The sequence below is a fragment of the Mobula hypostoma genome, chromosome 16, assembly GCF_963921235.1.
Source record: "Mobula hypostoma chromosome 16, sMobHyp1.1, whole genome shotgun sequence".
NCBI lineage: Eukaryota > Metazoa > Chordata > Chondrichthyes > Myliobatiformes > Myliobatidae > Mobula > Mobula hypostoma.
The window spans coordinates 48930754-49002842 of NC_086112.1; positions in this window are offsets into that span (position 1 = coordinate 48930754).

The window sequence follows — 72089 nt, forward strand, 5'->3', positions numbered from 1 at the left end:
CTCTGTCCAACCCTTTCAACATTTGAAACGTTTCTATGAGATCCCCTCTCATTCATGATTTCATGATTCTTATGATTTCACTCATGCCATGTGTTGAACTTGTGCCAGATATGCAAAAGCAACTGACACCGGAAAACGTCCAGTCAAAATGGCCTGACTGAAAAATGAGCTAGAAATGGCAATTTTCAAATCACCCTTTCCAAAACAATATCATTGTGTAGAGCTGAACCGAATAATCACAATTCTAGATAGGAAAGTGCATTTTGTTTTTCAAAGAGGTGAGTATCTTTCATTCCACAATCACAGAGGCAGCCCTGAATCATTTTCGGTTTAAAAAGCTGTACTCTGAGGTGAGATAGAAAAAAATAAATCTTTTGTAAATAACTAGAGTTATCCACAGTAGCTCACTTGGATTTATCAGCACACAACAGGTTTGTGGCTTGAGTCTCTTATTTTGAAGGAGTAATGATTGATGATTAACCTGCTTAAACCCGGAAGCAGCAGAGATTTGCTTACAAATGCAACCCACACAGATAAGGACTCTGCACTATCTACTGGCCAATGAAGTTGTTACATTTTGTTTTTTCACAATGCAAATAAATTATAATGGCCTGAATAAATTATAATTATCTTATTAATGTAAGATTTCAACTCCTAACTGCAACAGACTAGAAAGCTCTTTAGTCTTGAATTGTAGAAGCCAGAACATTTTATTGTGATGTTTTTTATCTGTGGTAATTTATATTGCTGCTGGTTAAAAGAGATTGCCTTCTTGGAAACAAAACACATGTAGCCTGGTTAGGCTAGCAATTCGCCAAAGAAGCACAATGCTGTCAGATATGTTAAACAGACCTGCTATCCGCCTGCTTAGATAAACATAAAAGGTCCCAGCTCAGAAATACAATCACGTTGTGCAATGTTAACGTGTGCAGTACGATAGAATTTCTCTGGAAAACCAGTTGTTGAAAATAATTGAGCACTTATTGCATGGTTCAAAGGTTAGCAAGCTGCTCTGTGTGTGTAGTGTGGAGGTGCCCCTGATATATGTGGTGCTGTCTAATAAAAAGCAGTGTGCGTTTGTTTGCACGTCCACCAAATTCTGTGATGTGTGTGTGTGTGTGTGTGGACTGAGAAATCCTTGAAAATACTTGTGAGAAGTGCAAACATCCCACCCTGCAAAAACTCATTTCAGGGAGGTAGCAGCCCCGCCCGCCGCAACCCCATATTCCACCCCCCACCCCGGTCGACCTCCAAGAGTGTATGTAATACCTGCTTAGTGATTTTGTCTAATCTGTAATCCAAGTTGAGTATATGCAGAAAGTGTGATATTAAAATATGTGCATATATTATATTCTATTATCATTTTTATTCTATTACAACTTTAAGCAAGTCTACAGGGAATTTGGCCTCATCACGTAGGACATCAATAGAGTAGCTCCTTAGCAGCTGGCCAGCTAGTTTAAATAACGTTAGCTACGCTAATGAACGAATGACACATGTTAAACTCACCTCAACATGTCTTTTACATTTTAACCTACCATGGGCAATAGTAAAGTCACTGTTGCAAACAGAGCAGCGAGCAACACTGTCATTATTTTTGAGGTCGACTGTAAAGCCCGCCCACAAAGAAAACTGATAGGTCTACTTAGCACGAAGAGAGACCAATCAGGATGCTCGCTCTCCTTCTCCCTCTCAAAAAAATCGATTTGTGGGATATTGTATATAATTTCCGGGCATCAGGGAGCCAATATCAACATGCAGGAGACTCCCGGAACTTCCGGAAGAGGTGGGATGTTTGGAAGTGCTTCAGGAAGGCTTAAAGGTGACCTGCCTGGCTATTTCCAAGGCTATGGATTTTAATGCATGGAACTGCATAAAGATAGGTTACCTTTAAATTATATACTTTCCCTCACTACTACTCTTTCACAACCTGAATCTGGCGGTGTGAGGGAAAAGGGTTTTGCCCAGTTTTTCCTCTCTCCATTTTGATAAAGCTTGATGATGGTCACCTCTAACAAAATTGAATTTTATGTTGACAGGCGTACTTATAAAAGAGTGAAATGATAATTTTAACTTGCCTTAATGCAGAAGACTATCTGGGATCTCATCCCAATGTCACAGAATTAAAGAATGATTAAAGCCCTGAAGCTGGACACTCAGCTTATTGACTCTACAGAATTAATTGTAAGGCAATCCGGCTGATCCATTTTCCTGCCTCTTTCTAAATTCTTGTAAACTCTTTATTTTCAGATACTTATCCAGTTTCCCTTTGAACTCACTATTATACGTTATTGTCGCCAAACAATTGATATTAGAACATGCAATCATCACAGCGGTATTTGACTCTGCGCTTCCCGCTCCCTGGATTACAAATATTAAATATTAAAAATAGTAAAAATTAGTAAATATTAAAAATATAAATCATAAATCATAAATAGAAAATAGAAAAATGGGAAGTAAGGTAGTGCAAAAAAAACAAGATGCAGGTCCGGATATTTGGAGGGTACAGCCCAGATCCGGGTCAGGATCTGTTCAGCAGTCTTATCGCAGTTGGAAAGAAGCTGTTCCCAAATCTGGCCACACGAGTCTTCAAGTTCCTGAGCCTTCTCCCGGAGGGAAGAGGGACAAAAAGTGTGTTGGCTAGGTGGGTCGTGCCCTTGATTATCCTGGCAGCACTGCTCCGACAGCGTGCGGTGTAAAGTGAGTCCAAGGATGGAAGATTAAGTCTGTCTCCACCATTATCCCTGCCATTGAATCCTATATTCTAATCATTTTCTCCGTATTAAATCTATTGCTCCAAATCTTTGGTTCTTTTACAATAACCTTCACTCATGCCCCCTAGTTCTTGCTCCTTTGAACTCTGTTTATACACCTCATGATTTTAAATACCTCTATCAGATATCCTCACAACCTTCTCTGTTGCTCTGAGTAAAGGAGAAAGAACATCCAGCTGGGCAATTACAAAACACTTGGTCCAGTCTTGGATGCTACAGTTTTAGAAAGATGAAGGCTTTGAAGAGTGTGCAGAAGAGCTTCACTAGAATGATTCAAGGGATGAGGGACTTTAATTATGTGAATAATTTAAGAAGGATTAGAGGGAAGAGCAGGTTAGTATTTGTGTAATATTTTAAGTACAATAAACTATTAAAAGAATTTTGAGTTATACTGCTCTATAGATAGATATACTTTATTAATCACGAGGGAAATTTGGTTTCGTTACAGCCGCACCAACCAAGAATAGAGTGTAAATATAGCAATACAAAAAACCCCCAACAATCAAACAACAAAATGCAAACTATGCCAGGTGGAAAATAAGTCCAGGACCAGTCTATTTGGCCTTGATCAGTTTTATCCACTCAGATGTGTTGGGTTGAAATCAGAAACTGAGAGGCAGTTGATTACATGCAACCTCCGCCATCATCCAGTGTATCATGGTCTTCAACTTTGCCATCTTCAGCAGGTCCCTACTACCAAATGCAACTTTACCTCCTCCCACTCTCTGCTTTCCACAGGGATCGCTCCTTCCGTGATTCCCTTGCCCACTCGTCCCTCCCCACTGATCCCCGAACTGGCACTTATACCTGCAAGTGGATAAAGAATTACACCTGCCTATTCATCTTCTTCCTCCTGCCTACAAATTCAAGGACGCAAGGAGTTGTTCCAGGTGAAGTAACACTTCACCTGCAAATCTGTTGGGGTCATTGACTGTATCTGGTGCTCCTCCATGTAGGAGAGACCTGATATAGATTGGGGTACCGCTTTATTGATCACCTTCACTATATCTGCAAAAGGCAGGATTTCCTGTTGGCCAACTATTTTAATTCTAAAGCTCATTCCCATGCCAACATTTTGGTCCATGGCCTCCTTTACCGTCATGATGAGGACATTCTCAGCAACATCTAGGCATGAACATTGGTTTCTCCAACTTTTGGTAATTTTCCCCCTCCTTCAATTCCTCACTCTGGCCCCCTCCTTATCGCTTCTCTTCTCCTCAACTGCCTATCACCTCCCCATGGTAGCCCTCCTCCTTCTCTTTCTCCTATGGTCCACTCTCTTATTCCTTCTTCTCCAGCCCTTTACCTTCTTTACCTATCACCTCCCAATTTCTTACTTCATCCCCACTTCCACCATCCACCTGGCTTCACCCATCACCTTCTAGCGTATCCTCCTTCCCCTCCCCCACCTTCTTATTCTGGCTTCTTCCTCCTTCATTTCCAGTCCTGAAGAAGGGTCTTGGTCCAAAATGTCAACTGCTTTTTTTTCATTTACATAGATGATGCCTAACCTGCTGAGTTTCCCCAGCATTTTGAGTGTGTTGCCCTGAACTTTCAGCATCTGCAGAATCCCTTGTGTTTAAGAAGAGGGGAATTAGGTAATGAAGGAAATTTCAATTTGGTGCCTTTGAAGGCACACGTGTGACCGCTAATGGAGGGAGTGCAGGGAATCAGGAATGTGCAATGATTTAAAGGTCTTGGTGGAGGTGGGAGGTGTGGGCCTGATGAGGTAACAAAGATAGGGAAAGACAAGCACCTTAACTCTAAGGAATTACTGTACTGGAAAGTTTATCCTTTTTTTTCCCTTGACATCTTGTATGTAAATTTGCTACAACATTTTTGTGTGAGTTATCCTATTTCATGAGCTGTAAAGTACTTTGAAGCAATACAATGTGAGCTCTTTGTACTTCACTATGTACATCCTGCTTCAAAGAGAATTATTTGTCATATATTTTAAGAATGACTTAGACAACGCAGATGACAAACACTCTGTACTTTGTCGATCTGCCATGCACTGTAGGCAAGTATTAAAAATTTAAACAAGAAGCCTCAGAGGCAAACTTTGTTTCTTTGAACTCTGTTTTGACAGTCATTTTGTCTAATTGTAAAGTTCTCTTTTGATCTTCTGTTAATTTAGCTTGGACTTCAAAGTGAAGAACATCAAAATTTATTCATGTATTTCCTCTTCACCCCACAATGCAAGGTCCTGGGCAAGGTGATTTTTTTTGTGAACCATCAATTTTATATAAAATGCCTCAGTTGCAGGTGGCTAGATTCAAGCTGAGAGTATTTCTTGAGATCAGACACAGTTTCAATATTTATACATTTGAAATATGGGCTCTCAGTTAGGTTAAACATTGTAATTGGCTGAAAATTTCTGTTTTAGTTGTTTTTCATTAATTCTATTAAGTAAATTATTAAGTACTTCCTGAAACATATTTCTGGATGGCAGCCTATTTGTTCGTTCATAGTCAGGAACTCAGAAAGATCAAGTATTCTTGAGTTAAAAGGTTCTTTTTTCACTGATTAACTTTCTTATGTAACAATGTAGCTGTTATCCATGTCCAGTATCTCTTTCATTGATATAACAGAGAACAAAGACAGTGAATAGTGCTTGAAATGGTATCTCACTGAGGTTCAGGAGTTCACAGCTTAATTTCTGGCTGTAACTAGTGTACATCACAAAACTCTGCATGTGAGAAATATTTACCTGCATCCTCTTCCTGATGTCAACAAACCAGTTTCTCATTTATTGGAATTGGAATTGGTTTATTATTGTCATATGTACCAATGAAAAACTTGTCTTGATACTGTGCATACAGACCAGTTCATTACATAGTGCATTGAGGCAGAACAATGTAAAGCAATAACAGTGCATAAAAAGTTTAATAGTTACAGAAAAAATGCAGAGCAATAAACAATAAGGTGCAAGGTAGATTTTAGGTTAAGAGTCTATTTTATCATACAAGGCTTATAACAGCAGTGTAGAAGCTACCTCTGAATCTGAAGGCACATGTTTTCTGACGTTTGTGTCTTATGCCAGATGGAAGAAGGGGGAAGTAGGGTGGGTGGGATCTTTGATTATGTTGGCTGCTTTACTGAGGGGATGAGAAGTATAGACAGAATCTATGGAGGGGAGGCTTGATTCAGTGATATGCTGTGCTGTGTCCACAACTCTCTGAGTTTCTTGTGGTTACACTTAGAGGCGTTGCCGTACCATGCCTTATGCATCCAGATTGGACACTTTTTATGTTGCATAAATAAAAATTGTTAAGGGTCGTCAGAAACATGTCCATTTTTTTAGCCTCTTTAGGAAGTGGAGGCATCGGTGAGCTCGCTTGGCCGTGGTGTCTACATGGCTAGAGTAATTGAAAAGTACAGCACAGAACAGGCCCTTTGGCCTATCTAGTCTATGCTGAACCATTTAACCTGCCTACTCCATTGAACCTGCACTAGGACCGTTGCCCTCCATACCCCTACCATCCATGTACTTATCCAAACTTTAATTTGTCGAAGTTTTTCTATTTCAGTGAAACTGGTTGGTCCATGATAGGCTGTTTGTGATGTCTACTCTGAGGAACTTCAAGTTCTCAACGCTTTGACGTAAACAGGAGCATGTTCACTGCCCCCTCTCCTCTCCAGAAGTTATTCACCAGCACTTTTGTTTTGCTGACGCAGAGAGAAAGGTTGTTGTCACGACAGCATGTTATTAAGCTCTCTATCATCTTCCTGTACTCTGACTCAACAATATTAGAGATATGGCCCACTACGGTGGTGCCATCTGCAAACTTATAGATACAGTTAGAGCAGAATCTGGCCACACAGTCATGAGTGTACCACAGCTAGAGTGTGGGGAGGGGGGAGGCAGAGGGACTATCTTGTTGAGCATCAGTGTTTAAAATAATCGTGGTGTAGGTGCTGCTGCCAGTCCTTACTGATTGCAGTCTGTTCATCAGGAAGTCAAGGATCCAGATGCAGAGGATAGTGCTAACTCCCAGGATCCAGGGTTTGGTGATGGGCTTGCTTGGAATTAGTAGGACCCTACTGTTGAGGGTGAAGGACCCTATTGTTGTGTGTAGGACCCTATTGTTGAGCGTGTAGGACCCTACTGTTGTGTGTAGGACCCTATTGTTGAGCATGTAGGACCCTATCATTGAGGGTGCAGGACCCTACTGTTGAGGGTGTAGAACCCTATTGTTGAGGGTGTAGGACCCTATTGTTGTGTGTAGGACCCTATTGTTGAGGGTGTAGGACCCTATTGTTGAGGGTGTAGGACGCTATAATTGAGGGTGTAGGACCCTATCATTGAGTGTGCAGGACCATATCTTTGTGGGTGTAGGACCCTATTGTTGAGGGTGTAAGACCCTATTGTTGTGTATGAGCCTACTGTTGAGGGTGAAGGACCCTACTGTTGAGTGTGTAGGACCCTATTGTTGAGCATGTAGGACCCTATTATTGAGCGTGTAGGACCCTATTTTTGAGGGTGTAGGACCCTATTGTTGAGGGTGTAGGACCCGATTGTTGAGAGTATAGGACCAGATTTTTGAGAGTGTCGGATCCTATTATTGAGGGTGTAAGATCCTATTATTGAGGGTGTAGGATCCTATTGTCGAGAGTGTAGGACCCTATTGTTGAGTGTGTAAGATCCTATTGTTCAGGGTGTAGGACCCTATTATTGAGCGTGTAGGACTGTATTGGTTGAAGTGCATATATTCAGTTAGCATTTTTCCTCCATGAATTTTGTACCTGTGTTCTCATGCGAAACAATGCTTTATGTTTTGAAGCAAGCCTAAAGTATGACCTCTCTTTTGTGGTAGAACTACTAACTCTTCAGGGAGAAAGGAAGCAGTTTGATCCATATGGTTCCACTGTGTCACTGTAACCAACTTGTCCAATTTTTGGCATTACCAGATTTTCCGCTTTACTGCCAAGCTGCAGTCCTTTAGGAGCTTCTATCTTGACTAATTGTTTTATTTTTTCTATTTAGAGATACAGTACGCTGACAGGTCCTTCCGACCCATTAAGCCTGCACAGCCCAATTGCAGTCGTGTGACTAATTAGCCTACTATCCCATACACCTTCGGAATGTGGGAGGAAACCGGAGTACCCGGAGGAAACCTATGTGGTCACAGGGAGAAGTGTATCCGGGATTTGGCACTATAATAATGTTATGCTAATCACTGTGCTAGGATGGTGCCCAATTCAAAGTTTGTTCTAAACAAAAATAGTTAGCATGTGCTCTGCTCCTTTTGAATCTTCTTATGTGCTGATAATCTATGCAAATCAGGAGATCAGACTCTTTTGATCAAATACGTTGGCTCCGTTCCTTAACCTGGCCAATCTGGGGGCTGGCTTGATGAATTTCTGCCTTCTTTCTTCTTCAAAATGAATTTAGAAATATGTATATATATGATGAGCTCAACAAATTTTTTCTGTTGAATGGGATTAGATTAGCTGAATCTCCAGATCGAAACCTGTGCAATGATATTACTTGATTTTATCGTCTGCACAAATGTCACATCAGTGTGCAAGGGAGAGGTCACATTTTATCAATTTCAATGAGAAGCTGGCCTGAGTAATTTCCACTTAATCCTTCCTTGACTGCTGTCAGTTTTGAACTGTGAGTAAAATGCAACTGCCGTTATGGTAATTTTTTAAAATATTTGATCTAAGTATCTGACGATCCATTTTACTAGCTATTATTAGCTTGCAATTTATGCTTATAATTAAGAAACATGCTTAACATCTCAAATGTATGTTTAACCTATTCAATACCAATTTCCTGAGTGTGGCAAGCTAATCGTACTATCCACAGCTCCTGCTCGTTAAATCCAATCTTACCTTGAGTGGATTTCCTGACAAAAATACCCTTGCCAAAGCCATCCAAGGAAACAATGTGAATGCCTTGTAACAAGCTGGGCATTCTGAAAATAAATAAACAAACCTTATTATGTGTAGGGTCAGACAAGATCTGCCATCAGAATTGCTAGAAATCTCAGACAGCTGGCTAGTCATGGCTTACACAGTCGTCAGCCACTGATCAGTTTCTCTAAATCAAACTTAAGAAAGTAATTATTAATGATGTAATAGAATAAATAAATATTTAAAATAAGATGAATGCCTTGAATATGTAATACAATTTATTGAAAAACTGTAAATAATTTAATTACCCTACAGTTGGTCTTCTAAAGCTATTCTTCTAGCATGGCACAGTAGTGTAGTGGTTAGCACAGAGCTTTGCAGCACCAGTGATCATCAACTGGGGCTCAGTTCCCTACACTCTCTGTAAGGAGTTTGTACGTTCTCCCAGTGCCTCCCACATTCCATGAACGGATAGGTTAGGGTTAGGGTTAGTAAGTTGTGGGCATGTTATGTGGTGACACTTGCTGGTTGTCTCAAGCACAACCTTGCACTGTGTTGATGGTTATTTATTTATTTGTTTGTTTGTTTGTTTGTTTATTTATTTGTTTATTGAGATACAGTGTGGAACCGGCCCTTCTGGCCCTTCGCCACACCACCCAGCAACCCCCTGACTTAATCCTGGCCTAATCATGGGACAATTTACAATGACCAATTAAACTACCAAATTTAATTTAAATTTAATTCAATAGGTGCTCTGGAGCACCTGGAGGAAACCCAGACGTACAAACTCCTTACAGGCAGCGGCGGGAATTGAACCCAGGTTGCTTGTACTGAAAAACGTTGCGCTAACCGCTACGTCACCATGCTGCCCAGCAAATGTGACATTTCACTGCATGTTTCATGTTTTCAGGTACATGTGACAAATAAAGCTAACCTAGTCCAGTGTAGAAAGCAAAGTTGCTGTACCTGGTCTAACCAAGGTCAAACAGAGTGGACAGATTTCACAGTAGAAATACTGAGAATCTCTGCTGGACTCAGATAAACCTTCAGGAGCTTTCACATATACATATATGTATGGATTGTGCACTTCAAAAGTAGCAAGATGTTAAGAAAAACAGATTAAGGAAATAAACAATTCATCTCAACAGGATTTGAATTGTCTTATTTTCAAGGAAATTCTCACCATCTATTGGGGAAAAAGAGTAACTTTCCAATTTAATGCATTGCATTCAATAAGGTAAAGTTGATATGGAAGATGATATATTGTTGCTTGCAGCAAAATTTTATTTTCCAATTTAAAAGACAATGTCTATGCGTAAGCGTGTCTGCTTCCAAAGCTTTATTTGGCTAACGGATAGTTTATAACTTGTTAAGAATTACTTTTTGAGCATCTCTGATGACCTCTGGTAAGCACAGGTAAAGTTTCAATGACATTGTTGGAATTTCATGCAATGAGAAGCATTTATCTGGAAGATTTTGACAAAACAAAAACACTTTGCCGATTGTAGTTATCCCAGTTTTACTAAACCTATTTTATTTGCCTGAAAGTTGGTTTCATTTGCATGAAGTGTAAATAGAAACTATTTTACACAATCTACAAGTAAATTGGGATGGGATAGTGGCATAGAGGTTTGCATAATGCTGTTACACTGCCAGATGTCTATAAGAAGTTTATATGTTCGCACTGTGATTGCTGGGTCAGAAGTGCCAGTTTCCATGCTGTATCTCTAAATAAATAAATAATAAAATAGCAATAACATTCTAAAATTTGGATGCTACTTTTGGGAGGTGACCAAAAGGATTAACAATGTCAAGGCAGTGGATGTTGTCTACATGGACTTTAGTGAGGCCTTTGACAAGGTCCCACATAGCTGGCCAGAATACATGGGACATGTATCACAGAAGGCAGAATGCATGGGACCCGGGGTTAGATCAGTTCAGTTCAGTTTCCATTTATTGTCATTTAGAAATGCATGCATTAAAAAATGATATAACATTCCTCCAGAGTGATATCACAAGAAAACACAGGACAAACCAAGACTAAAACTGACAAAACTACATAATTATAACATACAGTTACAACAGTGCAAAGCAATACCATGATTTGATAAAGAGCAGATCATGGGCACGGTAAAAAACAAGTCTCAAAGTCCCGATAGACTCATCATCCCATGCAGGCGGCAGAAGGGAGGAACTCTCCCCGCCATGAACCTCTAAGCGCCACCAACTCGCCGATGCAGCACCATTGGAAGCAGCCGACCGCAGCGGACTCTGAGTCCGTCCGAAAACTTCGAGCCTCCAACCAGCCCCTCCGACACAGTCTCACCGAGTACCATCCTCTGCCGAGTGCTTCAACCCCGCCCCAGCCGCCGAGCAACAAGCAAAGCCGAGGACTCGGGGCCTTCTCCTCCGGAGATTCTGGACCGCACAGTAGCAGCAGCAGTGAAGCAAGCATTTCAGAAGTTTCACCAGATGTTCCTCCGTACTCTCACATCCATCTCCATCAAATCAGGATTGTCCACCGGCACCCTACTTGACAAATAACAGACATCACCACCGGAGTGGCTGCTGCGAGCTGTGTCGTGCCACCATCTTCCCATCAGTCTTCCAAGATAGCATTTTGGATAGAAATCCAGCATGGCGGCAGTTAGTAGAGGATGATAGCAGAGATATCCTTTTCAGACTGGAGACCTGTAATCTGTGGAGTGCCACTGGATCTGCACAGGATGTTTTAATGCTTGTTGTATATATTAATGAGTTAGAACAGAATGTAAGTGAACATGATTAGAAAGTTTGTAGATGACACCAACAATGGTCATATCATTGACAGTGAAGCAGGTTGCCTAAGGTTACAAGAGGATTGATGGAATTCTGTGTAGACATGTGTAATGTGATGAATTTAGGGAAGTTAAGCCAAGGCAAAAGAAACACGGTGAATAGCCAGCGCCTGGGGAGAGAGTGAGAGAGAACAAAGACCTAAGGATGCGAGTATATATGGTGCCAGGAAAATGTATTCAGCTCTCACAACTATTTTCACATTTTACTGTTTCATATTTCCTAAGTTTAAAATATATTGAAGTAGGATTTTTGGGCTAATCTATAAAACGTTGTGCATCATGTCAAATCAAAAGAAAAATTCCAAAACCTGTTTTCAATTAACTAAAAATAATACCCCAAAACTGTGAGGCTGAAAAAGTATTCATTCCCATTGTAATTACTATGCTAACTTTTGTCAGGAGAAATATACTTATATTACATTACCAACTCACCCAATTTCTCGATGTAGAAAACTGGAGGATTGCCTGCTTTCAATGAATTCATAAGAATAAATACCCCTCTCTCTAAGGTCCAGATGTATAGTAGATTTTCAAGAGACCAGACCAAAATGAAGACAAAAGAGCAGTCATGACAATTCAGGGAAATGATAACAGAGAAGCACAAATCTGGAGAACGGTACAAGACCATCTCAAAGGCACTGAACATAACTCAGAGCTCAGCACAGAGTGACTGCTGGTGTCACAGCAGCCTCTCTTCCAGTTGCCATTCTTCTCTGGTGACTAGGTGTAGTAGGGCGGCCTGACATAGGCAGTGCGGTTGTGGTTTCATATTTTTTTCCACTTCTTCACAATGGACTGCACTAAGCACACCCATCTATGCCCTTCATGATGTATACACTTCTTTGAAGTCACCCCTCATTCGTTTACACTCCAAGTACAGAATTTGCATGTACCTGTTAGAATAAAAGGCAGGGCTAATAGATTTAGGGAACCTTTGGATATTGGGGCCCTGGTTAAGAAGAAGGAGATGCATACCAAGTATAGGCAGCAAAGAACAAATGAGGCATTTGAAAAGTATAAGAAATGAAAGAAAACACCTAAGAGAGACATCAGGAAAGCAAAAACAAGGCATGAAGGTTGCTCTGGCAGACAAGGTAAAGGAGAATCCCAAGGGCTTCTACAGACATATGAAGAGCAAAAGGTTAGCAAGGGACAAAAACTGTTCTTTAGAATATCAGAGTGGTCATCTATTCATGGAGTCAAAAGAGATGAGGGAGAACTTAACTGGAATTTTAGCATCTGTATTTACTCAGGAGATGGTCACAGAGTCTATAGAACTGAGGCAAAACAGAAGTGAGGTCATGGATAGTATCTGGATAAAGAAGAAGAGGTGCTTGCTATCGAGAGGCAAATTAGGATAAATCTGTAGGGTCTGACATGGTGTTGCTTTGCACTTTGTGGGAGGTTGGTTTAGAAATTGTAGGGTCCCTGGCAGAGGTATTTTAACCGTCCTTAGCCACGGTGAGGGCTGGAGGACTGGGGGATAGCGAATTTTGTTCCATTGTTCATGAAAGCCTCTTGGAATAAGCTGTGAAATTATAGGCCAGTGAGCCTGACATCTGTAGTGGGTAAATTATTGGAAGGTATTCTAAGGGACAGGATAAAAGGTTTTTGGATAGACAGGGCCTGATTATGGATAGTCAGCATAGCTTGTGTACAGTAGGTCATACTTATCAATCTTATGGAATTTTTTGAGGAGTTTACAAGAAAAGTTAATGAGGGAAAGTCAGTGGATGCTGTCTAGATGGACATTAGCAAGGTCTTTGACAAAATTCCGCATGGGAGGCTGGTCCAGAATGTTCAGTTGCTAGCATTCAGGATGAAGTAGTCAATTCGATTCAACATTGAGTTGGCGGGAGAAACCAGAAAGTGGTAGTAGATGATGGCTTCTGTAAGTGGAGGCCTGCGACTAGAGGTGTGCTGCAGGGATCGGTATGGATTTATTTGTCACATATATGTATGCTTTGGGTGACAGTGTGATAAACTGTATTAGCAAATATGTGGATGAGACCAAGATTGGGGGCATAGAGGACAGCAAGAAAGGCTATCGAAGTTTGCAGCAGGATCTGGAATAGCTGGGAAAATGGGCTGAGAAATTGGCAAATGGAATTTCATGTAAACAAGAGTGAGATTTTGTACTTTGGGAGGACAAACCAAGACTTATGCAGTGAATGGCAGGGCACTGAGGAATGCTGAAGAACAAATGGATCTGGGAATAGAGATCCCTAATTCCTTAAAAGGTGGGCAGATGGGGTCATTAAAAAAGCATTTGGCACATTGACCTTCATAAATCAGAGTGCTGGAGTACAGAAGTTGGGAGGATATGTTGAAGTTGTATAAGATGCTGGTGAGGCCAAATTTGGAATATTGTGTGCAGTCTGGTCACGTACCACCAGGAATGATATCCCGGAATCCTCTTAGAGACAGCAGAATGCTGGATAACACAAAAAATCTCCAAACTGCAAATCACAGGCTCCAACAGTTCCAGAAACACATTCAGGATAAAAAACCAGAAGTAAAGGACATAGAAGAAGTGAAATAAATAGTTTTGTGGTCTATCCAGAAGACGTCGACTGTGGGAGTGTCGTACGCAGCCACCATCTTGACCAGAATGGGTTAGAACTTTATTCCCTGGAGCATGAGGGGAGATTTGATAAGGACATGCAAAATTATGAGAAGATAGAGTAATTGCAAACAGGCTTTTTCCACTAAGGTTGTGTGGAACTAGCACTAGAGGCCATGTGTTAAGCATGAAAGGTGAAATATTTAAGGGGAACTTGTAGAGGAATGTCTTCATTCAGATATTGGTACAAGTGTGGATTGAGTTGCCAGTGGAGGTGGTGAGTTCAGGTTTGATTGCAACATAAAGTGAAGCTCAGATAGGTACTTAGATGAGATGGGTAGGGAGGGCTATGGTCCAGGTGCAGGTTGATGAAACTAGGCAGAATAACATGTTGGCACAGACTGGATAAGCCAAAGGGCCTTATTTTCTGTTTGTAGTGCTTTATGACTCAAGGAAGACTGCCCCTAGCTGCTCAGCTTCTCTCCATTCCTCTGTCCCTGAAGCCCTGTCAACATCCTCATAACTCTTCTCTGCACTCTTTCTCACTAAAGGATATCTTTTCTATTGCCGAGTGACCAAAATTGAATATAATATTCCAAATGCGATCTCGCTAACATCTTGTACACCTGCAACATTACATTCCAACTTCTGAGCTCAGTCCCTTCTCTGATGAATGGCAGTATGCCAAAAACTTTTGTCGCTGTAGGGTGATGTGATGGGTGGAAACGTATCTGTAATTCATGACCACTGTTATTGAGTTCAGGAGGGGTTCACTTTAAGAGGCTGGTCTGACGTGATGATACAATGATGTGAAGTTTCTTTTACCACACTTCATGTTCTGAATTTGGTTGAAAATAAAGGAGATGTCCCTTAAACTTGAAACACTTCTGCTGCTTTATTTACAAAAACCTACATTGGTGACCCCGATGCTCTGAGATGATTCTGGAGTTATTGGATACATTGGACAATGTAGTCGCATTGAAGCGGCTGGGGTTTTGGGAACAAAATGCCATTGCTTGGTTTGTACAAGCCGAGGCCAATTCATGCTACAGGAAATGTCCACAGGTGTCACCAGATATTACTACATAGTAGCATCGCTCAGTAGTTCCATGGCAAAGAGTGGTGAGTCTGCTTGAACACCACTAACCTTCTAAAAACTAACCTGTAAGAGACTTTTGAACTATTGGAATCTGAGCGTGCCGAACAATTACTCTCCTTGTCTGGCCTGGGGATGCTTCAGAGCTAATGGACCACATTCTCTCTCTCCTGGGAAATCACCATCCTTGTTTTATTTTTAAAGAACTCTCTAATGTTTCAGATGCCTAATCAAGTTTGCATAGCCCTCACTAATACACTCATGAAGGACTATAGGGAGCTTGCTAAAATTACTCAGCCGGCCAGAGGTGCATAATTCCTCCTCCCTTCCCTGTCTCAGTAAGCCCAATCAGTAGGGCCACCAACACGCGCGCACCAACGAAAACAGACAATGCAGGGTCTGAGTTTTTACCACGCTTGCTTTGGTACGAATGGGAGGAAGTGCTGACTGTCCTTGCAGCTTGGACAGGGCCAGTGCTTCAGGTGTCACGGTGGCGGCATTGGGAGCAAGGGTGGACCCAAATGCAAGACACATCTTGAGAGGTTTCTTAGGTTTAGTTTATTGTACGATACCAGGAGAGCAAGACGGAAGCAGGAATAGTGAACAGGATAAGGACTCAGGACTACGACTAGGCTGGGACCAAGGGTCTGGGCTTGGACTCGGAATCGGCTCCCAGAACTAGAGGAGACATGAAGAGGCTAGGGTATGGACTCTGAGCCCGAGACTGGGCAAGGACCCAGTACCTGGGTCTTGCCTTGGGCTCGGACCCCAGAACCAGGCATGGACATGACATAGGCTAGGGAGAGGAGGAACATGGGAACACAGAGCCTCGGTCTCGGGAGAGCAGGTACATGAACCATGGACACATACACAGAACACAGAGTCGGGCCCCCTCCTGTGGTACAGGACATAGGGCTGGAACTCGCACACAGAACAGAGAGCCGGGACCCCTCCTTGGGTACAGGACATAGAGCCGGGACTCATGACCCTCCGCGGGGCAATGGCAAGACGGCCTGACTTACCCCACGGAGGCGAGGACAGGACAAGACAAGACATGACTCCCCGCAGGGCAATGGCAAGACGTCCAGACTTACCCCATGGAGGCGAGGACAAGACAAGACAAGACCAACACGAATGAACACCAGACAGTATCTATCTAGCTCCGGCGATGGAACTAGACCGAAGTGCAGGAGGGGGCTGCAGACGAGGGCTAGAGGCGAGAGGGACAGAGAAGGGATTCAGACAAGGGGGTAGGACAGGAATCACAGACCGCCAGGGCCAGGACTAGACTCAGAATTGGGAAGCCGCCAGGGCCAGGACTTGACGTGGTACTTGGACGCCGCCGGAGCCAGGACATGGACGTGGTACTTGGACGCCGCTGGGGCCAGGACGTGGATGTGGTACTTGGACGCCGTCGGGGCCAGGACATGGATGTGGTACTTGGATGCCGCTGGAGCCAGGACGTGGTGCTTGGAACCTCCGGGTAGTGACGAGCTCTCGACTCGGCCCGGGAACAGTAGACAGCGGCTCGTGATTCTCTCCGGCGGGTTAACTGACGGACCCACCTTGATGAGGAAACTTTGCAGGCTCGCTTCAGCGAGGTAGCTGGACAGGGTTGCTCCGGTAAGGAAAGGCGAATTACCGACACTCGCTTCGGGCGGAGACTAGGCTTGCTCTGGCCAGATGACATTGGCACGCCGTGACTTTGCAAACGCTCCCGCACCGAACAGCTGAAAGCCGGAGACTATAAACTACCAGTTCAGCCGAGTGTTAATTGCCTCTAATCACCAAAGTCGAGGGACACGGGAAAACAGGGAATCAACGGTCCGGATTGTAACATAAACAAGCTAAATTTAAAGGGACCCCGATCCGGGCCATGACATCAGGACATCAAAGGTCTATGAACAACACGGGTTCCAGCTGCCAGGGTTGTCTGCTGTTCACTATGGACACCGTTTCAGGGTGTTGCTTTTCGTGTAACACGGGTGCTGCTAGCATTGCCTGTTGATCAGAAGGCAAAGAGTCCCAAAACCTGTTGCAGTTTCCCTGAAACTTGAAATGACTCTACCGTTTTATTTATGAAAACCTACTTTGCAATTACCATGTACTTGTACTCCAAGGTCCCTCTCTTCTACAACATCTTTCAGTGCCGGACCATTGACTGTGAATGTCTTACTCTAATTTGACTTCCCAAAGTGCAACACCCCACACTTATTGAAATTCAGCCCTATTCACTATTCCTTGATCCACTTATTCAGCTGATCAAGATCCCTTTGTTAATCCTGACAACCACCTTCACTATCGATGACACCACCGATTTTAGTGTCATCTGTAAACTTACTAGCCATGCGATACATTCTCATTCAAATTATTGATATAGTTGGCATGTAGTAATGGCCCAAGCACCAAGCTCTGGGTATCACCATTAGTCACAGGCCTTCAGTCCGAGAAACAATCTTGCACCATCAATCCTCACTTGCTTCCAACCATCAAACTAATTGGACATCCAATTGGTTAGCTGTCCCTAGATTTCAAATCTCCACAAGTAGAGATGTTTCTCATTTTAATTGCGTTTATAGTTGATCTCCTGATGATACACGTTTTCCTTTCATGTTCTGTCAGGAAGAGGTATCGCTGAGCATCTATTTCATAATTGGAGTATAGATATGCAGGTATATATTAAGAGGTACATAGATTATGGCTCGTTAAATTGCTCTTTGATTTTTTCTGAGTTTAATCCAAATTAAAGTTCTACTTTAGTATTTTAAACAAAATATGCATCTCTTCTTAAAATATTATTTGATGTTCTTAATATTTGTAAGGGTTGTATTTCTCTAATTAAAACTTATAGAGGTTAAAAGAACAGATATTTTCAATAGTGAATAATTTTTTATCTATTTTCTTAATAGTCCTTTTTTAGTTAATCCCAATTTTTAGATTGATTGTCAACAACTGTTTCATACCCCAGCATAAATTTAACATTACACAAAACTATAATTTACATACTGCATGGGATGTGTTTATGTACCAATTATGTTGTTATTTTCCCCAAGGTAAATTAATACATCCAATTAGAACTATCAATGCACATTTTAGAAAACATGTCTTGATATTTTTACCTTAATTAATCTTATGAGTTTCATTGAACATCTGATAAATTTTGTGATGCATTGGTCAATAGAATGCAAATATTGACAGCCTAAATTGCAGAACTAATTTTATATAATAGCATATCAACATACAAAAGAGGAGCTGGAGTAGGTGAACACCCCCACCCCCCAAGCCTGCTCCACAGTCCAGAAGATAATGGCTGATCCAGCCTTGGACTGAGTACTACTTTCCTGCTCTTTTCCCTGACTCCTAGTTTAAATGACTCTGTCTCTACAGCTTTATAGGGTAGAAAATTCAGAGTGAGTGAGTGAGAGAGAGAGAGAGAGAGAGAGAATAAACACTAACTGCCTTGAAATGGAGACCTTTTATTCTGAAACAATTTCTCCCGGTTGTAGATATCGTTATTGTTAGCCTCCATTTTGTTAATCCCCTTCAGATCCCTATGTCTGAATAAGATTACCTCTCATTCTGCTGAACTGCAAATAGTCCTAACTTCTTCAGCCTTTCTTCATCAACATCTCGATCCCAGCAATCAATTTAGTAAACATTCTCTGCTCTGCCTTCAAAATAAATATATTATTCCTTAAAACGAAAGGCCAAAACTGTACTCTATACTCCAGGTATGCTCCCTAAAGTTGCATTGAAATTTCCATACTATGCCCCTTTTTTATATTCTATGCCCCTTGCATTAAAGACTAATATGCCATTACCCTTCCTATTTGCATCCTGTATCTATATGCCATCTTATGGTATTTCTTTTTCTAGGATCCCGAGATGTTTTTACATAATAATTTGTTTTATTGTTTTTATTTGCAAAGTGGATAACCTTGCATTTTCCAATATTAAATTCAATCTGCAACTACTTGCACACTGATTTAACATATATATCTATATATATACATCCTTTTGAGTCATCACACAATTTGCTATCCCAAGTATTTTTTACATAATCAGCTCTCCGGTGAAAAATGATGCCGTATCTGTTAAATAGGGGCCGTGGACAATTTCTGATTTGATGGAGATAGACGTGAAAGCACAGAGGAACATCTGGAGAAATTTCTGAAACGCCCATCCGCTGCTGTCGTTACTGTGTGGTCGGGAATCTTTCGGAGGGTAGGCCTCAAAATCCCCAGCCTTGCCTGCTTTTGGCGACCGAGAAAGAGGTCGAATCGCTCGGACAGAGATGGCGCTCAGTACTCGGTGTCGGAGAGCTGATCAGAGCTCGAAGTTTTCGGATGATTCAGAGTCAGACCGTGGTCGGGTACGGCAGGGAGAGTTTTTCTTCCTTCTCCCATCTGCGTGAGATGTGGGATACTTGAGAAACTTTGAACTTTACTGTGCTCACAGACTTCTTCATCAAGTTATGGTATTGTTGCACTGTTGTAACTATATGTATAATTATGTGGTTATGTCAGTTTTTTCAGTCTTGGTTTGTCCTGTGTTTTTGTGATATCACACCGGAGAAAATAATGTATCATTTCTTAATGCATGCGTTACTAAATGACAATAAATGGGGACTACGTGTCTTCATAATCTAAAAATTTGACTATAGTATATATGGACCTTTCACCCAATACATCATTAATACAAATTAAAAATATGTTAGCTCCAGTTCTGATTACTAACACCCCCTCAACCCTATGTTATTGATTATTGATACAAAGCAATCCACCTCTCTCACTCAACACTCACAAAATGCTGGAGGAACTCAGCAGGCCAGGCAGCATGTATGGAAGAGAGTATAGTCGTCGTTTCAGGCTGAGACCCTTCATCAGTACTGGAGAAAAAAAGATGAGGAGTCATTGTAAGAAGATAGGGGGAGGGGAGGAAGAAACACAAGGTGACAGGTGAAACTGGGAGTGGGGGGTGAAGTAAAGAGCTGTGAAGTTGATTGGTGAAGGAGATACAAGCCTGGAGAAGGGAAATCTGATGGGAGAGGACAGAAGGCCATGGAAGAAAGAAAAGGAGGGGGAACACTAGAGGGAGGTAATGGGCAGGTAAGGGGATAAGGTGAGAGAGGGAAAAGGGAATAGGGAATGGTGAAGAGGCGGGGCATTACCACTAGTCCGAGAAATCGATGTTCATGCCATCAGGTTTGAGGCTACCCAAACTGAATATGAGGTATTGCTCCTCCAACCTGAGTGTGTTCTCATCGTGACAATGGAAGAAGCCATGACCTGACATGTCAGAATGGGAATGGGAAGTGAAATTAAAATGGATGGCCACCGGGAGATCCCGCTTGTTCTGGCAGATGAGCGCAGGTGCTCGGCGAAGCGGTCACCCAATCTATGTCGGGTCTCACCAATATACAGGACACCACATTGGGAGCACCGGATACAGTAGATGACCCCAACAGACTCACAGGTGAAGTGTCACCTCACCTGGAAGGACTGTTTAGGGCCCTGAATGGTAGTGAGGAAAGAGGACACCTATCTCACTCCTATTTCCTGTTAGCTAACCATTCCTTTATCCATGCCAATACATAAGACCCAACCCCTTATGCTTTTCTTGTTCTTTTATGTAGCATCTTACCAAATGTGTTCTGTAAATCTAAATACATAATACAACATCTTCCAGTTTCCCCCTTACTTATTCTATTTGTTACATCCTTAAAGAACCCAAGCTGACTTGGCAAAAATATTGATTCTGCTCAATAATCTTACGATTTTCTAAATGTCCTGCTATTACCTCCCTAATTATGGATTTCAGCATTTTCTCACCAAAAGTTGTTCTACTAATTGGTCTACAGTACGCTGTATTTCAGTTTTCTTCCTTTCTTGATCTATGGCAACATATCTGCAGTTTCTGGTCTACTAGTTTTGCTTCAGAATTCATGGGAATTTTGGAAGATTATTAACAATAAATCACTGTCTCTGCTGTAACTTCTTTTAAGATCCAGGTCTGGGAACTTGTTGACTTTAAGTCCCATTGCACCATGCCTCACTTTTTTTTTGCTGGTAATAGGTTTTTTTAATATACCTCCTTACATATAGCCCCTTTGATTTTAGAGTCTCCTAACATGGTGCCCCTCGAAGAGGACCACAACTTGGTCATAGTTTGGAGGCTTGCATGCATCAATGACCTAGAGAGTTGGCTGGCATCAGGGCTCTTGGTGGGGTCACCCCATGATAAACAGGTCAAAGAATATAGACCAGACTAAGAGTGGCCCACTTGTCCTCCAGGTTTGGGGTTCAGCTCAGGACTAACAACCCTGAATGGTAAAACAAAACTGTTACGGAAAGAGCAATGAAGAAGACTTTTCCATCTAGGTGCCACAGTGTTCCTGAGTCTCCACCCAGAGCCTGCATGGCTGACAGTAGTGAAAATTGAAAGGAAGCTACTGGCCTGTTGAAGGAAGCCCCGAACACCACTAGATATGAAAGAACTTCATTGCTGCCATAGTCACCAATGACATAATGTGCAGTAAGTAAGTAAGTAACATGGCATCCGTTAGTCTTGCAAGACCATGGATCTGCGCCTGGAAAGTCTTCACTCTCCAGGGTGCAGGCCTGGACAAGGTTGTATGGAAGACCAGCAGTTGCCCATGCTGCAAGTCTCCCCTATCCACAACACCGATATTGTCCAAGGGAAGAGCATTAGGACCCATACAGCTTGGCACCAGTGTCGTCGCAGATCAATGTGTGATTAAGTGCCTTGCTCAAGGACACAACACGTTGCCTCCGCTGGGGCTCAAACTCATGACCTTCAGGTCGCTAGTCCAATGCCTTAACCACTTGGCCACATGCCCACACAAGTAACATGATGAGCTAACCAAAATAATTATATAGAACTTCTGTAATTTCTTTTTCCTATTATTAATTGTCCAGTTCATCTTCTATAGGGCTAAGGATTTTCTTTAGCTATTCTTTTCCTTTTTATTTACATTTGGAAGCTGTTTGCTAGTATATTCTTACACTCTATTTTCTCCACTTTTATAATGTTTTTGGCATTTTTTTCCTTTTTATCCCATTATCCTTTACTGGCTTCATAAATAGTTCCAACCCTCTGGCCTAAAACTAATCTTCACAACATTGTGTGCCTTCTGTTTACATGTTAACTTTCTCTGTGAGTCACAGATTGAGCTTTCTTCTTGGCATTTTTTTTTCCGTTTCACCAGAATAAAAGTTCAAAGGTTCATTTTGTGTCGAAGTATGCATGTACAATACAACTCTGATATTTGTCTTCTCCAGATAGCCATGAAATACAGTAAAGAGAAAAGACATCCCTTCCCCGCACAAAAAGGAAAAAGAAACAAAACTCACAAACCCCAAACGCCCCAACCCCTCCTTCACAAAAAACAGCAACAACAGCTTCAAACCCCCAACCCCTTCCCTCGCAGAAAGTCGACCCTCATGGAAAACAGCAGCTGGAACATTGTACCTCAAACCCCCAACCCCTTTCTTTGCAAAAAAACCAGTGACATAACATCAAACACCCAATCAAAATCCCAGAAAGAACAGCAATGGCCTCGATGCTTCAATCTTTCTCAACAGTTCGAAATAGAGTCGATCATGGCCCCACGCTCCATCTCTAGTCTTCACCATGCGTCAGCTCTCTCTCCTGTCTTGGGACAGCAGAGCACTAGGTCATTTGGTTGAAGTCCAAACTACACATCACAGGTTCTAGAAGTTTCCAAAAGACAATTAAGGCCAAATAAGCAAGCAGAAGGTGTAGAAAAAGTGAAATGATTGAAGAGATTGGAAGATGTCACCTGAAGATTCCTTGTTCACTGGTACCACCTTTGATCACTTGACTTCTGCGGTATATGAAATCACTCCTCAGATATTTGCTACCGTTGATCTATTGTTCTCCTCTATATTTCTCAGGTCAGTTCTGTCCTTGTGCATTGTAATCAATTTTATTTAAAGTTAGGATAGTAGTTTCTTAAATTCTATGTAGGGTAGCCGTTCCCTGGGTTGAATTTGAGATTAAGAATCTTGATGGTTATTAATTAATTAATCAACCAGACAATTTATAAATTAGCCATAACTGATAATATAATACATAAATAAATAATCAATTCTTAAAATATTGAGTCATCAATTCAGAGCATCTTATTATTGAATTGAATTGAATGATCTCTATTGTCATTATACATAGGTACAATGAAACTCTGTTTGGCTCCTCTCAGGCAATTAAATAAAGCGGTAGATAAAAACAAGACAGTAATAGAAAAACAGTATTAAATAGATAAGTAGCAGAAAATAAGTCGCAGCAGCACCAGAATATCACAGTAATGCACAAAGTGCTATTAGTGCAAGTATTTGAGTCCTTGTGTATGCATATGTGTGCTCACAGTTTCAGTCATTGTTCTGTGGGACTGGTATGATGGGGGCCTCAGCTCTGGGATAGAAGCTGTTCCTCAGTCCATTTGTTCTGGCTTTTAGTGTCCTGAACCTTTTGCTGGACGGCAGCGGGTCAAACAGGGCATGGCCGGGGTGTGTGGTGTCTCTGGTTATGCTGATTGCTTTCCTCCTGAGTCTGCTGGAATAGATGGTGTCCAGTCCTGGGAGCTCCGTCCTGACAATTCGCTGGGCCGCCTTCACCACGCGATGCAGGTCTTGTCGCTCAGCGGCTGTGCAGCTGGCATACCACACTGTGGCGCTGTTGGTTAGGATGGTTTCAGTTGTGCTTCTGTAGAAGTTAAGCAACAGCTTTTGTGGGAGTTTGGCCTGTTTCAGCTTTCTGAGGAAGAGGAGTCTTTGTTGTGCCTTTTTTTACAAGCAATGAGGTGTTGGTGGTCCATGTCAGCTGTTTTGACAACATAACTCTAAGGAACTTTAGGTTTTCCACACTTTCCACTACCTCTCCATGTATATGGGGGCGGGGGGATGTACTCTGTCCTTTGTTACACAACATGATCACTGATGCCATGATCACGAATCAATTCACACACCACGTATCACTGGAACTTTGTGAATTTTCCTGCTGATCCACTTTTTAATTGAATATCAAAACATAAGAAATGGGAGTAAGACCACAATTCACCATTTAATAACATTGTTAAGACATGTAACGTAAAACACAGAACAGCATGGCACAAGAATAGGCCCTTTGCCCTAATGTCTGTGCCGAACACGAAACTAAATTTCTACTAACTGTACATGATCCATATCCCTCCATTCCCAGCACAATATATCCAGGGACCAGCACGTATGTGCCAATACAAAGAAGCAAGGCAGCACCTCCACTTTCCTAGAAGCCTGCGCAGATTTGGATTGTCATCTAAAACCTTGACACACTTCAGAAGATGCACAGTGGAGAGTATCCTGACTGATTCCATCACAGTCTGGTATGGAAACATGAATGGAAAAGTCTACAAATAGGATCCCAACCCCCCTCTCCCCCCACCATCCTGGCCATGATCTCTTCTTGCTGTTACCATCGGGAAGGAGGTACAGAAGCCTTAGGCCCAACACCACCTGTCACCTGACCCAGTGTGGCTAACTTCACTCACCTCAACACTGAACTCATTCCACAACCTATGGTCTCACTTTCAGGAATTCTACAACTCATGTTCTCAGTACTATTTATCTATCAATCTATCTATCTACTTAACTAATTAATTACATGCCTGTTTAACTGTTTGTTTATTTATTTACTTACTTTTGTATTTACACAGTTTGCCTTATTTTACACATTGATTGTCAGTTTTTGTTTGAAGTTTTCTTTCATTGATTCAGTTGTATTTCTTTGTTCTACTGTGAATGCCTGCAAGAAAATGATTTCAGTGTAGAATATAGTGACATATATTTAGCTTGATAATAAATTTAATATGAAATTTGAACTTAATTTTGGGTCTATGTAACAGCCTCTTAAATGCCGATATCATATCTGCTTCCACCATTATCCCTGGATAGAGTTGTCTGTTACCATTCTCTGTGTAAATTTGTCCTGCACACCTCACATGCTTCCCCCTCTCACCTTAAATTCATGCCCTCTAGTACATGACGTTTCTACCTGGGAAGACAGTTAGAATCTTTCTTCCCTGTCTGTGAATTTCAAAATTTTACAAACGTTTTTCAGGTCTCCCCTCATTCTCCGACATTCCAAAAAATACAGCCCAGGTTTGTCTCACCTCTCCTCTTTAGCCCCATCCAATATGCTGCCCAACCCCCATTTCCTATGATACCCATAGCATATAAAAACCTATTTCAGCCTCTAACATCTACAGCATAACAAAACTTCCAAAGATTTACATCCTCTTCTAAATGGTGACTCTTTACCTTGAAGACACGCACATGGAGAAGAAACACTACTTGTCTCTGGCTCTGTCAGTTAGGTGGAGCAGGGTGATAGGATGGGGTGGGGTAGCAGATGGTTGCATATGAGCCACCAAGTCACTGCTACTCAGCTCATCGATGGGAATTAAAATCAGGCCAATAGCAGAAGAAGCTACAATTATAGAGATAGATCATAAAGCCTTTACTTGGGTATTCTGCCCATCGGTCCAAAAGTGCTGGTTAGTGCCACAATATAATGGGAAGGCAGTGAGATTATAGTCATATATCCCTGCCCACAATTTAATTGTTTCTTCAGGATAGCTTCAGCTTGTTATGGGGAGTCAAAGTCAGGCTAGTGGCCAAGGTTTTATAGATAATGAAAATCGATGTTCATTCATTTTATCTTCAGTGATTTTGATAAATAATATTTCCGCTTTGCCAGACAAAACCAGATCTCTTCCAAGTTTTATATCAGTGTGAATATAATCCAGAGATTAAGTAGAATACCCTGTTACGCAATTAAAAAAATGAACCCACACAGTGCAAAATCAGCCTACCAAGTCTGTACAGACAGCAAGCATACATTTACGTTTATCCTACACTAGTCAATTTTATCTTCTGCACATTCCCATCAACTCCCTCTATACTCTACCACTGACTGTTGTACCAGTGACAGCTTACAGTAGTCAATTATCCTACCAACCCACATGCCTTTGGGATGTAGGAAGAAACAGGAGTATCTGGGAGAAAGGGTGCATGAGGCTACTTGTTTGTATAACCTTGCAATTTAAACTGTAGTCATCAGTTTTCTGATCTATAATCTTTATAACAGTGGTACATAATCCATAAAATTGTACATCAAAAAACTTGTTCCAGCAATTAGTAACAAATATATGAGATCACACAGAGCCCAGAAAATTGGAGGTCAGGGAACTGATTTCAATAAAGAAATAATACTTTTACTTCCTTTACTTCTTCTCTCCTTTCAAATATGATTCAGTTACTATTGAAGGCTGTGATCTGCAGTTTGTGGGTGTGTTTTCAGCGATGGACTGATTTGGCGCCTTGCTGTTTCTGAGGGAGCTTGGTGATGTTTCAAGTGTGCGGCTTGCAGTCAATGAACAATAAAGCACTAGATCAAATTGAACTGAGCTGAAACTGAACATTCCTGGACTGTTTTGTTGACTTTCTAGTTAATTTTTTATATTCTGTGTTTTTGTTCATTTTTTTGCTGTTTGCATTATTTGATCTTTTTTCTGTATGTTGGGGGCTTGATGTTTTTCTTTAACGGATTTCATATTTTTTTTTTGCCTGTGGGAAGACAAATCTCAGGGATGTATAATGCATGCATATTATGGTAATGAATGTACTTTGAATCTGTTTGAATGATAAGTACGGATTTTCCCAAACTCGCTTAAATTAAGATTTGTTTTCTGGTTGACTTATGACGTTGAAAAAACTTAATTAGAGTTAAAAAGTGTTTGCATCTGGATTGATTTTAACCTGTTGCAGATCATTAATCTGAAATATTATTATATGTTTGGAGTGAGATTCGTGTGACCTATTAATTTTACAATTGAACAATCATCTCATGTTCCTTCTATAGCTGAACAACTAGCGCACACATTAACTACTGCATAGGTGTAGGGTCTGATTACAGGATTATCTTTATCCTTCAGTAAGTTCACCAACTCTATAATGATTAATTTCCAAATACACATTATTTGAAATATTTCTCTGAATGATTTAAGTCCCTGAGAACTTTATATTGCTCAATTCTGACTTGGTATTACTCAGTGCAAATACTTAGCCATAAATAACTATAGCACTGAACTCTGGATTTTCCTCCCCAAATCTCTTTGCTTCTCCATCTCTTTTTATTCTTCTATAAAAACCAACCTCATTGAGAAACATTGGTTAATTGCCCTGTTATCTTTGTGTGGTGGTGTCAAATTTTGCTTTTATTAGTGATCCAAAAAATCCCTAAAGCCATTCTATGAGTAGGTAACTGCTTTATTGTTGAAGCAACTGATAATAGGAAATAGACTAGAAATTTAATTGCATTTTGAACATTGTTTTATGTCCAGCACTATTAATTTTTTGTGCAAAATCAATCATTAAATACAACTTCCACCTTTAGAGTGCATTGCATAAAATGAAACATGATGCGTGCAATGTATCTGTGCAAAACGCCTTTGGGCAATAGTGATAGCATCAATCAATTGTTCAGCTGACTGCACCACTGCGAAACTGATGCATAGTTACTGATATTCACTTTGGACCAGGTACAGGAAGGCAGATCTTAGCAGTGGATTAGAAACACAAAAGATTCTGGAGATGCTGGAAACCTTAGCAGCAAGGAAGGATTACAGTTGTGCTATTTCAAGGGACATTGATTAATTCTTTGGCTGGAGTAGAGCTCATTTCACCAAAAAAAGTTGATCACTGTGGCTTGAAGTCAAAGTCTGCCTCACTAATGGTCTTGTTGGGGCTACAGCACAGCCACGAACAGCTGAAGAGTGCTTCATGGAGGTTAAAGTGTATTACAGCTTGGAGGGCACAGCCCTTAAGAATCTTCCAGAAACTATGGCCCTAACCCTAACAGTTTGAAAGGAACAATGCTTCCAGATTCTAAGGCTTCTTTACATGTGGAGAGTGAGACCTGTCAGCCACTACAGGCAGAACTCTATTCACATACTTGTGCCAGCACTGCTCTTCCCTCAGAGGTGTGATCACGGCTTTGGCCTCTGGAACAAACCAGGAGACAGCCAGCTGCAAACAGCTTTTTTTAAACCAGTAATGGGAATTTCATTTCCTTCTCATTGGGTAGAAGGCAGGCAGTCAAATGAGCAATGGAATTTGCCAGGATTATGTTTTTCGCACAGGTTTGGGAACCAATAGACTGAAGGGATGTGGCTCTTTGCTGTCCTTAAGTGTTGACATCAATCTCTGATGTTATTGATCTTTGAACTTACAGATCTATAAAACCAGTGAAAAAAAATCCCTGTGGTCAGTTCCGTGAATTTGGGAAGCATGCATTGCTTATTCATCCTATTGCAGTCCAGCCACCAAGTCCAATGGATTCTTATCTCATGGACTAGGGTTGTTGACTCTATCTGCGTTTCCACTCCAGTGTCATTGCGTATGCCCCTAGGCCTGAGTCGACGTAGTAGTCGTTCATTGCTTAGTCATGCTGAGGAAGGTAACTGCATCAGCAGAGACGCAGTCACAAGGGGTTTAAAGGAGAGTGGTGTCAGCCCTTCAGGAGATAATTCTCCTGGATGAGTGACCATACACGTACATGGCTGCAAATGCGTGTCATTTTCCAATTCAATGGCAGCAAATCATAAAAACTTGCTTTTCAACGTAAGTAGAAGCGAGGATCTGTAACTTTTAGCAAGACAAAGGCAGTACGATGCTTTGAGTAAGATGGATCTCAAGTCCATAAAATATCACAAAGATATACACCTTCCCCTTCCTTCCTGCTCACTCGTTCTATGTGTGGGAGTGATGCCATTACAGCAAAGGTAGAAATTGTCCACATCTCCTCCAGAGGATCAGGATGAAGGCTCCCCGCTAAGCTCAATGGAAATTATGTCTAAATCAGATGTTACTCTGCAATTTGCATGCATTACTTTTACATATGTGCATAAGAAATAGGAGCAGGAGTAGGAGTAGGGCACTCAGCTCTCTGAGACTGCTGTGCCATTCATCAAATGTTTACAGATGCATCACAGAGCGCATCCGATCCTGATGTAGCACCACGTTGTATGCTCGAGGCTGCAAGGTAGCCCAATCTGTCATAAAAACCAGCCACCCTTTCGCTGACTGCGTCTACACTTCCTGCTGCATCAGGAAAGCAGCCAAAGTATTCAAATACCTCTCTGATCTCAGTCATGCTCTCTTCTCCCCCACTTCCATGGGGCAGGAGATACTAAAGTCTGAAAACATAGAAGACCAGGTTCAAGGACAACTTCCATCTCACGTTATGAGAGTCTTGAATAGACCTCTCAGTTTATCAGCATGGCCCTTCATCTTATCTCACTATTTACACTGCAGTTTTTCAGTAACAGTAACAATATATTATGTAACACACACAAAATGCTGGAGGAATTCAGCAGGACAGGTAGCATCTATGTAAAAGAGCATAGTCAACATTTCGGGCCGAGATCCTTCATCAGGACTTATCTCTTTATCTGCCTATCACCTCCCTCTGGTTTTTCTCACCCACTTTTCTTTCTACCATGGCCTTATATTCTGCATTCTGTTATTGTTTTTCTTTTTGTATTACTTCAGTGTACTTAAATATGGAATGTTCTGCCTTGATTGTTGGTACATGTGACAGTAATAAACCAATGGCCAAAATCACAGCTTGTTTTCTACTTCAATGTCATTTCTAGCACTATCCCCAAATACACTGATTCTCTTAATGCTTAGTAATCAATTGACCTGTGCTTTGAATGAACACAGCAACTGAATCTCTTCAGCCATCTGAGGTAGAGAATTCACCAAAGCTAGAATAAAAAAATTCTCCTCATCTCAGTTCTAAACAGACTAGACCTTATACTCGAACTATTGCCCCTGGTTCTGAACTCCTCAATCAATTGTGTGCACCAAAGAAGATGACTTCACATTTTTTACACATTAGATTCTATTTGCTGAGTTTTCACTCACACATTCAGTTCGACTGTATCCACTTGACGTCTCTTTATAGCTTCCTCTGTACTCAGAATCCCACTCTGCTTTGTATTGTCAGCAAAGTTGGAAATGTGGCTTTTGGTCCCATCAGCAAAATCATCGAAATGTATTGAATGCTCTTTGTTAAGGGACTTTGTTGCTGCCTCATTGTTTTTCGATTCTTAGTTCTGCTCCATCTTTTCTTTCTCCTGACCATGACTGACTTCCTCCACTCCATTCCTCAATATTGTACCAAACCTTTAGCTGTGTGTTCTCTCTCTTTTCCACTTCCTAATAGATTAATGAACAAATCCACGTATATGCTGTAAGTAACTGGACTATTCTGACACAATGCAGCAGTAATTTTATATCTCTATGTTACCTATACATTTCACATTTGGAAGTTTAAATTATTAAGAAATTGGCTCAAATAAGCACAGCAACCATAAACTAGCTAGATGGTTAAAGTAACACTGGTTTATATTGAAGTGGTGTCTCAATTTAGTACAGTAAAATTATAATACAGCTACAACAATGCAATTGCAATTTGAAAAATAATACAAAAAACATGAGGAGTTATTTCTTTTCTTCTGTATAATTCGAAGAAAACAGAATTAAAAATCACAGATTATCATAAAGTAAATTGAAAAGCATTCCCAACCGTTTTAATCTAATCACAACGGTTCTCCATGAAACATTTAATCCCACAAATGTTCCTACCATAGCCATTACTAAATATTTTATGATTTGCTTTCTCTCTGCTTAAGGCATATACAACAATGCTGTACGCTTTGGTACTGATGCTAAGGGTTCATACTTGTTTGAGGTGAACATACGAAGTGCTTGCTGCTTTTCCACTTCAAATAGTTTATCATACGGGAGTCCGCCTTCCTGTAAAGTTCAGCTTTTAACATGATAGGCCTTCATTCTAGTCAATATAATGCTGGAGGTATTATCCCTGAGCTGAAGTTTAGATCGTGGGACAGCCACCTAATGAGGATGATGAGGTGATGATGAGATGATGAGGGGGTGATGAGGACCATCACTGGGTTCCGGCAAACTTGCAACAGAGGAGCGGAAGGCAGTGTGGACAGGGCCAATGAACTTAACCTGTTCTTTAACAGATTTGACATTGTGGACCCTGCCCATCCCACACATGAGCCATCTGTTGTCGGCCCCCAACCAACACATATTCCACTCTCCCCTCCTACCCCTCCTCACAGTCCCCCACCCTGCTCTCATGACTATACACCTTCCCCACACGAAACCACCACGGTGGGCTTCACAGCTGAATAGGTGAGAAGACAGCTGAAACATCTCAACCAAAGCACCGGATGGTGTCAGTACCAGGGTGCTCAAAGCCTGTGCCCCTCAGCTATGTGGAGTACTTTGCCATGTATTCAACCTGAGCCTGAGGCTCTGGAGGGTTCCTGTACTGTGGAAGACGTCCTGCCTCGTCCCTGTGCCGAAGACGCCGCGCCCCAGTGGCGTCAATGACTACAGACTGGTGGCATTGACCTCTCACATCATGAAGACCCTGAAGAGACTTGTTCTGGAGCTGCTCCGGCCTATGGTCAGGCCACACTTAGATCCCCTCCAGTTCACCTACCAGCCCCGACTGGGAGTTGAGGATGCCATCGTCTACCTGCTGAACCGTGTCTACGCCCACCTGGACAAGCCAGCAAGCACTGTGAGGGTCATGTTTTTTGACTTCTCCAGTGCATTCAACACCATTCGCTCTGCTCTGCTGGGGGAGAAGCTGACAGCGATGCAGGTGGATGCTTCCCTAGTATCATGGATTCTTGATTACCTGACTGGCAGACCACAGTACGTGTGCTTGCAACACTGTGTGTCTGACAGAGTGATCAGCAGCACTGGGGCTCCACAGGGGACTGTCTTGTCTCCTTTTCTCTTCCCCATTTACACCTCTGACTTCAACTACTGCACAGTCTTGTCATCTTCAGAAGTTTTCGGATGACTCTGCCATAGTTGGATGCATCAGCAAGGGAGATGAAGCTGAGTACAGGGCTACGGTAGGAAACTTTGTCACATGGTGTGAGCAGAATTATCTGCAGCTTAATGTGAAAAAGACTAAGGAGCTGGTGGTAGACCTGAGGAGAGCTAAGGTACCGGTGACCCCTGTTTCCATCTAGGGTGTCAGTGTGGACATGGTGGAGGATTACAAATAACTGGGGATACGAACTGGCAATAAACTGGACTGGTCAAAGAACACTGAGGCTGTCTACAAGAAGGGTCAGAGCCGTCTCTATTTCCTGAGGAGACTGAGGTCCTTTAACATCTGCCAAACGATGCTGAGGATGTTCTACGAGTCTGTGGCGGCCAGTGCTATCATGTTTGCTGTTGTGTGCTCGGGCAGCAGGCTGGGGGTAGCAGACACCAACAGAATCAACAAACTCATCTGTAAGGCCAGTGATGTTGTGGGGATGGAACTAGACCCTGTAATGGTGGTGTCTGAAAAGAGGATGCTGTCTAATTTACATCCCATCTTGGCCAATGTTTCCCATCCACTATATAATGTACTGGGTGGGCACAGGAGTACATTCAGCCAGAGACTCATTCCTCCGAGATGCAGCACAGAGCGTCATAGGAAGTCATTCCTGCCTGTGGCCATCAAACTTTACAACTCCTCCCTTGGAGGGTCAGACACCCTGAGCCAATAGGTTGGTCATAATTTACTGGCATAATTTACATATTACTATTTAACTATTTATCGTTCTATTACTATTTATTATTTATGGTGCAACTGTAACGAAAACCAATTTCCCCCAGGATCAATAAAGTATGACTATGACTAAAGTGATAACTACAAGCAAAGTGACTATTAGTGATATTAAATGAAAGGTATAATTTAACATAAATAAAGCTTGCTCCATCATTCTAAATATTCATGTCCTCCACTACTGGTGCGTTCTACCATGTATATAAAATAGTAATTTGATATCTGGATACTGAATGGATACATTTCAGTTGACTGTCTGTTTCTCTCCACAGATATTACCTGACCCAGAAAGGTCCTCCAGCGCTTGTGGGTGTGTTGCTCTAGATTCTGGCATCTGCAGTCTCTTATGTCTCTATTATGACACCTTATGGTTGCCTAAGATGAAAATTAGAGTTAAACCCATTACCTGTGAAAAGAGAAGTCCAATGTCCATCACAGGCTCTCACCAGGGAAGTAGTGTGATCACGAGTCAAGTAAGTGTTCTCTCAAGGGGTTGTCTATTGGTGGGTCCTCATGTGTCTGTTAGAGGCCAATCTGGTGCACTGTAGACACGAGTAAGTGGTGGCTATGGTTAATGATTGGGTCTTTTGATTGTTCATTCTCTCCTTTTGTAGCTGTTGCTTGTTTTCTGCAATGCAGCAGAGGTCGCTCTAATGTAAAGCAGCTCCCTCTTGAACAGGCCTTGTCCAGGTGTATTTATTGACTGCAATGTCTTCCCAGTTTTTAGATGTAATGTGGCATTTCCTCAGGCTGATTTTGATGTTATGTTTGAACCTCTTCCTTTGCTTACCAGGGGCTCGCTGACCTTCCTTCAACTGGGAGTGAAGGATTTGTTTGAGGAGACATGAGTTAGGCATCTGATGACATGGCTTATCCAACAGAGTGGTGCTAATTTATCATGGTGGAGATGCTGTTGGCTTCCTCCAGTATGATGGTATTAGTGCATCTATCCTTCCAGCTCATACTCAAAATCTGTCATAAGCTTCTTCAGTGGTATTGTTTGAGGGCTTTCAGGTGTCGACTGTAGGTGGTCCATGATTCAGCTCCATGCAGTAGTGTAGGAAGGACAACTGCTCTATAGACCAAATGTTTTGTTTGGGCTTGTAGGTTGCGGTCTTCAAAGACTCTTTTCCTTAATCTTGCATAGGTTTCACTAGCACTGCTAGTGGTTGATAGAAACATAGAAAACCTACAGAACAATACAGGACCCTCAGCCCACAATTTTGTGCTAAACTTGTACTTACTTTAGAAATTACCAAGGGTTACCCATAGCTGTCTATTTTTCTGGGCTCCATGTACCTTTCCAGGGGAGTCTTAAAAGACCCTATCGTATCTGCCTCCACCACCATCACTGGCAGCCCATTCCATGCATTCACCACTCTCGGCATAAAAAAACTTACCCTAACATCTCTGTACCTATTTCCAAACACCTTAAAACTGTGCCCTATCGTGTTAGCATTTCAGCCCTGGGAAAAAGCCTTTGACTATCCACATGATCAATGCCTCTCATCATCTTATACACCTCTATCAGGTCACATCTCATCCTCTGCCACTCCAAGGAGAAAAGGCCAAATTCACTCAACCTTTTCTCATAAGGCATGCTCCCCAAATCAGGCAACAACCTTGTAAATCTCCTCTGCACCCTTTCTATAGTTTCCACGTTCTTCCTGTAGTGAGGTGACTAGAACTGAGCACAGTACTCTGAGTGGGGTCTAACCAGGGTCCTATATAGCTGTAACATTACCTCTCGGCTCCTAAACTCAATCCCATGGATGATGAAGGCCAATGCACTGTATGCCTTCTTAACCACAGAGTCAACCTGTGCAGCAGCTTTGAGTGTCCTATGGAGTCAGACCCCAAGATCTCTCTGATCCTCCACACTGCCAAGTGTCTCACCACTCATACTATATTCTGCATATTTGACCTACCAAAATGAATCGCCTCACACTTATCTGGGTTGAACTCCATTTGCCACATCTCAGCCCAGTTTTGCATCCTATTGATGTCCCACTATAACCTTTGACAGTCCTCCACACTATCCACAACATCCCCAACCTTTGTGTCATCAGCAAATTTACTAACCCATCTCTCCACTTCTTCTGTGGGCAAGCCAATTCTGGGTTCAGAAAGCAGGGTCCTCTTGGATTCCATGCCTCCTTATTTTCTCAAGAAGCCTTAAGGTACTTTATCAAATGCCTTGCTGAAATCCATATACACCACCTCTACTTTTCTACAGTCACATCCTCAAAAAATTCAATCGGGCTCGTAAGGCACGACTTGCCTTTGACAAAGCCACGCTGACTTTTCCTAATCATAGTATGCCTCTCTAAATGTTCATAAATCCTGCCTCTCAGGATCTTTTCCATCAACTTACCAACCACTGAAGTAAGACTCACTGGTCTATAATTTCCTGGGCTATCTCTACTCCTCTTCTTGAATAAGGGAACAACATCTGCAAACCTCCAATCCTCTGGAACCTTTCCCATCCCCATTGATGATGCAAAGATCATTGCCAGAGGCTCAGCAATCTCCTCTCTTGCCTCCCACAGTAGCCTGGGGTACATCTCCTCAGGTCTCGGAGACTTATCCAAATTGATGCTTTCCAAAAATCCAGCACATCCTTTTTCTTAATGTGTCTGTATGCTCAAGCTCTTCAATCCACTGTAAGTGATCCCTACAATCGCAAAGATCTTTTTCTATAGTGAATACTGAAGTGAAGGGAGGAGAAGATGGCGGCGTGACGCAGCTCGCAGCGGCCACTCCGGTGGTGATGTCTGTTATTTGTCAAGTAGGGTGCCGTGCACAATCCTGATTTGATGGAGACGGACATGAGAGTATGGAGGAACATCTGGAGAAACATCTGAAATACCTGCTTCGCTGCTGCTGTTACTGTGTGATCCAGGATCTCCGGAGGAGAAGGCCCCGAGTCCTCGGTTTTGCTTGTTGCTCGGCAGCCGGGATTGGGTCGAAGCGCTCGTGAGAGGATGGTGCTCAGAGAGGCTGTATCAGAGGGGCTGATCAGAGGCTCGCAGTTTTCGGACGGACTCAAAGTCAGCTGCGGTCGGGTGCTTCCAATGCATCGGCAAGTTGTCGAAGCTTGGAGGTTCATGGCAGGGAGAGTTTCTCCCTTCTGCCGCCTGCGTTAGATGATGAGTTGATCGGGACTTTGAGACTTCATTTTACCATGCCCATGGTCTCTTCTTTATCAAATTATGGTATTGCTTTGCATTGCTGTAACTATATGTTATCATAGTCATAGTCATAGTCATACTTTATTGATCCTGGGGGAAATTAGTTTTTGTTACAGTTGCACCATAAATAATAAATAGTAATAGAATGATAAATAGTTAAATAGTAGTATGTAAATTATGCCAGTAAATTATGAAATAAGTCCAGGACTAGCCTATTGGCTCAGGGTGTCTGACCCTCCAAGGGAGGAGTTGTAAAGTTTGATGGCCACAGGCAGGAATGACTTCCTATGACGCTCTGTGCTGCATCTCGGTGGAATGAGTCTCTGGCTGAATGTACTCCTGTGCCCACCCAGTACATTATGTAGTGGATGGGAGACATTGACCAAGATGGCATGCAACTTAGACAGCATCCTCTTTTCAGACACCACCGTGAGAGAGTTCAGTTCCCTCCCCACAACATCAGTGGCCTTACGAATGAGTTTGTTGATTCTGTTGGTGTCTGCTATCCTCAGCCTGCTGCCCCAGCACACAACAGCAAACATGATAGCACTGGCCACCACAGACTTGTAGAACATCCTATAATGATGTGGTTTTGTCAGTTTTAGTCTTGGTTTGTCCTGTTTTTTTTTTGTAATATCATTCTGGAGGAACAGTGTATCATTTTTTAATGCATGCATTTCTAAATGACAATAAACGAGGACTGAGTGTCCTCATAATCTAATCTAATATAATCTAATCTAAGTGTTTATTAAGTACCTCTGCTATCTCCTCCGGTTCCATACATACTTTTTCACTGTCACACTTGATTGGTCCTATTCTCTAACATCTTATCCTCTTGCTCTTCACATACTTGTAGAATGCCTTGGGGTTTTCTTTAATTCTGCTCGCCAAGGCCTTCTCATGGCCCCTTCTGGCTCTCTAATTTCATTCTTAAACTCCTTCCTGCTAGGCTTATAATCTTCTAGATCTCCATCATTACCTAGTTTTTTGAACCTTTCATAAGCTTTTTTTCCTTCTTGACTAGATTTTCAACTGCCTTTCCTGGTTCACGGTTCCTGTATCCTACCATTCTTCCCCTGTCTCATTGGAACCTACCTATGCAGAACTCCATGCAAATATCCCCTGCACATTTGCCACATTTCTGCTGTACATTTCCCTGAGAACATCTGTTCCCAATTTACGCTTCCAAGTTTCTGCCTGATAGCTTCATATTTCAGCTTACTCCAATTAAACGCTTTTCTAACTTGTCCGTTCCTATCTCTGTCTCCAATGCTATGGTAAAGGAGATAAACACTCTCTCACTGAGAGGCCTGACATCTGAGCAGGTTCATTTCCCAATACCAGATCAAGTACAGCCTCTCCTCTTGTAGGTTTATCTACACATTGTGTCAGGAAACTTTCCAGAACACACCTAATAAACTCCACCCCATCTAAACCCCTTGCTTGAGGGAGATGCCAATCAATATTTGGGAAATTAAAATCTCCCACCACGACAACCTTGCTATTATTACACTTTTCCAGAATCTGCCTCCCTATCTGCTCCTCAATGTTCCTGATACTATTGGGTGGTCTATGAAAAACACCCAGTAGAGTTATTGACCCCTTCCTGTTTCTAACTTCCGCCCTCCATGACCTTCTCCTTTTCTGCAGCCGTGACTCTATCTCTGATCAGCAGTGGCACGCCCCCACCTCTTTTGCCTCCATCCCAGTCCTTTCTAAAATATCTAAAGCCTGGGACTCTAAGAACCATTCCTGCCCCTGAGCCATCCAAGTCTCTGTAATGGCCACAACATCATAGCTCCAAGTACTGATCCACACTCTAAGCTCATCCAGTTTGTTTATGACACTTCTTGCATTAAAATAGACTCATCTCAAACCATCGGTCTGAGCGCGTCCCTTCTCTATCACCTGCCTATCCTCCCTCTCGCATTGTCTCCAAGCTCTCTCTATTTGTGAGCCAACCACCCCTTCCTCCGTCTCTTCAGTTCAGTTCCCACCCCCCAGCAATTCTCGTTTAAACCCTCCCCAATAGCCTTAGCAAACCTCCCTGCCAGGATATTGGTCCCCCTCAGATTCAAGTGCAACCCATCCCTTTTGTACAGTCACGCCTGCTCCAAAAGAGGTCCCAATGATCCAGAAATCTGAATCCCTGCCCCTGCTCCAATCCCTCAGCCACGCATTTATCCTCCACCTCATTCTATTCCTATACTCACTGTCACGTGGCACAGGCAATAATCCCGAGATTATTACCTTTGAGGTCCTGCTTTTCAACTTCCTTCCTAATTTCCTGTAGTCTGTTTTTAGGACCTCCTCCCTTTTCCTACCTATGTCGTTGGTACCAAAATGTACCAAGACCTCTGGCTGTTCACCTTCCCACTTCAGGATATCGTGGACATGATCAGAAACATCCCGGACCCTGGCACCTGGGAGGCAAACTACCATCCGTGTTTCTTTCCTGCATCCACAGAATCGCCTGTCCGACCCCCTAACTATACTTCCTTTCCCTACCCTTCTGAGCCACAGGGCCAGACTCTGTGCCAGAGGCGCGACCACTGTTGCTTCCCCAAGGTAGGCTGTTCCCCCCACCCCCCAACAGTACTCAAGCAGGTGTTCTTATTGTTAAGGGGAACAGCTACAGGGCTATTCTCTAGTATCTGACTTTTGCCCCTTCCCTTTCCTGACTGTTAGCCACTTATCTCTCTCTCCCAAGGCCTCAGTGTGACTACCTGCCTATAGCTCCTCTCTATCACCTCCTCACTTTCCCTGACCAGATGAAGGTCATCAAGCTGCATCTCCAGTTCCCTGATCCAATCCCTAAGGAGCTGCAGCTCAATGCATCTGGCGCAGATGTGGCCTTCCGGGAGGCTGGGAGTCTCCCGGACTTTCCACATCTAACACCCAGCACAGAACATCTGATCTCAGACTCTGATCTTGGAGTCAATGTCTGCTTTCAAAGAAGGAATGCTCCCAAGGTAGGGAGAGTGGTCCAGATTTTCAAAGGCGATATCGTCAACTTTTATGGAAGGCTGAATAAATGGACGGTTGGGCAGTGGCTGATATAGGATCTGTCTTTTTTTTATATTCAAAACAAGCCCCAGGGCTCTATTTGCCTTGGAAGTCTTCTTCAGAGTGTGCTGTGATAGCATTATCATCACATACTGAAACTCCATGATAGTGGTGGTGCTGACCGTGCTCTTGGCCTTGAAATGGTTGAGGTTGAAAAGCCTGATGTCCATTCTATACAGGATTGGGATTCCCTCTGGCAGGTCTTGGCCAGCGAGAAGAAAGTGGGTGCAGTGATACAGTCCTGTTTGAATCCTGTCTTGACAGTGAAGGGTTCTGACTCAGCATAACTGTTATTGAGTACTGTGGCTGACGTGCCATCATGCAGTAGCCTCAGTATTCAGAAGTACTTGTCATGATTGCCACATCTTGATAGTGCATGCCAGAGAGCTTGGCAGTCTACCGCATCAAATGCCTTTGTCAAATCTATGAAAACCAAGTAGAAGTGTAGCCTTCATTCGTGGCATTTTTCCTGCAATAGGCAAAGATCTGAAGTACATCTAAATGAGCAGAAACCATTCAGAGAATATTTCTTCAGATAGCAGAAGGAGTCAATTGACAAGGATATGTGCAAGCACTTTGACTGGAAGAAGATGCCTCTGTAATTCCCACTATTCGCTTCTTAAGTATGGTCACTATTAGGCTATCCCCGAGCGCCAAGGGTGGTTGTTCCTTTTCCCAGACCTTCAGGAGCAAGGCATGTGTGTGGTGCAGGAGTGCTGGTCCACCTTCCTTAAGGATCTCTGCAGGGATTCCATTAGAACCAGTGGCTTTATTGTTTTTCAAGCTCCTGATGAATTCATGGATCTCTTTCACACAGGGAAGTTCTCCAGTGTCTTCTCTCACAGGTCTCTGGAGATTGGTTAGTAAACTCCGGTTCAGCAGTAATGTCGTGGTTAAGAAATTCTTGGAAGTGCTCTCTCCATCGATTGCTGATATCTTTCTGATCCTTCAGCAAGTTCTTCCCATCCTTCTGCAATTAAAAACTTTCCCGTCCTCTCTGATTCTATCCTTTTCCATGATAATGCTAAAGGGCAGGGAGCGGTGGTCACTGTCCCCCAGATGCTCACCCACTGAGAGATCTGTGACCTGACCCAGTTCATTACCTAGTACTAGATCTAGTATGGCATTCCCCCTAGTCGGCCTGTCCACATACTGTGACAGGAATCCGTCCTGGACACACTTAACAAACTCTGTCCCATCTAAACCCTTGGAACTAATCAGGTGCCAATCAATATTAGGGAAGTTAAAGTCACCCATGATAGTAACCCTGTTATTTTTGCACCTTTCCAAAATCTGCCTCCCAATCTGCTCCTCTGTATCTCTGCTGCTACCAGGGGGCCTATAGAATACTCCCAATAGAGTAACTGCTCCCTTCCTGTTCCTGACTTTCACCCATACTGACTCAAAAGAGGATTCTGCTACATTACCCACCCTTTCTGTAACTGTAATAGTATCCCTGACCAGTAATGCCACCCCTCCTCCCCTTTTTCGCCCCTCTCTATCCCTTTTAAAGCACTGAAATCCAGGAAATCCAGGAATATTGAGAATCCATTCCTGCCCTGGTGCCAGCCAAGTCTCTGTAATGGCCACTACATCATAATTCCATGTATGTATCCAAGCTCAAAAAAAAATAGTTGAGACCAAAATTGGGCCCTTGAAGACAGAAGCGGGTAAATTTATTATGGGGAACAAGGAAATGGCAGACTAGTTGAACAGGTACTTTGGATCTGTCTTCACTAGGGAAGACACAAACAATCTCCCAGATGTAATAGTGGCCAAAGGACCTAGGGTAATGGATGAACTGAAGGAAATTTATATTAGGCAGGAAATGGTGTTGGATAGGCTGTTGGGTCTGAAGGCTGATAAGTCCCCGGGACCTGATGGTCTGCATCCCAGGGTACTTAAGGAGGTGGGTTTAGAAATCGTGGACACATTGGCAATCATTTTCCAATTTTCTATAGATTCAGGATCAGTTCCTGTGGATTGGAGGGTGGCTAATGCTGTCCCTCTCTTCAAGATGGGGGGAAGAGTGAAAACAGGGAATTATAGACCGGTTAGCCTGATGTCGGTGGTGGAAAAAATGCTGGAGTCAATTATAAAAGATGAAATTACGACACATCTGGATAGCAGTAACAGGATCAGTCCGAGTCAGCATGGATTTAAGAAAGGGAAATCGTGCTTGATTAATCTTCTGGAATTTTTTGAGGATGTAACTATGAAAATGGGCAAGGGAGAGCCAGTGGATGTAGTGTACCTGGACTTTCAGAAAGCCTTTGATAAAGTCCCACATAGGAGATTAGTGGGCAAAATTAGGGCACATGGTATTGGGGGCAGAGTAATGACATGGATTGAAAATTGGCTGTCTGACAGAAAACAAAGAGTAGCGATTAATGGGTCCCTTTCAGAATGGCGGGCGGTGACCAGTGGGGTACCGTAGGGTTCAGTGCTGGGACTGCAGCTGTTTACAATATATATTAATGATTTAGATGAGAGAATTAAAAGTAACATTAGCAAATTTGCCGATGACACAAAGCTGGGTGGCAGTGTGAAATGTGAGGAGGATGTTATGAGAATGCAGGGTGACTTGGACAGGCTGGGTGAGTGGGCAGATGCATGGCAGATGCAGTTTAATGTGGATAAATGTGAGGTTATCCACTTTGGTGGTAAGAACAGGAAGGCAGATTATTATCTAAATGGAGTCAAGTTAGGAAAAGGGGAAGTACAACGAGATCTAGGTGTTCTTGTACATCAGTCACTGAAAGCAAGTATGCAAGTACAGAAGGCAGTGAAGAAAGCTAATTGCATGCTGGCCTTCATAACAAGGGGAATTGAGTATAAGAGCAAAGAGGTCCTTCTGCAGCTGTACAGGGCCCTGGTGAGACCACGCCTGGAGTACTGTGTGCAGTTTTGGTCTCCAAATTTGAGGAAGAACATTCTTGCTATTGAGGGAGTGCAGCATAGGTTCACAAGGTTAATTCCTGGGATGGCGGGACTGTAATATGTCGAAAGATTGGAGCGATTGGGCTTGTATACTCTGGAATTTAGAAGGCTGAGAGGGGATTTTATTGAAACATATAAGATTATTAAGGGATTGGACACGCTGGAGGCAGGAAGCATGTTCCTGTTGATGGGTGAGTCCAGAATCAGAGGCCACAGTTTAAGAATAAGGGGTAGGCCATTTAGAATGGGGTTGAGGAAAAACTTTTTCACCCAGAGAGTGGTGGATATATGGAATGCTCTGCCCCAGAAGGCTGTGGAGGCCAAGTCTCTGGATGCTTTCAAGAAAGAGATGGATAGAACTCTTAAAGATAGCGGAATCAAAGGTTATGGGGTAAGGCAGGAACTGGATACTGATTGTGGATGATCAGCCATGATCACAGTGAATGGTGGTGCTGGCTCAAAGGGCCAAATGGCCTACTCCTGCACCTATTGTCTATTGTGTCTCAGTTCATCACCTTTGTTCCTGATGCTTCTTACATTTAAGTACACACACTTTAGCCCTTCTACCTTCCCACCTTTACACCCTCTATTCTGCTTCTCTTTCCTCAAATCTTCTCTATTTGTTAGATCTGGCTTTCCTCCATGCACTTCTTTCATTGCTCTATCACTCTGGGTCCCATTCCCCCTTGCAAATTAGTTTAAACCCTCCCAAATCATGCTAGCAAACCTACCTGCTAGGATATGCATAATCAGATGACTGGAGTGCACAAATATTTTTCTTTGCAACACGCAGAAGATACTGGAGGAATTCAGCAGGCCAGGCAGCATCAATGGAAAAGAATATAGTCGACATTTCAGGCTGAGACCCTTCATGCAGTCCTGATGAAGGGCCTTGGCCCAAAACGTTGACTGCACCATTTTCAATTGACACTACCTGGCCTGCTGAATTCCTCCAGCATTTTGTGTGTGTGTTGCTTAGATTTCCAGCATCTACAGATTTTCTCTTGTTTGAAATATTTTTTCCTTTACTGGATTTATTTACATATTTTGTGCAGTCATTATGAAAGTAATATAAAAATCATAGTTTGAAATTTTCGGGATGAAAAATAGATACAGTAATTGAACGTGTATGCATTCATCTGGAATATATTTTATTACTTGTTAATTTATTTGTGGAAGTTTGTCTTTATGTGGTGTGTGTGATGTTGGTGTACTGTGTTGTGCAGCTTGTTCTGGAGGAACATTGCTTCATTTGGCAGTATACATGCATACGGTTCAATGTCAATAAAATTGATCTTCAAAACGGAACATAGTTTTGCCATTTCACAATTAATTCATCCGACTAAGATGGCCCTGTAAGTGTTGTGTACACTTCCCATAAAAGAACAGCTAGATAAAATTGAGGAAAATATAGTGTACACAATTGTACAGCAATTCTAGTGCCCTAAGATGTATGTACTGAAATGGCAGGATTACAGTGGAGGAAGAACTTCTTCCCACTTCATCAAAATTTATGTGTGACAGGGGCCTTATGCAAGTTCTGGAATTGGCGTTTTTCATTCGTGGTGGTCCTTCCCCAAAGCTGGGTAATGGAGATACTGGGTCAGGTATTTGACAGTCTTTTCATGGTGAAAGAGAGGAAAGGAAGTGGAAGGAAGGGAGAGTTTACTAGAAACCATACAACCAAAAAAAAAAATTCACTTGGGTCAACTAGAAGATTTTCAGATCGGAGGATATCACCTCAGGAGAGATAAACACATGAATTTACATGGTTATAACCTGATTGTGCACAGTGTTTTTTAGGATCAAAAGCTCATTTTGGGACATGTCTTCTTGCAAATTTTCCTGGTTTTGCCAATAAATGAATGTAAAATTGAATGAAAACTGCCAGAAATAGGAAAAAGATTGCAATCTCCCCATCCATAATGCAACCTGGATTTATATTGTGCAGCAAAAATGTCATTAACTGCTTCTCCAGGGAAATTAAACAGGCAATATTAGGAGGAGGAAATTAAAGCATTGTTCTAAGATACTGCAGCTTGTTCTTAAAAGACAAGATGAGAGGCAGTGAACCTCAGAAGAAATTTAAGAAATTGAGGCAGAAGCTACACCCAAAATCCCTAAATCTTATGAAGGCCAGAACATCTCCCCCATTTGTGTAGATTAATACATCTATGTTCAATAAATCTCATTTCCTTTCACATAGAAATTGTCAATGTTGTACGTATGCTCCTGTAGAATCAATGTTTGTTAAGGTCTTGGAATTTTCAATGACTTTCATCTTCATTTCAACTCTTTTAGCTACACCAATGAAATATCTGCAAATTGATTTGCATTTAGTATTAAGTAGATGCCAGAAAATTATCTCTGCTTGATAGCATTATTACACTATTTCCTTGTGTGTGCATACAGTACTTTTCAATGAACTAAATATTTCAGGGAGAGCAGAATGCACTGATGAACCAAGCACTATGTTAAACACTGCTAATCTGAGATGAATTTCTAGCCAACAGTTCCTATACCTACTTTATAATAATTACCACATTCGAATGCGCTTCAGTATCCGCAAAGGAATTTGAAAGACGATACTTCCTTGCAAGTACAAACAAGAGAAGAAAAGGAGTCCTGCTTTGGGTTTCGGCCCAAAACATCAACTCTACTCTTTTCCGAGATAGAAACTTAGAAACATAGAAAATAGGTGCAGGAGTAGGCCATTCGGCCCTTCGAGCCTGCACCGCCATTTATTATGATTATGGCTGATCATCCAACTCAGAACCCCGCCCCAGCCTTCCCTCCATACCCCCTGACCCCCGTAGCCACAAGGGCCATATCTAACTCCCTCTTAAATATAGCCAATGAACTGGCCTCAACTGTTTTCTGTGGCAGAGAATTCCACAGATTCACCACTCTCTGTGTGAAGAAGTTTTTCCTAATCTTGGTCCTAAAAGGCTTCCCCTCTATCCTCAAACTGTGACCCCTCGTTCTGGACTTCCCCAACATCGGGAACAATCTTCCTGCATCTAGCCTGTCCAATCCCTTTAGGATCTTATACGTTTCAATCAGATCCCCCCTCAATCTTCTAAATTCCAACGAGTACAAGCCCAGTTCATCCAGTCTTTCTTCATATGAAAGTCCTGCCATCCCAGGAATCAATCTGGTGAACCTTCTTTGTACTCCCTCTATGGCAAAGATGTCTTTCCTCAGATTAGGGGACCAAAACTGCACACAATACTCCAGGTGTGGTCTCACCAAGGCCTTGTACAACTGCAGTAGTACCTCCCTGCTCCTGTACTCGAATCCTCTCGCTATAAATGCCAGCATACCATTCGCCTTTTTCACCGCCTGCTGTACCTGCATGCCCACTTTCAATGACTGGTGTATAATGACACCCAGGTCTCGTTGCACTTCCCCTTTTCCTAATCGGCCACCATTCAGATAATAATCTGTTTTCCTATTTTTGCCACCAAAGTGGATAACTTCACATTTATCCACATTAAATTGCATCTGCCATGAATTTGTCCACTCACCCAACCTATCCAAGTCACCCTGCATCCTCTTAGCATCCTCCTCACTGCTAACACTGCCACCCAGCTTCGTGTCATCCGCAAACTTGGAGATGCTGCAGTTAATTCCCTCATCCAAGTCATTAATATATATTGTAAACAACTGAGGTCCCAGCACTGAGCCTTGCGGTACCCCACTAGTCACCGCCTTCCATTCTGAAAAGGTCCCGTTTATTCCCACTCTTTGCTTCCTGTCTGCTAACCAATTCTCCACCTACACCAATACCTTACCCCCAATACCGTGTGCTTTAAGTTTGCACACTAATCTCCTGTGTGGGACCTTGACAAAAGCCTTTTGAAAATCCAAATATACCACATCCACTGGTTCTCCCCTATCCACTCTACTAGTTACATCCTCAAAAAATTCTATGAGATTCGTCAGACATGATTTTCCTTTCACAAATCCATGCTGACTTTGTCCGATCATTTCACCGCTTTCCAAATGTGCTGTTATCACATCCTTGATAACTGACTCCAGCAGTTTCCCCACCACCGACGTTAGGCTAACCGGTCTATAATTCCCCGGTTTCTCTCTCCCTCCTTTTTTAAAAAGTGGAGTTACATTAGTCACCCTCCAATCCTCAGGAACTAGTCCAGAATCTAACGAGTTTTGAAAAATTATCACTAATGCATCCACTATTTCTTGGGCTACTTCCTTAAGCACTCTAGGATGCAGACCATCTGGCCCTGGGGATTTATCTGCCTTCAATCCCTTCAATTTACCTAACACCACTTCCCTACTAACTTGTATTTCGCTCATTTCCTCCATCTCACTGGACCCTCTGTCCCTTACTATTTCTGGAAGATTATTTATGTCCTCCTTAGTGAAGACAGAACCAAAGTAATTATTCAATTGGTCTGCCATGTCCTTGCTCCCCATAATCAATTCACCTGTTTCTGTCTGCAGGGGACCTACATTTGTCTTTACCAGTCTTTTCCTTTTTACATATCTATAAAAGCTTTTACAGTCCATTTTTATGTTCCCTGCCAGTTTTCTCTCATAATCTTTTTTCCCCTTCCTAATTAAGCCCTTTGTCCTCCTCTGCTGAACTCTGAATTTCTCCCAGTCCTCAGGTGAGCCACTTTCTCTGGCTAATTTGTATGCTTCTTCTTTGGAATTGGAGATACTGCCTGGCCTGCTGAGTTCTTCCAGCATTTTGTGTGACTTACTTGCAAGTATTTCTTTTGACATGAAAAGTAATGGACTGATATTTTGCTTGCTTAACAATTAATTCTATTGCCTTGCTGATGAGCAATTAAAAAAGATGAGGATACTGATAAATTGTACTAAGTGCCAGGTTTGCTAAAGCAGGCCTGTAGAAAGAGCCAACACTGGAGGTCCCACATCATCCTGAAATTACGTTTTGACCTGAGATGTTAACTTTGCTTCTCTTTTTGCAGATGTTGCTCTTTATGTTGTGTGCTTTAAGTATCTTCTGTTTCTCCGATATTATATGTAATACTAGTTGAAACAATAATTACTGTATTTAGAATTTCACACTTTTAATGATTGCATTATGTTTCTAATTATTCTTTGAGCTACAACAGTGCCTGTTGGCGAAAAGCCCTTGAATAAACAATGGTGTCTTAGGTATATCAGAATCTAAAGTCTGCATTAACTTTGTAAGAGGTCAGTAACTATATTGAAAATACATACTTCACAAATAGGTAGAGGCAGAAGATGATATAAAGAAAACTGTCAATAAGCTTAGCATTACTTCTGGTGTGATGAAGAAACCATTTGCTTGGACTGATTGACTTATTTTTGCATTATCCTTTGCAAATGATTTGATTTGGCTTTGCATTATCCTTTGTGAAATGATAATGCATACACTGATAATGGAAATTCTCATTCCTCCAATGTTCATCTTATTTGCAACAGTCAATTCTAATTGATCAGATAATGAACATGATGCAGACAATAACATTCAAAATAGCATGCAGGGTAGAGAGATTTCAGTATTTTTATATGTTGGCACCGAGCTGAAAGAAAAGCATAAAAAGGTTTATCAGAAGTTTCAGCTGACAGTAGTCCATTGACACCTGTCCTTTTAACACCAACTATAGTTCTCCTCCCAATGTAAGTTATCTCTCTTATTCTATAAAGGATGAGTTAAATAGTGTTCTTTTGCTGTTCTGAGCCTTCTCCTCCTGCAGTCAGAGTAGAAAATCAGGAAATTCTGGTTGCAAAGCTAATCCTAAGTGTTGGTATGAGTTTCTTATAAAATCATAGATTGGAACAGTTAAGGTATGAAATAATGACCTTATCCTCACCAGCTCCGTGCTAAACAAGGAACAGACTGATGATGTGTCTGAAAATGACAAAAGAGTTCATTTTTCAATCATTGAAATTCAGAAAGCAAGTGTTACACCCCTCAACCAAAGAGCATTGATAAAAGCAACACCTGGAATCATCATGGTGTTGGGCGGGGGGCGGTGGTTGTGTTGAGATGAGGAAGGAAGGTGTGGCAGAGTGAATATAAGGAAATGAGTAATTGCTACTCCCAGGAGAAATGTTGACTATAAAGTATATCCAAAAAGAATCTAGCCATTCATAATTTGTCTGTGCAATGCCAGGGCAGGAGATTCTACCTTTTTTGATTCGTTGTATCAAACCATTCCAACCCTTTACCACAAACCTGTTTTGGTGGAATTGCAATTGCATTCTTCCTGCCTGATGCTCCTCAAATATGTAAGATGAAGAGATGAAGAAGAATCCTTTCCCTTGGATTCATATAAATGAATGAGTAGATGGGTTTAGGACAGATCAGCACATGGAATTATGACATTGTAGCCATTAGTGAGACGTGGTTGCACGAGGGGCAAGACTGGCAGCTTAATGTTTCAGGGTTCCACTGTTTTAGACGTGACAGAGCAGGAAGGATTAAAGGAGGAGGAGTGGCTTTACTTGTCAGGGACAATGTTACGACAGTGCTCAGACAGGACAGACTGGAACGCTCGTAAACTGAGGCTATATGGGTGGAACTGAGGAATAAGAAAGGGCTGAACACATTAACAGGTTTATAGACCACTCAACTGTCCATGGGATTAGAGGAGCAAATTTGTGTAGAGATTGAAAACTGTTGCAAGAAACATTAGATTGTGATAACATAAGATAGAGGGTGGTGAGTTTGTGGAATTTATTACCACAGGCAGCCGTGGAGGCCGGGTCATTGGGTGTATTTAAGGCAGAGCTTGATAGGTTCTTGATTGGACACAGCATCAAAGGTTACGTGGAGAAGGCTGGGGAGTGGGGCTGAGGAGGGGGAAAAAGGATCAGTCAAGATTGAATGGTGGAGCAGAGTCAATGGGCCAAATGGCCTAACTTGACTCTTATGTCTTATGGTCCTATGGTCTCAAATAGGTAACTTTTAAATTTCTACATATTGACTGGAACACTCATACTGTAAAAGGGCTAGATGGAAAGAATTTGTCAATTGTTCAGGAAAGCTTCCTTAATCAGTACATAGAGATCCCAACTAGAGAGAATGCGATACTAGATCACCTATTTGAAAATGAGACAGGACTGGTGACAGAAGTTTGTGTAAGGGAACACTTTGCATCTAGTGATTATAATGCCATTAGTTTCAAGATAATTAAGGCAAAGGATAGGTCTGGTCCTTGTATTGAGATTCTAAATTGGAGAAACGCCGACCCTGATGGTATCAGAAAAGATCTGGTAAGTGTGGACTGGGACAGATTTTTAACTGGCAAAGGTGTACTGGGTAAGTGTACTTTGATAGTGAAATTTTGAGAGTACAGAGTTTATATGTTTCTGTTAGAATAAAAGGCAAGGATAACAGGTTTAGGGAACTTTGGTGTTTGAGAGATATTGAGCCCCTGGTTAAGAAAAAGAAGGAGGTGCATAGCCGGGATGGACTGGTAGGAACAAGTGAGGTCTTTATGGTGTATCAGAAATGCAAAAGATCACTTAAGAGGGAAATTGGGAGGGCAAAAAGAAAGCATGAGGTTGCTCTAACAGACAAAGTGAAGGAGAATCCCAAGGGCTTCTAAGAGAGCAAGGGACAAAATTATTCCTTTGAAAGATCAGAGTGGTCATCTATGTATGGAGCAGAAAGAAATGAGGGAGATCTTAAATGGATTTTTTGTATCTGTATTTACTTGGGAAATAGACACAGAGTTTGTAGAAGTAAGGCAAAGCAGCAGTGAGTTCATCGATTGTATACAGATTACAGAGGAGGAAGTGTTTGCTATCTTGAGGGAAATTAAGGTGGATAAATCCCTAGGGCTTGACAAGGTGTTTGCTCAGACCCTGGGAGACTAGTGCAGAAACTGCAGGAGCCCTAGCAGAGATATTTCAAGATTCAAGATTCAAGTACATTTATTATCAAAGTCTGTATCAATTAAACAACTTTGAGATTTGTCTGCTTACAGGCAGCCGCAAAGCAAGAAGTGAAAAAAAAGCAATTAAAAAAAAATTAAGACCAACTTCCAATGCACAGAAAAAGAGAAATAACCACAAATCATGCAGACAATGGAAGTGAGCAACAACAGCTGCATTCCGAACCAAATAGAGTCCTTCAATCCAAATCCCCGGAGCAGGCCGGAGTAGGCCCAAAGCTCGGTATTCCGTTCATCACATTTGTGGAGCTGACATGAAGCACAGCAGCCGGGGCAGCCTCACAGCCTCAGCGTCGCAGACAGAGAAGCCCCCAGTCTATCTGGGCCGGTGTTCAAATGGTCTGAACAGCAGATTGTACGTCGCATTAGGATTTAAAACATCCTTAGTGACAGGTGAGTACCGGAAAATTAGAGGATAGCTAGTCTTGTTCCATTGTTTAAGCATGGCTCTTAGAATAAGCCAGGAAGTTATAGGCCAGCGAGTCTGATATCAGTAGTGGATAAGTTATTGGAAGGTATTCTAAGGGGCAGAATATTTATGTATTTGGATAGCCAGGGACTGATTAAGCATAGTCAAGATGGTTTGTGGGGGACTTCTGGTAGAGCTCATGGAGTGAAGTCGTGCTCTTGACTCGCTCCATTACCTCTGAGTTTTTTTTATGATCAGCTATATTTTAATTAACTATTAAGGCACCGACTTTTACAATATTTTGAAATAAATTGGGCTCTTTGACAATCGGATGCTTTTAAGGTCTGCTATGTCTAAGAATGGAAAAAACGAGAAGGACGGCAAACCTCCGGTTAGACCGAAAGGTACCGATTTTCCTCCGACTGAACCACCGATGACTTTGAAAGCTATATCGGATCTAATTCAAAGGGAAATTTCAACCTGTATTACGGAGCTGATTCGTGCGGAAATTTCAATTAATTTCCAGAAAATTGCCGATTCAATCGATAAGATTCAAACTTCTATTACGGAACATCAGTCGGTTATATCTGATCTTCAAAAATCCACGCAACAAAATGAACTCAAGATGGAGAAAATCGAAGAAACAATTAAGGTACTGAAGAAGAAACTTGACTTTCTGACTTTTGAAAACTCTGACTTAGAATCCAGAATGCGACGGCAGAATCTTCGAATGATTGGTGCGCGTGAAGCTGTCGAATCTGATAACCCTATGAAGTATTTTTCTCAACTTTTAAAAGATGCATTTCCTACTGTATTTCCTGACCAACCACCGTTACTGCATCGTGTTCACAGAGTTCCATCATACTCGTCTAAGTCAGATAAACCTCGACATGTCATCATACGTTTTCATTACTTTCAAGGCAAGGAGAAACTGTTTTGTTTCGTTCGATCTAAAGGTTACATTGATTTTTTGGATCTTAAGTTCCGATTCGTGGAGGATTTCAGTAAACCAATTCGGGATCAACGGATTCGTTTCAGATCGGTGATGTCGGAACTCTACAAGATGGATTTAAAACCAGCGCTGCTTTACCCAGCACGTCTAAGGATTCATACATTGGATGGAGCCCTCCATTTTTTTGAATCTCCATTGGATGCCCAGAGTTATCTGGATCAATTTTCACCTTCAACATCTTAATCGTAATTTTTAACTATCTCCGTTTGATCGGAGGTTGTGAATCTGTCGGCCTTAATTTTTTTTTGCCTTATATGGGCAGAAAAGTTTATTTTTGATTAATTAATATGGTTGCTAAACTTTCTTTCTATCTGCGTCATTCCTTTCTTTTTCCCAGGGGATTCTGGGTGGTTATTCCCTCAGCGTCATTTTACGTATTTCCTTTGAGGCCTTAAATTTTGTAGTTTTTAAATCTACTTTTTTTTGTAGGTTTTTATAACTAGTTTATGTTAATAATTTTATTTCTTTTTTTGTTTATTCATAGGGTCTGGGGTTAGTTGCGGTTTTTTTACATTTTCTGGCTTTTTCTCTGTTATATTAAGTGTTTGTTTTAATTGACTTACTTTTTTTTATTCTTTTACTGTTTTATAACTAGCTGATCTTTTTTATATTTACACTTTTTTTTAGGGAGCGTCTATCGGAAGTCATGGGGGTAGTTTTAGTGCTTGCTTCTTTCTGGCTGGTCTGTGTTAGATTTAGCCTTGGGTCATGGGGTGGGAGGTAGTGGGAGGGGCTTCAAGTTTTAGTTTTTTTCTTCTTGGGCTATGTATACTATTGAAGTATTGGTTGCGTTCTCCTTCCTGGTATCTCTTATTTGTTCTGTTCCCTTTCCGGGTTCGTGGGTCAAGCCTATTGTCAATCCTCCTTGTTGCGAGTTGACTTTAGGGTTTATGGAATCTATTATTAATTTCGTCTCCTGGAATACTAATGGTCTTAACCATCCTATTAAAAGGAAAAAAGTTTTTAAAGTGTTCCGGAGACTTAAAGCACAAATTTTATTTTTACAAGAGACCCATGTGCAGAGGGGGGACAGACTACGTTTTTTTAAATTCTGGAAGGATCAACAGTTCCATTCGAACTCTAACGCTAAGATTCGAGGCGTCTCTATTTTTATAGACTCCTCAGTTACTTTTATACAACAAGATATTATTTCTGATCTGAATGGTAGATTTCTACTGGTTAGTGGTCTACTATTTAATAAAAAGGTAGTTTTGGTTAATGTTTATGGTCCCAATATGGACTGTCCGGAATTTTATAAATCATTATTTAATCAGTTCCTGAATTTGAATGAGTTTTCATTGATCTGGGGCTGAGATCTTAATACCTGTTTATCTCCAGCTTTGGACCGTTCGGCTCCTCTACGGACCTTACCTAATAAATCTGCAACTTTGATTAATTCATTCCTCTCTGATTCTGGGTCGACGGACATTTGGCGTTTTCTGCATCCTCAGGAAAAAGATTTGTCTTTTTTTTCACATGTTCACCATTCCTATTCAAGAATTGATTATTTCTTTATTGACTCTCGTCTTATTTCTTCAGTGATTAAATGTGATTATGACTCTATAACCATTTCGGATCATGTTCCACTTAAGCTTTCTATTAAAATTCAGGCCAATATACAAAATAATAGACAATGGCGTTTTAATTCGCTGTTGCTTCAGGACTCGGACTTTGTTAACTTTATAAATGAACAGATTGATCTTTCAGTTAGTCCTGACGAAGGGTCTCGGCCTGAAACGTCGACTGCGCCTCTTCCTATAGATGCTGCCTGGCCTGCTGCGTTCACCAGCAACTTTGATGTGTGTTGCGTGTAGATTGATCTTTTTTTTACAATTAACTATATAGAGGATATTTCTGTGAACATTCTTTGGGTTACTTTTAAAGCTTATATTCGTGGTCAGATTATCTCGTATTCTGCTGCTTTGAGGAAGAAGCTGAAGCAGGAGGAGTTGGTAATTGTGGACAAGATTAAAGAAATTGATAAGAAATATGTTACAGCTCCCTCTGAGGAGTTATATAAACAAAGAACTGAACTTCAAATGGAACACAGTTTATTACTTTCGTCCTCGATTGTAAACCAATTAAAGAAAACAAGAAGTGAATTTAATGTACACAGTGACAAAATTGGCAAACTGTTGGCTAACCAATTGAAGTCTAATTATGCTAAATCTCAAATTAATCAGATTTATAATCAAAATGACCGACTGTTACTTGATCATGCGGGGATTAATCAAACTTCCTTTGATTTTTATTCTTCCTTATATCAATCAGAGTCTCCTTGAGACCCTAAATATATGAATGATTTTTTAGATAATCTAGACTTCCCTGAGATTTCACAGGATATGTCTTCTATGTTAGATACTCCCATTACCACGGATGAGATTAAGTATGTTATTTTCTCTATGAATTTGGGGAAAGCTCCTGGCCCTGATGGGTTTACCGTAGAATTTTATAAATGTTTTGCACCTTCATTAATCCCTTGGTTCTGTAGGGTTTTCGAGGCTTCATTAAAACTTGGTAAACTTCCCGAATCTTTTAATAGAGCGTCAATCTCTCTAATATTAAAGAAGGATAAAGATCCTGCTCAATGTGCATCTTATAGACCAATATCTTTATTAAATGTTGACTCTAAAATTTTTTCTAAGTTATTAGCAAACAGATTAGAAAAAGTACTTACTTTTATTATTTCGGAAGACCAAGTGGGTTTTATTAAAGGTCGTTACTCTTTTTATAACATTCGTACATTGTTAAATATTGTTTATACCCCCTCACAAAATGTTCCTGAGTGTGTTATCTCTTTAGATGCTGAGAAAGCTTTTGATAGAGTAGAATGACCTTACTTATTTAAGGTGCTTGAAATGTTTAATTTTAGCTCGAAATTTATATCCTGGATCAAACTGTTATATCATTCTCCTGTGGCCTCGGTCCGTACTAACTCTCTAAGCTCACCTTTTTTCCCTCTTTTTCGAGGTACTCGACAAGGCTGTCCTCTTAGTCCTTTATTATTTGATATTGCATTAGAACATCTTGCAATTGCCATTCGAGAATCTCCAAATATTACTGGGATAACTCGGGGCTTAAAGTCCCATAAAATATCACTCTATGCTGATGACTCACTTTTATATATTTCTAATCCTCAAAAAACCATCCCTGCTGTTTTAGAGCTATTAGCACAATTTAGTCTCTTTTCAGGTTATAAATTAAATCTTAGTAAGAGTGAACTTTCCCCGATTAATAAACAACTTCCCTTATATCATAACTTGCCGTTTAAATTGATTAATACTTATTTTTCATATCTTGGGATTAAAATTACTTGTAAACACAAAGATTTTAAGATTAACTTTTTACCCTTAATTGACCATATTATTCAACTTTCATCTAAATGGTTTCCTTTATATTTAACTTTGATTGGTCGTATTAATGCGGTTAAGATGTTTTTTCTGCCAAAATTTCTATATATATTTCAGGCATTACCGATTTTTGTTCCAAAATCTTTTTTTGATAAAGTTGACTCAAAAATTTCTTCATTTATTTGGCAAAATAAAAACTCGAGACTGGGCAAAATACATTTACAGAAAGCTAAGAGAGATGGAGGTTTAGCATTACTTAACTTTAGATTCTATTATTGGGCAATCAATATTCGACATATGAAATTTTGATTACTTGATCAGGATATACTATCCATTCCTAAATGGGTAGCATTGGAATTACAATCTGTTCAGGGCTATACACTTGGCTCTATTTTAGGTTCCTCTCTTCCTTTTGATTTGAAACGCCTTAAACAGGTATCTAACCCAATAGTTAAATATACCTTACGTATTTGGTTCCAATTCAGAAAATTTTTTGATCTTAACCAATTTGGGCTAGCGATTCCTATTTTAGATAACATATTTTTTCCTCCCTCTTTTACGGATCGTGCTTTTCAAATTTGGAAGACTAAGGGTATTTCACGGTTTTTGGATTTATTTTTAGATGGTTCCCTTATGTCTTTTGAACAATTATCTAATAAATATAATTTATCAAGAATACATTTTTTTAGATATCTACAAGTTAGAAATTTCCTAAGTACTATACTTTCTTCTTTTCCAATGCTTCCTCCTACATACATTTTAGATACTATAATTAACCTTAATCCATGTCAGAAAGGTGCATCGGCTATGATTTATAATATTACTATGAAACTTAGGAAAGCTCCATTTGATAAGATTAGGGCAGATTGGGAACAGGAATTGGGGTCTATCATTTCCGTGGATGACTGGGGGCAGATTTTACAATTAGTCAATACTTTCTCTATCTGTGCTAAACATTCCCTAATTCAATTTAAAGTTGTTCATAGAGCACATATGTCCAAAGATAAATTAGCTCACTTTTATTCTCATATTAATCCTTTTTGTGATAGATGTCCGGGGCAGATAGCCTCTTTAACTCATATGTTTTGGTCTTGTCCTACTCTGGAAACTTTTTGGAGAGACATTTTTAATATTATCTCAAAGGTATTGAATATAGATATCTCTCCTCACCCTATTACTGCTATCTTTGGACTACCTAAAATTTCCAGTAATCTTTCTCCTTCAGCCCGTAGAATGATTGCATTTCTTACTTTAATGGAGAAAAGATGTATCTTACAACATTGGAAAGAGCTTAACGCTCCAACCACCTTTTTTTGGTTTTCTCAGACGATATTATGTTTGAATTTGGAGAAAATTAGAAGTAATCTTTATGATTCCTCACTTAAATTTGAACAGACCTGGAGATCTTTTATTCGATATTTTCATTTAATGTAATTTTTTTTTCTTCTCTTTTTGCTCCATATTTATATACCCTTCTTGTTTTTTTTTACTGTTTTTAATGGAGGTCGGGTTTGAGGACGTGATTTTAAGTTCTTTAACTCTATTTGGTTCCAAGTTAGCCCATTGCTTTGCTTTGCTTTTAGTTTAGTTGCACGGTGGGTTTTTTTTGGGGCGGGTGTTTCTTTTCTCTATTGATATATATATATAAAAATGAGTATACTATTATGTTACCTTAGTACGTTTTGTTTAAATTACATTGTTTGTATCACTTTTTTTTCTGTATTAATATCTCCTGTAATTTTATTATATTCTAACAGTGTATTAGTGCCTATATGGCTTATCCTTTTGTATACTTATTCAATAAAAAGATTTAAAAAGAAAGAAAGATGGTTGGTGCAGGGTAGGTCATGGTTACTGAATCTTATAGAGTTTTTCAAGAAGTTACCACAAAAGTTGATGAAGGCAAGGCAGTGGATGTAGACTACATGAAATTTAGATAGGTCTTTGACAAGATCCCACATAAGAGGTTGGTCAAGAAGGTTCAGTCACTAGGCATTCAAGATGAGATAGTAAATTGGATTAGGCATTGGCTTTGCGGAAGAAGCCAGAGAGTGGCCCTCTGACTAGTGGTGTGCTGCAGTGATTGTTTCTGGGTCTGTTGTTTGTCATCTATATCAGTGATCTGAATGGAATGTGGTAAACTGGATCAGCAATTTTGCAGGTGACACTAAGTCCTGGGGTGTAGTGGACAGACTAACAAAGCTTTCAGCGGGATCTGTAGCAGTTGGATACAGAAGCTGAAAACTGGCAGATGGAATTTATTGCAAACAAGAACAAGATTTTGTACATAAGGAGGACATACCAGGGTAGGACAGGGAGTGGCAGACAGGGCACTGAGGAGACAGCAGAACAGAGAAATTTGTGAATACAGATCCAGAAGTCCTTGACAGTGGCATCACAGGTAGATCGGATTATAAAGAAAATGTTTGGGACATTGTAATTTATTGTAATTTTTTTGCCTTTGCAGTTTACTTTTGCAGCAGGAAATCAAAAAAAAATCATGGCATATAAGACAGACATAATAAATCTGATTCTGATTCTGACCGGCATCCACCTATAAAGCATCACTGAATCATTCTTAAATATTTTACTATAGATCCCCTGGTTGCTGATCTGGGGTGTTTATACCAGGACCTTACTCTAACTGTATAGAGTAAGTGGATGAGAGCTGGAATAAAGCTGAGCTGACTCATTCAGATAGGTTTGCACAGATGCTGATGCATCTTAGTACATTGATTTGTAAGTCTTCTCCAGTAGATACAAGGAACATAAGCTGTTTTATGAACAGGTTTATTACAAGAAAAAATGCACTAAAATAAAGTATTAGTTTATAATGGATTGAATCATAACAATTGTTTTAAAATTAATAGCTCTGAAAACAATTAATTTTATCTATGTGTATTGTGATTGCCTCAAAATATTAAAAAAATATTGGATATTATTATTTTTATATTCTTAATGCCTATTTATGATAATATAAGTCCTCCCCTGATTACGAATGCCAACTTATAGAGAGCTTGTACATATAAAGAAACATTTGTAATGGATAAGGATAAATTTTCTGGCTGCTAATGTCATGGTCTGGTCCGTGAAGTCCGCATTCCGGTTCACGGTCCGGTCCATCGACTCTTGCTCCAGGTTTTCCTGTCTACCCTGTTTCTGTTCCTGTTGAGCACCAATTGAGGTAGCTGATTCTCGTTGGGGCTGGCTGCATAAATACCTCCAGAGACAAGGGCGTGGCTGCTGGATTGTTCTTGTCCTTACTCCTTGTACCCCTTCCCCTGCCTTCTGTCTTGTCTTGTCTTGCCGGTAACTCTTGCCTCGCCTTGCATTGCCTGAAGCCTTGCCTTGTCTTGTCGGTAACTCTCGCCTCGCCTGAAGTTCTTGTCTTGCCTTGCATTGCCTGAAGCCTTGCCTTGTCTTGTCGGTAACTCTCGCCTCACCTGAAGTTCTTGTCTTGCCTTGCATTGCCTGAAGTCTTGCCTTGTCTTGCTGGTAACTCTCGCCTCATCTCGCCTGAAGTCTGATCCTGGAGCCACCCTGTACCTAGCTCCCTTCCTGTCCCTTGCCTCTGCCGGGTAAATCAGGCCATATTGCTGTTACCTACGGTTGGTTCTGTCCCTTCCTGTCCCTTGCCTCCATTGGGTGGAGATCCACACCCTGCCCAGGAGTACCGCGCCCTGCCCAGGAGGAGCTTCAGGACCCCAATCCTCGAGCTTCACCCCAAGCCAAGCTTCAAGACCCCAAGCCTCGAGCCTTGCCCCAAGCCAAGCTTCAAGATCCCAAGTCTCCAGCCTCGCCTCGTCTCTGGTCTCCAGCCTTGCCTCAAGTCTGAAGACTCCAGCCTCATCCTGCCTGCCAGCCAAGTCACGTCCTTGCCTAGTTCTGGGGTCCGAGCCAAAGGCAAGACCCAGGTTTTGGGTGCTTGTCCAGTCTCTGGCTCGGAGACCAAGACCGAGCTCCTAGCTCTCTTGTCCAGTCCTGTTCCGGGTTCCTGGTTTTCATGTCCATGTCCTAGCCCTCACCCTGTATCCTAGTCCTGTCCCTAGTACCTCAGTGTCTGTGTCTTGCACTTGGGTCCATTCCCAGCAACCTCCTTATGACAGCTAAGGATTGGCGTATACAATTGAACATCAATTCTGTGAACTTTGGAAAGGTTTTTGGTAGCATCCACAGCGAGAGCCTCTGCTGAATTCTCGAATCATACAATCCCTTCCAGAATTGTCCAGCTCATCCAGAATTTCTATGTTAACTTCACCTGTACGGTTGGGGACAGCAACTTGAGCTTTGAAGTCAAGGCAGGAGTCAGGAAAGGCTGTGTGATGTTGGCAATATTGTTTAACCTAGTGATTGACTGGGTTATGAGGGAAACAACAAAACAGAAGCAGAGAGGCATTAGGTGAGTTCTACCTTGGAAAACCTTGACTTTGCAGATGACCTTGCATTGCTATCACATACACACCAGCACATGCAGGAGAAAACTCAGCACCTGTGTGGCTTTGGTGGACAGGTTGGACTCAGAGTCAACCAGAGAAAGACTGAGACCATGACCCTCTATGTAGAATCTTCTCCCATCGAGGCATACGGCATCAACTGACCCAGCACCGGCAGGTTCACCTGCCTAGCGACCATCATTCAGCGGGGTGGTGGGACCAAGGATGACATCGAGTGCAGACTCAGCAAAGTTAGAAACGTCTTCAGATCAATGAGTAACATATAGGGATCAACCAAGTACAGCGTCCACACGGAGGTGAAGCTGTCTCAGAAACAAGAGAGAATCTGCAGCTGCTGGAAATACAAATAACACACACGAAATGCTGGAGGGACTCAGCAGGCCAGGCAGCATCTATGGAAAAAAGTACAGTCGACATTTTGGGCCGAGACCAGAAATAACAGGGTAGGAAGAGGTATAGTCCAGGTAGCTGTGAGAGCCATTGGGTTTGTAATGGACATCAGTGGATAAGCTGTCTCCAGAGACAGGGACAGAGAGATTGAGAAAGGGAAGGGAGAAGTCAGAAATAGACCAGGTAAATTTGAGGGCAGGGTGGAAGTTGGAGGTAAAGGTGATGAGGTCAATGAGCTCTGCATGGGGGCAGGAAGCAGCACCAAAGCAGTTGTCGATGTAGTGTAGGAAAAGTTGCGGATTGATACCAGAGTAAGCATGGAATATAGACTGTTCCACTTAGCTGAAAAAATGCAGGTGTAGCTGGGACCCAAGCAAGAGCCCATGGCTACACCTTTTGTTTGAAGGAAGTGGGAGGAGCCAAAGGAGAAATTATTGAGAATGAGGACATGTTCTGTTAGGTGGAGGGGAACTAATGAGGGCTGGTGTTCAGAAAGAAACAGACAGCTTTGAGGCCTTCCTGGTGGGGGATACAAGTGTATAGGGACAGAACATCATGTTGAAAATAAGATGATTGGGGCCAGATAACTTGAAACCATTCAAAAGGTCAAGAATGTATGTCATGTGTTACATACTTGATGGATATATTGTGACTGTCTTGTGAGGATGATGTAATGGTCTTGCGGAGGTCACATGATGTAATTTTCCCACCAGTGAGGTCACATGATGACCTGTTCTCAACAGGTATATGAAAGAGACTCCTGATTCAAAAGATTCAAAGATTCAAAAAACTTTACTGTCATTCTAACTGTACATCAGCTCTGCAGGGCAGAATGAGACAGCGTTTCCCAGGAGCAGTGCAATCATAACATAACAAACGCAACACTAAATAATAAACATAACAATAAATAGCAAAACACAACAGCCACATGTCAGTTAAAATCAAGTTATAATTGTTCAGTGCAAGTTAAAAGTGTCCAAAGCAGAGTCAGGTGGAGCAGCTATTTAGCAGTCTGATTGCCTGTGGGAGGAAGCTGTTTAGTAGCCTTGTGGTTTTAGTTTTGATGCTCCTGTAACGTTTGCCTGATGGCAGAAGAACAAACAGTTCATGGAGTGGGTGTGAGGGGTCTTTAATGATGTACCGTGTCTTCTGGAGGCATCGACTCTGAAAGAGGTCTTGGACAGAAGGTAGGGAGACCCCAATAACCTTCTCTGCTCCCCTAACCACCCTCTGCAAGGCTTTTTTGTCGACAGCACTGCAGCTGGAGTACCAGGTTGTGATGCAAAAGATCAGCACACTCTCAACCACGCCTCTGTAGAATGTAGTTAAGATGTTAGTGGGGAGTGATGCTTGTTTAAGCTTCCTCAGAAAGTGCAATCTCTGCTGGGCCCGTTTCACAATCCCAGTGGTGTTCCTGGACCAGGTGAGATTGTCTGAGATCTGCACCCCAAGGAACTTGATGTTTTCCACTCTCTCCACTGTGGAGCCGCTGATGCTGAGGGGTGTGTGCTCAGGCTGAGACCGTCTGAAGTCGACGATCATCTCCTTGGCTTTGGTGACATTAAGCATCAAGTTGTTATCCCTGCACCAGCTCTCTAGGTGTTTGACCTCCTCCCTATACATTGTTTCATCATTTTTGCTGATGAGCTCCACCACTGTGGTATCAGCAGCAAATTTAATGATGTGACGCAGTTGGGTTTTCAGTTTAGTTTTGTGTTAGATACTCTGATTTTGCTGCGTATTCGGCTGATGACACAGTTTTGTTTTAAAGTGGAGTTCTAATTTCTATTATAAGTAGTATTGGAGAGTGAAGATCTTACCAAAATTCAGGAATTCGCCGAGTCGAGTAAAGTTGGTGTTGTTCGGCAGTTTCGTAAAAGATTGACCTTATTGATTCTTCGGTCAAGAGATAGTGACCTGCATCTGAGATAACTCCTGCCAAAAGAGCAAGGAAGTTCGTGCAAGGTTCACTCACCAGGAAAAAGGTCAGTTCCTTTTCAGTCGTTTATTTCTGTCATCGTGAATCCTGTGGACAAAGCAGGTTCCAGCTGGGATCAGCAGTAACGACACGTCTTCGAGGAATTCTTTACTTCAGGAAAGTCTCTCCTAATTGACTGTATAGATCTCTTGGACTTTCGAATTTACTATTCTAAGAACTGTGTTCGAATTTACCACTTTAAGAACTATTTTCGCATTTACCCTTTTAAGAACTGTTCCAGAGTTGCCGTATAGCAGTTAACTTCCGGTTAAGTTAGTCGTTTAAATACATTTCGCTATTTTGAGCAAAGTTTAATAAGTGTTTGTTTGTCTTTATAAAATCTGACTCAATTCTATATTCATTGTTGCCAGTCACGTGACACATAGATGTAGGTAGGAGGGGACTGAACCAGGGTGGGCGGGGTGGGGGAGGGGAGATAAAACTGAATCAAGGTTAGTTACCTGGACAGTCAGGATCTTGGGTAGGAGGTAGAAACGGGTGGTGCGGGGTGAGGGAACTGTGAGGTTGATGGCAGTGGGTGGGAGATCCCCACAGCTCATAAGATTGGTGAAAGTGTGGCAGACGATGGCCTGGTGCTCTTTAGAGGGATGCTGTTCAAGGGGTAAGTAAGAGGAGGTGCCTGACATTTGTTGCTAGGCCTCAGCAAGTTAGAGGTCAGTCCACCAGACTACTATAGCACCCCCCTTATCTGCAGGTTCGATGGTGAGGTTAGGATGAGTGCAGAGACACTGGAGAGCAGAGCATTCGGAAGGACCGAGGTTGGAATTGGAGGGAGGAGTGGTGAAGTTGAGACGGTTGATGTCTCGTTGGCAGTTGGCAATGAAAAGAATCAACGCAGGCAGGAGACCAGGGTGGAGTATCCAGGAAGAGGAGGAGGGTTGAAGATGGGAGAAGAGGTCATCAGTGTGGGGTGGAGAACTCTTGCCAAAGAAGCTGTATCTGAGTTGTGTTCTGTCCACACTCTTGTATGAGTCAGAATGCTGGCACATGGCAGAGAGCGATCTTGCCAAGCTGTCGTCATTTCACATCCCGAGCCTTTAGAAGATCTTCCGTATCTTTTGGCCAAGAAAGATCTCTAACCACACCATGCTCCTTCAGTGTCATCAAGATGACATGGCCACAACCATCATGTGGAAGTGTTGGAGGTGGTTTGGGCACCTGACGAGAAGAGAGGCCAACACCATCATCAACACAGCACGTCACTGGATTGAAGAGTGGACGAAACATGGGAGACCAAAGACAACTTGGCACCATACTGTGGAGGCAGAAAGGACCACGAACCACACCTGAGGCATAATAGGGAAAATGGCCAAGGACAGACAAAGATGGGGACCTCCAGTATTGTCCTAAACACTAGCAGGAGTAACGGGTGTCAGTGAGGCTCTGCATTGTTATGTGGTATTTTCTCCACCCAATACCCCCACCACTCCAATCGGAGTGACTGGAGGTTTGGCTGGGCAGAGGTGGGAGCACTAAGCAGACTCACTCACTTGCTCACTGAGTCAGTGAGGCCGACTGGCGACCGTTCTTCCTGTGTCGGTTCACTCTCCCATCACCGCTGTTCCCACAGCTCTGCAACACACTATTCTTGTTCATTTCTGACAATTCAGGTTACAAATGGTCCTCAGGAACATAAACTGAGAACTTCTGTATCATACCACAATCTTTCTTTGGTGCACTAAAGAAATTTAAAAATAATAACTAAAAGTGAGCCTTTTCTTCATTTTATTTGCTTACGGTGAGAGTTCTTCAATATGATTGGTTGCTTAGATGTCTTGATAATATCACAGCAACTGTCATCAGGAAAATGGAAATTCTCACCACACAGACCACTTGAATTTTGAGGTTCATGTTCTCAATGGTTATTCCCTGACCCACTGACTTCCTACAGCAATTTGTTTTATTTTTGCTCCAGATTCCAGCATCTGCAGCCCCTTGCATCTCCACTTATATCTTGACATGTTGATGTTAGATTTCCACACAAGTCGTTCAACAGCAGGGCTGCAGAAAATTGGTGTTTTCTTTTTCAGAGAGTATGCTGAAGTAGCAGTCGATGAGTAGGAAATCGTTCATGAAAAGTCAGCCTATTAATTCTCTGATGCCAAATAGGATTAGCCAATTGTCTCGAGATAATGGGCACAAGAATAGAGATGAGGGATCTTAGAGGAAAGGTTACCCAGTGGAAATGAAAATACACATTGACATGTTTAATTTCTCTAGTACTTGGTTAGATGCACTCATAAATCGAAATGCACTATTTTTAAATAGATCAGTTCATCATTGAGCCTACCGGTTAAATACTGATCTGGCGAAAGTGACAGTTCCTAGCGGTGTACTTTAATAGGTAAGTTACAGTAGAAAGGTATTTATTTAATTGAGGTAGGTGATAAGAGTATTGAGGAAAATAAAACTCAAGAATAAAACAATAAACCCACTATACGCATCCACAGTTTGGCAGTCAATAGTAAACAGACATAATAAATTTCCTTTCAACTGCCCTTCACCTCCTGAGATGAAACTAGGAAAACACATTAGATCATGACCTTTGGTTTAAACAGTGTGGGTAGCTTCATGAAACAGTCATTACTTACACAGAAAAATATTTAGAAAATTGTTTTAACCTGTTTGAAAGTAAGTATACAATATATTGTAAGATAAATTACATTAAATATGTCATTCATTTAACCTGACCTTTCTCTTTATTAGAGGTAAAAAAAAAACCTTTCCTTGATGATCATTAAATGATTACATTAATAATTGGGAAGTATGAGGTGACAAATTATGGGTGCATTCAAAGGGTAGAATAAAAGTAATAGCAATCTCTGATGATGTTTTCTCCAAATGACTCAGGTTAAGGTCATCATGCAAGGTTACACCAAGCCTTGTGATCTAATCAGGTTTGTGGCTGCTTTTGTGCTCTGAATTTAGTGGGTATTAAACAAGATCCCATGTGTAGCCTCTTCAGATTTGCAGGTAGACAAGCGAGACAAGCTTCCCATTCCTGTCACCTGTACCACTCTAGCTGGAAGGTTGCAGAAAAAACAACCGTATGGATATTAGGTGGGAAGAAGATAAAAACAAACTGTGCTCAACACATCATTGAATCAGCTATTAATGCTCAAAGTGTTTGTATTTAGACGTGAAGAATAGTCATTGATTTAATACTGGAATCATGCTGATACATGAAGAACACATGTCAGCAGCAATTACCAGGTTTAGGTGAAAAAGGACAAAATAAGACAAAGAAAAATGAATAAGAGGATTCATTGTTGCTTATTCCTAAATAGTAAAGCATCTTATGATTTAAGTGAAATATGTAACTTGAGGCATTTTGCAAATTCACCTGCATATCCAATAAACCTTTATCACCTTAGCAGAATTGTGAATCCACCTGATCCCCCCTCTCCAAGCTCTTACACAAAATCAATTAATTGATGAAAATTATGACAGGGAAGCAAGCATTCCTTTAGACGTCTCTGCAGGCCAAGGAAGGCCAATCATATTTTCAGCTCTTGATCCGTAACCTAGTAATTTATGATACGGCAAGTGCTCAGCCAACTGCTTTTAAAATGTGACAAGGGCTACTGCCTCAACTATCATACTACTGTATATCATTCCACTATGGTACGAGGACAGAGATACATAAACTGGTCTGGGAAAATAAAGTTTAAGCAGACAGATCAGAAACAGCAGACATTTTAAGGAAGTTTGTCATGCACCAGTAAGGAAGACATATGAACTACCTGCAGCCAATTAGGAATTTAGAGAATGAATTAAATAAAAAATAGATTGAATAAAAAGGCAATGCTGTGAAGATTAGTGATAGGCCAGAGGACTGGAACACTTCTTTGAAAAGAATGACAAAAAAAATTGATGACAGCTCAGAAATCCACTTCATGGACCATTTATCAAAAATAACATTTCTCAACCTGTTTGTAGGATGATAAGAATACGTTCCTCAGAATATATTTTAAACAATGTTTCAAAAACAAGAGGATCAAAATGCAGAAGACCTGTAACCATCCTTTTCCTTCTATTTCACATTTATCTCAATAAGAGGTTTTGGTGATGTGTGAAACTGATTGAGAGAGAGAGACTGAGCTTCTGATCTATGTACTGTAGAAATTGATGCCAATCTTTGCACAATGCATTATGCTTTTTGCTAATTCAATACTACTGAAATCCTTGAAATTTGTTTGTTTCTTTCCCCCAGAAAAATAATATTAATCAATACTTGGAATACAAAACATCTCTAGCTTGAATAAGCCGGAAACATGAACTTTATTTGAACATACAATGAACTATTCAAATTTAGAAACATAAACCTGAAACTAAATAAATGAACTGAGAATGGTTTGGGCAATGTATCTAACACAGGCAGGTGCGTAATAATGCATCAATGAGATGAGATCGAATATGTTCAAACAATCATTATGAATTTGGAGACAGCATTAGCAAAAGAACTGCAGAGGAACAAGCCCCAAGTCCCGCAATGCTGTGCTGAACTAAATAACCAGCAATTACATGTCTAATTAAACTGATTCCTTCTGCCTACGTGACATCAATATCCCTCTACATCTTTGCACATTCATGTTCCCTGGAGCTTCTTAAGTGCCTGTATCGTGTTTACCTCCGCTACAAGCCTTGTCAGCAGATTGCAGGCACTCATCACTCTGTATAAGATACTTGCCCCAGGCATCTCCCTTGTACTTGCCCTCTCTCATCCTAAATGCACGCCTCTAGTATCAAACATTTTGACCTTGAGAGAAAGATATCTGGTATAATCTTATAAATTTCTATGAGGCTTCCCCTATCCTCTGCTGCAGGGAAAACAATTCAAGTTTGTCTAACCTCTCCTTTAAGCACACATCCTTTAATCCAGGCAGCATCCTGGTCAATCTCTTCACCACCCTCTTGAAAACCTCTACATCCTAATCATCCTATTAAAAGGAAAAAAGTTTTTAAAGTGTTCCGGAGACTTAAAGCACAAATTTTATTTTTACAAGAGACCCATGTGCGGAGGGGGACAGACTACGTTTTTTTTAATTCTGGAAGGGCCAACAGTTTCATTCGAACTCCAATGCTAAGATTTGAGGCGTCTCTATTTTTATAGACTCCTCAGTTACTTTTATACAACATGATACTATTTCTGATCCGAATGGTAGATTTCTATTGGTTAGTGGTCTACTATTTAATAAAAAGGTAGTTTTGGTTAATGTTTATGCTCCTAATATGGACTGTCCGGAATTTTATAAATCATTATTCAATCAGTTCCCGAATTTGAATGAGTTTTCATTGATCTGGGGCGGAGATCTTAATACCTGTTTATCTCCAGCTTTGGACCGTTCGGCTCCTCTACGGACCTTACCTAATAAATCTGCAACTTTGATTAATTCATTCCTTTCTGATCCTGGGTCGACGGACATTTGGCGTTTTTTGCATCCTCAGGAAAAAGATTTTTCTTTTTTGTCACATGTTCACCATTCCTATTCAAGAATTGATTATTTCTTTATTGACTCTCGTCTTATTTCTTCAGTGATTAAATGTGATTATGACTCTATAACCATTTCGGATCATGCTCCACTTAAGCTTTCTATTAAAACTCAGGCTAATACACAAAATAATAGACAATGGCGTTTTAATTCGCTGTTGCTTCAGGACTCGGACTTTGTTAACTTTATGAATGAACAGATTGATCTTTTTTTTACAATTAACTATACAGAGGATATTTCTGTCAACATTCTTTGGGACACTTTTAAAGCTTATATTCGTGGTCAGATTATCTCGTATTCTGCTGCTTTGAGGAAGAAGCTGAAGCAGGAGGAGTTGGTAATTGTGGACAAGATTAAGGAAATTGATAAGAAATATGTTATAGCTCCTTCTGAGGAGTTATATAAACAAAGAACTGAACTTCAAATGGAACACAGTTTATTACTTTCGTCCTCGATTGTAAACCAATTAAAGAAAACAAGAAGTGTATTTTATGTACACAGTGACAAAATTGGCAAACTGTTGGCTAATCAACTGAAGTCTAATTATGCTAAATCTCAAATTAATCAAATTTATAATCAAAATGACCGACTGTTACTTGATCATGCGGGGATTAAACAAACCTTCTGTGATTTTTATTCTTCCTTATATCAATCAGAGTCTCCTCAAGATTCTAAATATATGAATGATGTTTTTAGATAACTTAGACTTCCCTGAGATTTCACAGGATATGTCTTCTATGTTAGATACTCCCATTACCACGGATGAGATTAAGTATGTTATTTTCTCTATGAATTTGGGGAAAGCTCCTGGCCCTGATGGGTTTACCGTAGAATTTTATAAATGTTTCGCACTTTCATTAATCCCGTGGTTCTGTAGGGTTGTTGAGGCTTCATTAAAACTTGGTAAACTTCCCGAATCTTTCAACAGAGCGTCAATCTCTCTAATATTAAAGAAGGATAAGGATCCTGCTCAATGTGCATCTTATAGACCAATATCTTTATTAAATGTTGATTCTAAAGTTTTTTCTAAGTTATTAGCAAATAGATTAGAAAAAGTACTTCCTTTTATTATTTCGGAAGACCAAACGGGTTTTATTAAAGGTCGTTACTCTTTTTATAATATTCGCACACTGTTAAATATTGTTTATACTCCCTCACAAAATGTTCCTGAGTGAGTTATCTCTTTAGATGCTGAGAAAGCTTTTGATAGAGTAGAATGGCCTTACTTATTTAAGGTGCTTGAAATGTTTAATTTTAGCTCGAAATTTATATCCTGGATTAAACTGTTATATCATTCTCCTGTGGCCTCAGTCCGTACTAACTCTTTAAGCTCACCCTTTTTCCCTCTTTTTCGAGGTACTCGACAAGGTTGTCCTCTTAGTCCTTTATTATTTGATATTGCATTAGAACCTCTTGCAATTGCCATTCGAGAATCTCCAAATATTACTGGGATAACTCGGGGCTTAAAGTCCCATAAAATATCACTCTATGCTGATGACTTACTTTTATATATTTCTAATCCTCAAAAATCCATCCCTGCAGTTTTAGAGCTATTAGCACAATTTGGTCTTTTTTCAGGTTATAAATTAAATCTTAGTAAGAGTGAACTTTTCCCGATTAATAAACAACTTCCCTTATATCATAACTTTCCATTTAAATTGATTAATAATTATTTTTCATATCTTGGGATTAAAATTACTTGTAAATACAAAGATTTATTTAAGATTAACTTTTTACCCTTAATTGACCATATTATTCAACTTTCATCTAAATGGTTTCCTTTATATTTAACTTTGATTGGTCGTATTAATGCAGTTAAGGTGTTTTTTTTGCCAAAATTTTTATATATATTTCAGGCATTACCAATTTTTGTTCCAAAATCTTTTTTTGATAAAGTTGACTCCAAAATTTCTTCATTTATTTGGCAAAATAAAAACCCGAGACTGGGTAAAATACATTTACAGAAAGCTAAGGGAGATGGACGTTTAGCATTACCTAACTTTAGATTTTATTATTGGGCAATTAATATTCGACATATGAAATTTTGGTTACTTGACCAGGATATACTATCCATTCCTAAATGGGTAGCATTGGAATTACAATCTGTTCAGGGTTATACACTTGGCTCTGTTTTAGGTTCCTCTCTTCCTTTTGATTTGAAACGCCTTAAACAGGTATCTAACCCGATAGTTAAATATACCTTACGTATTTGGTTTCAATTCAGAAAATTTTTTGATCTTAACCAATTTGGGCTAGCGATTCTTATTTTAGGTAACATATTTTTTCCTCCCTCTTTTACGGATCGTGCTTTTCAAATTTGGAAGACTAAGGGTATTTCATGGTTTTTGGATTTATTTTTAGATGGTTCCCTTATGTCTTTTGAACAGTTATCTAATAAATATAATTTATCAAGAATACATTTTTTTAGATATCTACAAGTTAGAAATTTCCTAAGTACTATACTTTCTTCCTTTCCAATGCTTCCTCCTACATACATTTTAGATACTATAATTAACCTTAATCCATGTCAGAAAGGTGCATCGGCTATGATTTATAATATTATTATGAAACTTAGGAAAGCTCCATTTGATAAGATTAGGATAGATTGGGAAGAGGAATTGGGGTTTATCATTTCCGTGGATGACTGGGGGCAGATTTTACAATTAGTCAATACTTTCTCTATCTGTGCTAAGCATTCCCTAATTCAATTTAAAGTTGTTCATAGAGCACATATGTCCAAAGATAAATTAGTTCGCTTTTATTCTCATATTAATCCTTTTTGTGATAGATGTCTGGGGCAGATAGCCTCTTTAACTCATATGTTTTGGTCTTGTCCTACTCTGGAAACTTTTTGGAGAGACATTTTTAATATTATCTCAAAGGTATTGAATATAGATATCTCTCCTCACCCTATTACTGCTATCTTTGGACTACCTAAAATTTCCAGTAATCTTTCTCCTTCAGCCCGTAGAATGATTGCATTTCTTACTTTAATGGCAAAAAGATGTATCTTACAACATTGGAAAGAGCTTAATGCTCCAACTACCTTTTTTTGGTTTTCTCAGACGATATTATGCTTGAATTTGGAGAAAATTAGAAGCAATCTTTATGATTCCTCATTTAAATTTGAACAGACCTGGAGATCTTTTATTCAGTATTTTCATTTAATGCAATATATACCCATCTTGTTTTTTTTTACAGTTTTTAGTGGAGGTCGGGATTGAGGACGTGATTTTAAGTTTTTTAACTCTGTTTGGTTTCAAGTTAGCCCATTGCTTTGCTTTGCTTTTAGTTAGTTGCACGGTGGGTTTTTTTGGGGTTTTTTTTTTCCTTTTCTCTATTGATATATATATTAAAATTAGTATACTATTATGTTACCTTGGTATGTTATGTTTAAATTACATTGTTTGTATCATTTTTTTGTGTTAATATCTCCTGTAATTTTATTATATTCTAACAGTGTATTAGTGCCTATATGGCTTACCTTTTTGTATACTTATTCAATAAAAAGATTTAAAAAGGAAAACCTCTACATCCTTCCTATAATGGGGAGACCAGATAGTGACTAAGTTTCTGAAGAAGGACCATTGACTTGTAAAATAACTAGGTTTTCCTTTCTCCCTACTTTTTTCCTAACCTAAAATGTTTCTAGCATTTTCTGATTATGCTAAGAACATTGTTTCTGCATAGGAAGCTAAAGACAATATTGCAAAATTGAAATTATATTTTGCAGTCACATATTGAAAACTTACTTGAATTAGTGGCCAAATATTTCAAAGGAAAGAGTGCTGAAGTTTTCACTGCTCAGCGACTAAATAAACTGAATCAAGATGATCCCAAATTCAGCAAAAGGACAGAGGCTTTGGAAAGACTAGTCTATAGAAAAATGGAATCTAACTACAAGAGATGAACATGTAAACTGGAGTGTCCTGAGAGGTAGTAATGGTAGCCATGAGAAAGATTTTAGGAAAAACTGGGTAGATATTTGAATGAGCAAATAACTGTGAAGAATTAGGTGGCACATATCTTTCCCCAGCTCCTAGCATTCTCTATTTGTTGTTATCACAACTTGGAGATAGTGCATGGGAAGCTAAATGGACTAAGAATAGATAAGTCTCCCAGAACGGATGAGGTGCACCCACGGGTTCTGAAGGAGGTGGCTTTGGAGATTGTGGAGGCATTGGAAATGATCTATCAGGAATCAATAGATTCTGACATGGTTCCGGAGGACTGGAAGGTCGCAAGTGTAGTTCCGCTATTTAAGAAAGGAGGGAGGCAGCAAAAAGAAAATTACAGATCTATTAGTCTGGCATCGGTAGTTGGAAAGTTATTGGAGTCGATCCTCAAGGATAAGGTTATGAAATACCTCGAGGTGCATGACAAGATAGGCCCAAGCCAGCATGGTTTCATGAAGGGAAGATTCTGCCTCCCCAACCTATTGGAATTTTTTGAGGTAATCTCAACTAAGATTGACAAGGGAGGGGCTGTGGATGTTGTGTATTTGGATTTTCAAAAGGCCTTCGATAAGGTGATGCATATGAGGCTGCTTAATAAGATGAGAGCCCATGGAATTACAGGAAAGATATTGAAATGGGTGGAGCATCAGCTGATAGGCAGAAAGCAAAGGGTGGGAATAAAGGGATCCTATTCTGATTGGTTGCCGGTTACTAGTGGTGTTCCACAGGGGTCAGTGTGGGCCGCTTCTTTTTACAATGTATATCGATGATTTAGATTATGGATTAAATGGTTTTGTGCCTAAATTTGTGGATGACACCAAGATTGGTGGAGGAGCAGAAGTGTTGAAGAAACAGAAAGTTTGTGGAGAGACTTGGTCAGTTTAGGAGAGTGGGCAAAGAAATGGCAGATGAGACACAATGTTGAGAAATGTACGGTTGTACATTTTGGAAGAAGAAGTAATTGGACAGATTATTATTTAGATGGGGAGAAAATTCAAAAATCAGAAGTACAAAGGGATATG